We start from the raw sequence: 71,614 nt of genomic DNA on the forward strand, positions 1-71,614 counted from the left end.
TGAGTGAAGAGAGTCAGCGAAGAGAGTCAGTGAAGAGAGTCAGTGGAGAGAGTCAGGGAAGAGAGTCAGTGAAGAGAGTCAGTGAGGGAGTCAGTGAAGAGAGTGAGTGAAGAGAGTGAGTGAAGAGAGTCAGTGAAGAGAGTCAGTGAAGAGAGTCATTGGAGAGAGTCAGTGAAGAGAGTCAGTTGGGAGAGTCAGTGGAGAGAGTCAGTGAAGAGAGTCAGTGGAGAGAGTCAATGGAGAGAGTCAGCGAAGAGAGTCAGTGGAGTGAGTCAGTGAAGAGAGTCAGTGAAGAGAGTCAGTGGAGAGAGTCAGTGAAGAAAGTCAGTGGAGAGAGTCAGTGGAGAGAGTCAGTGAAGAGAGTCAGTAGAGAGAGTCAGTGGAGAGAGTCAGTGGAGAGAGTCAATGGAGGGAGTCAGTGAAGAGAGTCAGTGAAGAGAGTCAGTGAAGAGAGTCAGTGGAGAGAGTGAGAGGAGAGAGTGAGTGGAGAGAGTCAGTAATGAGAGTCAGTGAAGAGAGTCAGCGGAGAGAGTCAGGGAAGAGAGTGAGGGAAGAGAGTCAGTGAAGAGAGTCAGTGGAGAGAGTCAGTGAAGAGAGTCAGTAGAGAGAGTGAGTGGAGAGAGTCAGTGAAGAGAGTCAGTGAAGAGAGTCAGTGGAGAGAGTCAGTGAAGAGAGTCAGTGGAGAGAGTCAGTGGAGAGAGTGAGTGAAGAGAGTGAGTGAAGAGAGTCAGTGAAGAGAGTCAGTGAAGAGAGTCAAGAGAGTCAGTGAAGAGAGTCAGTGAAGAGAGTCAGTGGAGAGAGTCAGTGAAGAGAGTGAGTGAAGAGAGTCAGTGGAGAGAGTCAGTGGAGAGAGTCAGTGGAGAGAGTCAGTGGAGAGAGTGAGCGAAGAGAGTCAGTAAAGAGAGTCAGTGAAGAGAGTGAGTGAAGAGAGTGAGTGAAGAGAGTGAGTGAAGAGAGTCAGTGAAGAGAGTCAGTGGAGAGAGTCAGTGAAGAGAGTCAGTGGAGAGAGTCAGTGAAGAGAGTGAGTGAAGAGAGTCAGTGGAGAGAGTAAGTGAAGAGAGTCAGTAAAGAGAGTCAGTGGAGAGAGTCAGTGAAGAGAGTCAGTGAAGAGAGTCAGTGGAGAGAGTCAGTGGAGAGAGTCAGTGGAGAGAGTCAGTGGAGAGAGTGAGCGAAGAGAGTCAGTAAAGAGAGTCAGTGAAGAGAGTCAGTGGAGAGAGTTAGTGAAGAGAATCATTGGAGAGAGTCAATGGAGAGAGTCAGTGAAGAGAGTCATTGGATTGTGTCAGTGAAAAGAGTCAGTGAAGAGAGTCAGTGGAGAGAGTCAGTGAAGAGAGTCAGTGAAGAGAGTCAGTGGAGTGAGTCAGTGAAGAGAGTCAGTGAAGAGAGTCAGTGGAGTGAGTCAGTGAAGAGAGTCAGTGGAGAGAGTTAGTGACGAGAGTCAGTGAAGAGAGTCAGTGGAGAAAGTCAGTGAAGAGAGTCAGTGGAGAGAGTCAGTGAAGAGAGTCAGTGAAGAGAGTGAGTGAAGAGAGTCAGCGAAGAGAGTCAGTGAAGAGAGTCAGTGGAGAGAGTCAGGGAAGAGAGTCAGTGAAGAGAGTCAGTGAGGGAGTCAGTGAAGAGAGTGAGTGAAGAGAGTGAGTGAAGAGAGTTAATGGAGAGAGTCAGCGAAGAGAGTCAGTGGAGTGAGTCAGTGAAGAGAGTCAGTGAAGAGAGTCAGTGGAGAGAGTCAGTGAAGAAAGTCAGTGGAAAGAGTCAGTGGAGAGAGTCGGTGAAGAGAGTCAGTAGAGAGAGTCAGTGGAGAGAGTCAGTGGAGAGAGTCAGTGGAGAGAGTCAATGGAGAGAGTCAGTAAAGAGAGTCAGTGAAGAGAGTCAGTGAAGAGAGTCAGTGGAGAGGGTCAGAGAAGAGAGTCAGTGGAGTGAGTCAGTGAGAGTCAGTGGAGAGAGTCAGTGGAGAGGGTGAGTGAAGAGAGTCAGTGGAGAGAGTCAGTGAAGAGAGTCAGTGGAGAGAGTCAGTGAAGAGAGTCAGTGAAGAGAGTCAGTGGAGAGAGTGAGAGGAGAGAGTGAGTGGATAGAGTCAGTAATGAGAGTCAGTGAAGAGAGTCAGCGGAGAGAGTCAGGGAATAGAGTGAGGGAAGAGAGTCAGTGAAGAGAGTCAGTGGAGAGAGTCAGTGAAGAGAGTCAGTGGAGAGAAAGAGTAGAGAGAGTCAGTGAAGAGAGTCAGTGGAGAGAGTCAGTGAAGAGAGTCAGTGGAGAGAGTCAGTGGAGAGAGTGAGTGAAGAGAGTGAGTGAAGAGAGTCAGTGAAGAGAGTCAGTGAAGAGAGTCAGTGGAGAGAGTCAGTGAAGAGAGTGAGTGAAGAGAGTCAGTGAAGAGAGTCAGTGAAGAGAGTGAGTGAAGAGAGTGAGTGAAGAGAGTCAGTGAAGAGAGTCAGGGAAGAGAGTCAGTGAAGAGAGTCAGTGGAGAGAGTCAGTGAAGAGAGTGAGTGAAGAGAGTCAGTGGAGAGAGTAAGTGAAGAGAGTGAGTGAAGAGAGTGAGTGAAGAGAGTCAGTGAAGAGAGTCAGTGGAGAGAGTCAGTGAAGAGAGTCAATGAAGAGAGTCAGTGGAGAGAGTCAGTGGGGAGAGTCAGTGGAGAGAGTCAGTGGAGAGAGTGAGCGAAGAGAGTCAGTAAAGAGAGTCAGTGAAGAGAGTCAGTGGAGAGAGTTAGTGAAGAGAGTCATTGGAGTGTGTCAGTGAAGAGAGTCAGTGAAGAGAGTCAGTGGAGAGAGTCAGTGAAGAGAGTCAGTGAAGAGAGTCAGTGGAATGAGTCAGTGAAGAGAGTCAGCGAAGAGAGTCAGTGGAGTGAGTCAGTGGAGAGAGTCAGTGAAGAGAGTCAGTTGGGAGAGTCAGTGGAGAGAGTCAGTGAAGAGAGTCAGTGGAGAGAGTCAATGGAGAGAGTCAGCGAAGAGAGTCAGTGGAGTGAGTCAGTGAAGAGAGTCAGTGAAGAGAGTCAGTGGAGAGAGTCAGTGAAGAAAGTCAGTGGAGAGAGTTAGTGGAGAGAGTCAGTGAAGAGAGTCAGTAGAGAGAGTCAGTGGAGAGAGTCAGTGGAGAGAGTCAATGGAGAGAGTCAGTAAAGAGAGTCAGTGAAGAGAGTCAGTGAAGAGAGTCAGTGGAGAGGGTCAGAGAAGAGAGTCAGTGGAGTGAGTCAGTGAGAGTCAGTGGAGAGAGTCAGTGGAGAGGACTAGTGAAGAGAGTCAGTGGAGAGAGTCAGTGAAGAGAGTCAGTGGAGAGAGTCAGTGAAGAGAGTCAGTGAAGAGAGTCAGTGGAGAGAGTGAGAGGAGAGAGTGAGTGGAGAGAGTCAGTAATGAGAGTCAGTGAAGAGAGTCAGCGGAGAGAGTCAGGGAAGAGAGTGAGGGAAGAGAGTCAGTGAAGAGAGTCAGTGGAGAGAGTCAGTGAAGAGAGTCAGTGGAGAGAGTGAGTGGAGAGAGTCAGTGAAGAGAGTCAGTGAAGAGAGTCAGTGGAGAGAGTCAGTGAAGAGAGTCAGTGGAGAGAGTCAGTGGAGAGAGTCAGTGAAGAGAGTGAGTGAAGAGAGTGAGTGAAGAGAGTCAGTGAAGAGAGTCAGTGAAGAGAGTCAGTGGAGAGAGTCAGTGGAGAGAGTCAGTGAAGAGAGTGAGTGAAGAGAGTCAGTGAAGAGAGTCAGTGAAGAGAGTCAGTGAAGAGAGTGAGTGAAGAGAGTGAGTGAAGAGAGTCAGTGAAGAGAGTCAGGGAAGAGAGTCAGTGAAGAGAGTCAGTGGAGAGAGTCAGTGAAGAGAGTGAGTGAAGAGAGTCAGTGAAGGGAGTCAGTGAAGAGAGTCAGTGGAGAGGGTCAGAGAAGAGAGTCAGTGGAGTGAGTCAGTGAGAGTCAGTGGAGAGAGTCAGTGGAGAGGGTGAGTGAAGAGAGTCAGTGGAGAGAGTCAGTGAAGAGAGTCAGTGGAGAGAGTCAGTGAAGAGAGTCAGTGAAGAGAGTCAGTGGAGAGAGTGAGAGGAGAGAGTGAGTGGAGAGAGTCAGTAATGAGAGTCAGTGAAGAGAGTCAGCGGAGAGAGTCAGGGAAGAGAGTGAGGGAAGAGAGTCAGTGAAGAGAGTCAGTGGAGAGAGTCAGTGAAGAGAGTCAGTGGAGAGAGTCAGTGAAGAGAGTCAGTGGAGAGAGTCAGTGGAGAGAGTGAGTGAAGAGAGTGAGTGAAGAGAGTCAGTGAAGAGAGTCAGTGAAGAGAGTCAGTGAAGAGAGTCAGTGGAGAGAGTCAGTGAAGAGAGTGAGTGAAGAGAGTCAGTGAAGAGAGTCAGTGAAGAGAGTGAGTGAAGAGAGTGAGTGAAGAGAGTGAGTGAAGAGAGTCAGTGAAGAGAGTCAGGGAAGAGAGTCAGTGAAGAGAGTCAGTGGAGAGAGTCAGTGAAGAGAGTGAGTGAAGAGAGTCAGTGGAGAGAGTAAGTGAAGAGAGTGAGTGAAGAGAGTGAGTGAAGAGAGTCAGTGAAGAGAGTCAGTGGAGAGAGTCAGTGAAGAGAGTCAATGAAGAGAGTCAGTGGAGAGAGTCAGTGGGGAGAGTCAGTGGAGAGAGTCAGTGGAGAGAGTGAGCGAAGAGAGTCAGTAAAGAGAGTCAGTGAAGAGAGTCAGTGGAGAGAGTTAGTGAAGAGAATCATTGGAGAGGGTCAATGGAGAGAGTCAGTGAAGAGAGTCATTGGAGTGTGTCAGTGAAGAGAGTCAGTGAAGAGAGTCAGTGGGGAGAGTCAGTGAAGAGAGTCAGTGAAGAGAGTCAGTGGAATGAGTCAGTGAAGAGAGTCAGCGAAGAGAGTCAGTGGAGTGAGTCAGTGGAGAGAGTCAGTGAAGAGAGTCAGTTGGGAGAGTCAGTGGAGAGAGTCAGTGAAGAGAGTCAGTGGAGAGAGTCAGTGAGGGAGTCAGTGAAGAGAGTGAGTGAAGAGAGTGAGTGAAGAGAGTCAGTGAAGAGAGTCAGTGAAGAGAGTCAGTGGAGAGAGTCAGTGAAGAGAGTCAGTTGGGAGAGTCAGTGGAGAGAGTCAGTGAAGAGAGTCAGTGGAGAGAGTTAATGGAGAGAGTCAGCGAAGAGAGTCAGTGAAGAGAGTCAGTGGAGAGAGTCAGTGAAGAAAGTCAGTGGAAAGAGTCAGTGGAGAGAGTCAGTGAAGAGAGTCAGTAGAGAGAGTCAGTGAAGAGAGTCAGTGGAGAGAAAGAGTAGAGAGAGTCAGTGAAGAGAGTCAGTGGAGAGAGTCAGTGAAGAGAGTCAGTGGAGAGAGTCAGTGGAGAGAGTGAGTGAAGAGAGTGAGTGAAGAGAGTGAGTGAAGAGAGTCAGTGAAGAGAGTCAGTGAAGAGAGTCAGTGGAGAGAGTCAGTGAAGAGAGTGAGTGAAGAGAGTCAGTGAAGAGAGTCAGTGAAGAGAGTGAGTGAAGAGAGTGAGTGAAGAGAGTCAGTGAAGAGAGTGAGTGAAGAGAGTCAGTGAAGAGAGTCAGTGAAGAGAGTGAGTGAAGAGAGTCAGGGAATAGAGTGAGGGAAGAGAGTCAGTGAAGAGAGTCAGTGGAGAGAGTCAGTGAAGAGAGTCAGTGGAGAGAAAGAGTAGAGAGAGTCAGTGAAGAGAGTCAGTGGAGAGAGTCAGTGAAGAGAGTCAGTGGAGAGAGTCAGTGGAGAGAGTGAGTGAAGAGAGTGAGTGAAGAGAGTGAGTGAAGAGAGTCAGTGAAGAGAGTCAGTGAAGAGAGTCAGTGGAGAGAGTCAGTGAAGAGAGTGAGTGAAGAGAGTCAGTGAAGAGAGTGAGTGAAGAGAGTGAGTGAAGAGAGTGAGTGAAGAGAGTCAGTGAAGAGAGTCAGGGAAGAGAGTCAGTGAAGAGAGTCAGTGGAGAGAGTCAGTGAAGAGTGTGAGTGAAGAGAGTCAGTGGAGAGAGTAAGTGAAGAGAGTGAGTGAAGAGAGTGAGTGAAGAGAGTCAGTGAAGAGAGTCAGTGGAGAGAGTCAGTGAAGAGAGTCAATGAAGAGAGTCAGTGGAGAGAGTCAGTGGGGAGAGTCAGTGGAGAGAGTCAGTGGAGAGAGTGAGCGAAGAGAGTCAGTAAAGAGAGTCAGTGAAGAGAGTCAGTGGAGAGAGTTAGTGAAGAGAGTCATTGGAGTGTGTCAGTGAAGAGAGTCAGTGAAGAGAGTCAGTGGAGAGAGTCAGTGAAGAGAGTCAGTGAAGAGAGTCAGTGGAATGAGTCAGTGAAGAGAGTCAGCGAAGAGAGTCAGTGGAGTGAGTCAGTGGAGAGAGTCAGTGAAGAGAGTCAGTTGGGAGAGTCAGTGGAGAGAGTCAGTGAAGAGAGTCAGTGGAGAGAGTCAATGGAGAGAGTCAGCGAAGAGAGTCAGTGGAGTGAGTCAGTGAAGAGAGTCAGTGAAGAGAGTCAGTGGAGAGAGTCAGTGAAGAAAGTCAGTGGAGAGAGTTAGTGGAGAGAGTCAGTGAAGAGAGTCAGTAGAGAGAGTCAGTGGAGAGAGTCAGTGGAGAGAGTCAATGGAGAGAGTCAGTAAAGAGAGTCAGTGAAGAGAGTCAGTGAAGAGAGTCAGTGGAGAGGGTCAGAGAAGAGAGTCAGTGGAGTGAGTCAGTGAGAGTCAGTGGAGAGAGTCAGTGGAGAGGACGAGTGAAGAGAGTCAGTGGAGAGAGTCAGTGAAGAGAGTCAGTGGAGAGAGTCAGTGAAGAGAGTCAGTGAAGAGAGTCAGTGGAGAGAGTGAGAGGAGAGAGTGAGTGGAGAGAGTCAGTAATGAGAGTCAGTGAAGAGAGTCAGCGGAGAGAGTCAGGGAAGAGAGTGAGGGAAGAGAGTCAGTGAAGAGAGTCAGTGGAGAGAGTCAGTGAAGAGAGTCAGTGGAGAGAGTGAGTGGAGAGAGTCAGTGAAGAGAGTCAGTGAAGAGAGTCAGTGGAGAGAGTCAGTGAAGAGAGTCAGTGGAGAGAGTCAGTGGAGAGAGTCAGTGAAGAGAGTGAGTGAAGAGAGTGAGTGAAGAGAGTCAGTGAAGAGAGTCAGTGAAGAGAGTCAGTGGAGAGAGTCAGTGGAGAGAGTCAGTGAAGAGAGTGAGTGAAGAGAGTCAGTGAAGAGAGTCAGTGAAGAGAGTCAGTGAAGAGAGTGAGTGAAGAGAGTGAGTGAAGAGAGTCAGTGAAGAGAGTCAGGGAAGAGAGTCAGTGAAGAGAGTCAGTGGAGAGAGTCAGTGAAGAGAGTGAGTGAAGAGAGTCAGTGAAGGGAGTCAGTGAAGAGAGTCAGTGGAGAGGGTCAGAGAAGAGAGTCAGTGGAGTGAGTCAGTGAGAGTCAGTGGAGAGAGTCAGTGGAGAGGGTGAGTGAAGAGAGTCAGTGGAGAGAGTCAGTGAAGAGAGTCAGTGGAGAGAGTCAGTGAAGAGAGTCAGTGAAGAGAGTCAGTGGAGAGAGTGAGAGGAGAGAGTGAGTGGAGAGAGTCGGTAATGAGAGTCAGTGAAGAGAGTCAGCGGAGAGAGTCAGGGAAGAGAGTGAGGGAAGAGAGTCAGTGAAGAGAGTCAGTGGAGAGAGTCAGTGAAGAGAGTCAGTGGAGAGAGTCAGTGAAGAGAGTCAGTGGAGAGAGTCAGTGGAGAGAGTGAGTGAAGAGAGTGAGTGAAGAGAGTCAGTGAAGAGAGTCAGTGAAGAGAGTCAGTGAAGAGAGTCAGTGGAGAGAGTCAGTGAAGAGAGTGAGTGAAGAGAGTCAGTGAAGAGAGTCAGTGAAGAGAGTGAGTGAAGAGAGTGAGTGAAGAGAGTGAGTGAAGAGAGTCAGTGAAGAGAGTCAGGGAAGAGAGTCAGTGAAGAGAGTCAGTGGAGAGAGTCAGTGAAGAGAGTGAGTGAAGAGAGTCAGTGGAGAGAGTAAGTGAAGAGAGTGAGTGAAGAGAGTGAGTGAAGAGAGTCAGTGAAGAGAGTCAGTGGAGAGAGTCAGTGAAGAGAGTCAATGAAGAGAGTCAGTGGAGAGAGTCAGTGGAGAGAGTCAGTGGAGAGAGTCAGTGGGGAGAGTCAGTGGAGAGAGTCAGTGGAGAGAGTGAGCGAAGAGAGTCAGTAAAGAGAGTCAGTGAAGAGAGTCAGTGGAGAGAGTTAGTGAAGAGAATCATTGGAGAGAGTCAATGGAGAGAGTCAGTGAAGAGAGTCATTGGAGTGTGTCAGTGAAGAGAGTCAGTGAAGAGAGTCAGTGGGGAGAGTCAGTGAAGAGAGTCAGTGAAGAGAGTCAGTGGAATTAGTCAGTGAAGAGAGTCAGCGAAGAGAGTCAGTGGAGTGAGTCAGTGGAGAGAGTCAGTGAAGAGAGTCAGTTGGGAGAGTCAGTGGAGAGAGTCAGTGAAGAGAGTCAGTGGAGAGAGTCAATGGAGAGAGTCAGCGAAGAGAGTCAGTGGAGTGAGTCAGTGAAGAGAGTCAGTGAAGAGAGTCAGTGGAGAGAGTCAGTGAAGAAAGTCAGTGGAGAGAGTTAGTGGAGAGAGTCAGTGAATAGAGTCAGTGAAGAGAGTCAGTGGAGAGAGTCAGTGGAGAGAGTCAATGGAGAGAGTCAGTAAAGAGAGTCAGTGAAGAGAGTCAGTGAAGAGAGTCAGTGGAGAGGGTCAGAGAAGAGAGTCAGTGGAGTGAGTCAGTGAGAGTCAGTGGAGAGAGTCAGTGGAGAGGACGAGTGAAGAGAGGCAGTGGAGAGAGTCAGTGAAGAGAGTCAGTGGAGAGAGTCAGTGAAGAGAGTCAGTGAAGAGAGTCAGTGGAGAGAGTGAGAGGAGAGAGTGAGTGGAGAGAGTCAGTAATGAGAGTCAGTGAAGAGAGTCAGCGGAGAGAGTCAGGGAAGAGAGTGAGGGAAGAGAGTCAGTGAAGAGAGTCAGTGGAGAGAGTCAGTGAAGAGAGTCAGTGGAGAGAGTGAGTGGAGAGAGTCAGTGAAGAGAGTCAGTGAAGAGAGTCAGTGGAGAGAGTCAGTGAAGAGAGTCAGTGGAGAGAGTCAGTGGAGAGAGTCAGTGAAGAGAGTGAGTGAAGAGAGTGAGTGAAGAGAGTCAGTGAAGAGAGTCAGTGAAGAGAGTCAGTGGAGAGAGTCAGTGGAGAGAGTCAGTGAAGAGAGTGAGTGAAGAGAGTCAGTGAAGAGAGTCAGTGAAGAGAGTCAGTGAAGAGAGTGAGTGAAGAGAGTGAGTGAAGAGAGTCAGTGAAGAGAGTCAGGGAAGAGAGTCAGTGAAGAGAGTCAGTGGAGAGAGTCAGTGAAGAGAGTGAGTGAAGAGAGTCAGTGAAGGGAGTCAGTGAAGAGAGTCAGTGGAGAGGGTCAGAGAAGAGAGTCAGTGGAGTGAGTCAGTGAGAGTCAGTGGAGAGAGTCAGTGGAGAGGGTGAGTGAAGAGAGTCAGTGGAGAGAGTCAGTGAAGAGAGTCAGTGGAGAGAGTCAGTGAAGAGAGTCAGTGAAGAGAGTCAGTGGAGAGAGTGAGAGGAGAGAGTGAGTGGAGAGAGTCGGTAATGAGAGTCAGTGAAGAGAGTCAGCGGAGAGAGTCAGGGAAGAGAGTGAGGGAAGAGAGTCAGTGAAGAGAGTCAGTGGAGAGAGTCAGTGAAGAGAGTCAGTGGAGAGAGTCAGTGAAGAGAGTCAGTGGAGAGAGTCAGTGGAGAGAGTGAGTGAAGAGAGTGAGTGAAGAGAGTCAGTGAAGAGAGTCAGTGAAGAGAGTCAGTGAAGAGAGTCAGTGGAGAGAGTCAGTGAAGAGAGTGAGTGAAGAGAGTCAGTGAAGAGAGTCAGTGAAGAGAGTGAGTGAAGAGAGTGAGTGAAGAGAGTGAGTGAAGAGAGTCAGTGAAGAGAGTCAGGGAAGAGAGTCAGTGAAGAGAGTCAGTGGAGAGAGTCAGTGAAGAGAGTGAGTGAAGAGAGTCAGTGGAGAGAGTAAGTGAAGAGAGTGAGTGAAGAGAGTGAGTGAAGAGAGTCAGTGAAGAGAGTCAGTGGAGAGAGTCAGTGAAGAGAGTCAATGAAGAGAGTCAGTGGAGAGAGTCAGTGGGGAGAGTCAGTGGAGAGAGTCAGTGGAGAGAGTGAGCGAAGAGAGTCAGTAAAGAGAGTCAGTGAAGAGAGTCAGTGGAGAGAGTTAGTGAAGAGAATCATTGGAGAGAGTCAATGGAGAGAGTCAGTGAAGAGAGTCATTGGAGTGTGTCAGTGAAGAGAGTCAGTGAAGAGAGTCAGTGGGGAGAGTCAGTGAAGAGAGTCAGTGAAGAGAGTCAGTGGAATGAGTCAGTGAAGAGAGTCAGCGAAGAGAGTCAGTGGAGTGAGTCAGTGGAGAGAGTCAGTGAAGAGAGTCAGTTGGGAGAGTCAGTGGAGAGAGTCAGTGAAGAGAGTCAGTGGAGAGAGTCAATGGAGAGAGTCAGCGAAGAGAGTCAGTGGAGTGAGTCAGTGAAGAGAGTCAGTGAAGAGAGTCAGTGGAGAGAGTCTGTGAAGAAAGTCAGTGGAGAGAGTTAGTGGAGAGAGTCAGTGAATAGAGTCAGTAGAGAGAGTCAGTGGAGAGAGTCAGTGGAGAGAGTCAATGGAGAGAGTCAGTAAAGAGAGTCAGTGAAGAGAGTCAGTGAAGAGAGTCAGTGGAGAGGGTCAGAGAAGAGAGTCAGTGGAGTGAGTCAGTGAGAGTCAGTGGAGAGGACGAGTGAAGAGAGGCAGTGGAGAGAGTCAGTGAAGAGAGTCAGTGGAGAGAGTCAGTGAAGAGAGTCAGTGAAGAGAGTCAGTGGAGAGAGTGAGAGGAGAGAGTGAGTGGAGAGAGTCAGTAATGAGAGTCAGTGAAGAGAGTCAGCGGAGAGAGTCAGGGAAGAGAGTGAGGGAAGAGAGTCAGTGAAGAGAGTCAGTGGAGAGAGTCAGTGAAGAGAGTCAGTGGAGAGAGTGAGTGGAGAGAGTCAGTGAAGAGAGTCAGTGAAGAGAGTCAGTGGAGAGAGTCAGTGAAGAGAGTCAGTGGAGAGAGTCAGTGGAGAGAGTCAGTGAAGAGAGTGAGTGAAGAGAGTGAGTGAAGAGAGTCAGTGAAGAGAGTCAGTGAAGAGAGTCAGTGAAGAGAGTCAGTGGAGAGAGTCAGTGAAGAGAGTGAGTGAAGAGAGTCAGTGAAGAGAGTCAGTGAAGAGAGTCAGTGAAGAGAGTGAGTGAAGAGAGTGAGTGAAGAGAGTCAGTGGAGAGAGTCAGTGAAGAGAGTCAGTGAAGAGAGTCAGTGGAGAGAGTCAGTGAAGAGAGTGAGTGAAGAGAGTCAGTGGAGAGAGTAAGTGAAGAGAGTGAGTGAAGAGAGTGAGTGAAGAGAGTCAGTGAAGAGAGTCAGTGGAGAGAGTCAGTGAAGAGAGTCAATGAAGAGAGTCAGTTGAGAGAGTCAGTGGAGAGAGTCAGTGGAGAGAGTCAGTGGAGAGAGTGAGCGAAGAGAGTCAGTAAAGAGAGTCAGTGAAGAGAGTCAGTGGAGAGAGTTAGTGAAGAGAATCATTGGAGAGAGTCAATGGAGAGAGTCAGTGAAGAGAGTCATTGGAGTGTGTCAGTGAAGAGAGTCAGTGAAGAGAGTCAGTGGAGAGAGTCAGTGAAGAGAGTCAGTGAAGAGAGTCAGTGGAGTGAGTCAGTGAAGAGAGTCAGCGAAGAGAGTCAGTGGAGTGAGTCAGTGAAGAGAGTCAGTGGAGAGAGTCAGTGAAGAGAGTCAGTGAAGAGAGTCAGTGGAGAGAGTCAGTGGAGAGAGTAAGTGGAGAGAGTCAGTGGAGAGAGTCAGTGAAGAGAGTCAGTTGGGAGATTCAGTGGAGAGAGTCAGTGAAGAGAGTCAGTGGAGAGAGTCAATGGAGAGAGTCAGTGGAGTGAGTCAGTGGAGTGAGTCAGTGAAGAGAGTCAGTGAAGAGAGTCAGTGGAGAGAGTCAGTGAAGAAAGTCAGTGGAGAAAGTCAGTGGAGAGAGTCAGTGAAGAGAGTCAGTAGAGAGAGTCAGTGGAGAGAGTCAGTGGAGAGAGTCAATGGAGAGAGTCAGTAAAGAGAGTCAGTGAAGAGAGTCAGTGAAGAGAGTCAGTGGAGAGGGTCAGAGAAGAGAGTCAGTGGAGTGAGTCAGTGAGAGTCAGTGGAGAGAGTCAGTGGAGAGGGTGAGTGAAGAGAGTCAGTGGAGAGAGTCAGTGAAGAGAGTCAGTGGAGAGAGTCAGTGAAGAGAGTCAGTGAAGAGAGTCAGTGGAGAGAGTGAGAGGAGAGAGTGAGTGGAGAGAGTCAGTAATGAGAGTCAGTGGAGAGAGTCAGTGAAGAGAGTCAGTGGAGTGAGTCAGTGAAGAGAGTCAGTAAAGAGAGTCAGTGGAGAGAGTCCGTGAAGAGAGTCAGTGAAGAGAGTCAGTGGAGAGAGTCAGTGAAGAGAGTCAGTGAAGCGAGTCAGTGGAGAGAGTCAGTGAAGAGAGTCAGTGGAGAGAGTCAGTGGAGAGAGTGAGTGGAGAGAGTGAGTGGAGAGAGTCAGTAATGAGAGTCAGTGGAGAGAGTCAGTAAAGAGAGTCAGTGAAGAGAGTCAGTGAAGAGAGTCAGTGGAGAGAGTGAGTGGAAAGAGTGAGTGGAGGGAGTGAGTGGAGGGAGTGAGTGGAGAGAGTGAGTGGAGAAAGTGAGTGGAGAGAGTGAGCGGAAAGAGTCAGTGAAGAGAGTCAGTGAAGAGAGTCAGTGGAGAGAGTCAGTGAAGAGAGTCAGTGAAGAGAGTCAGTGGAGAGAGTCAGTGAAGAGAGTCAGTGGAGAGAGTCAGTGAAGAGAGTCAGTGAAGAGAGTCAGTGGAGAGAGTCAGTGAAGAGAGTCAGTGGAGAGAGTCAGTGGAGAGAGTCAGTTTTAAAATTGTCATGGTGCAATGGCGTCCATGGCTCCTGAGTGCAGGGACATGTGCACAAGGGTGATCTTAACACAAACATAGTTGTAAAAGTTATTAAAGGGCCATGGGGCACTGACCAGTGACACAGGTACATGCTTTCAGTGCGCCTATGGGTGACATTAACATGTTTTCAGTGAGCTTATGTGTAACATTTACATGTTTTCAGTGAGCTTATGTGTGACATTTACATGTTTTCAGTGGGATTATGTGTGACAGTTACATGTTTTCAGTGGGCTTACGTGTGACATTTACATGTTTTCACTGAGCTTACGTGTGACATTTACATGTTTTCAGTGGGATTATGTGTGACATTTACATGTTTTCAGTGGGTTTACGTGTGACATTTACATGTTTTCACTGAGCTTACGTGTGACATTTACATGTTTTCAGTAGGCTTACGTGTGACATTTACATGTTTTCACTGAGCTTACGTGTGACATTTACATGTTTTCAGTGGGATTATGTGTGACAGTTACATGTTTTCAGTGGGTTTACGTGTGACATTTACATGTTTTCACTGAGCTTACGTGTGACAGTTACATGTTTTCAGTGGGCTTACGTGTGACATTTACATGTTTTCACTGAGCTTACGTGTGACATTTACATGTTTTCACTGAGCTTACGTGTGACATTTACATGTTTTCAGTGGGATTATGTGTGACAGTTACATGTTTTCAGTGGGCTTACGTGTGACATTTACATGTTTTCACTGAGCTTACGTGTGACATTTACATGTTTTCACTGAGCTTACGTGTGACATTTACATGTTTTTCACTGAGCTTACGTGTGACATTTACATGTTTTCACTGAGCTTATGTGTGACATTTACATGTTTTCAGTGGGATTATGTGTGACATTTACATGTTTTCAGTGGGCTTACGTGTGACATTTACATATTTTCACTGAGCTTATGTGTGACATTTAAATTTTTTCAGTGACCTCAGCGATTGATGACTGGCCAGCCCTCACCACCAAAGACACACTGAAGACAATGAAGTCAATCCACTCAGGGGCCCCCACGGACCCCTGCCCGCACCACATCTTCAACAGAGCCGCTGACACCATCGTACCCATGCTCTGCCACACCATCAACCGCTCCCTGGCGACCGCCTCGTTCCCCGACGACTAGAAACACGCCGAGTTCAACCCCTTCCTGAAGAAACCCTCAGCGGACCCCACCGACCTCAAAAACTACAGACCCATCTCCCTGCTCCCTTTCCCAGCGAAAGTCATTGAGAAAGCCAGCAACAGCCAACTCGCCACATTCATTGAAGAACACAACATCCTCGACTCCTCCCAATCTGGCTTCAGAAAAAACCACAGTACGGAAACCGCTCCTCGCCACAACAGACGACATCCGCACCCTACTGGACAAAGAAGAAACAGTAGCCCTCATCCTCCTAGACCTATCAGCGGCGTTCGACACAGTCTCCCACCGCACCCTAATACGCAGACTCTACGACGCAGGAATCCAGGACAAGGCCTTCGACTGGATCTGCTCCTTCCTCTCCGGCAGGACGCAACGGGTCAGACTCCCCCCTTTCCTCTCAGACCCCACACCTACCACCTGCGGAGTCCCCCAGGGCTCCTCCCTCAGCCCGACGCTCTTCAACATCTACATGGCTCCACTTGCCCCCATCGTCAGAACCTACGGACTCAACATCGTGTCATACGCAGACGACACCCAGCTCATCCTCTCCCTATCCAACGAGCCCAACACCGCCAGACGCAACTTTCGAGAAGGCATGGAAGCCGTCGCCAAATGAAGGAAAAACACCAACAAAACAGAAGTACTCATCATGGGCCCAAACCCCGACACCTGGAGCGACACCTGGTGGCCCACCCCCCTCGGAAACCCGCCAACTTCCACAGACCACGCACGCAACCTGGGAATTATTCTGGACTCCGAGCTCAAAATGGACCGCCAGATCAACTCTGTCTCATCTTCCTGCGTCCACACCCTCCGCCTCCTTCGTAAGACCATCAAATGGATCCCCCTCGAACACCGAAAGACAGTCACTCACGCCCTGGTCACCAGCAGACTCGACTACGGCAACGCACTCCACGCCAGAATAAACAAAAACCTCATCCGCAAGCTACAGAACATCCAGAACGCCGCCGCAAGACTGGTCCTCAACCTGCCCAAACACTGCCACATCTCCCAGCACCTGCGCACACTCCACTGGCTCCCCGTCGAGGCGAGAATCACCATTAAGATGCTCACCCACGCACAGGAGGAGTGTGGCTCACTGATTAGAGCGGCAGACCCTGATGCAGAGGTCTGGCCCGGGACCAGGGTTCAATTCCCGACGCGGCAGGGTCCTGACCCCAAAAATGTCCACGGACTCGATAATTCTCGCCTCGGTGCCTACTCTAATTATGGGGTCCCACGATGCAACTCTGGGCAATAGCTTGCTTAATCTCCACTACGGCGGCCCACCCGCTGCGGGATACCTGGCTTTCACCTTGGGGATGCCCAGTAGGGGTTATCTCACAGGGAAAAGCCATGACGGGTTCCCAAGGCAAGCGCCTTGATGCCTTCGGGTGATACAGTGCGCTATATAAGTCGCAATACATTTACATTTACATTTACACAAGGCCCTCCACGGCACCAGACCAGCATACCTGAACAGCCGGCTCAAATTCCACGCACCCCAAAGGACCCTACGATCAGCCCAGCTCTCCTACGCCGAGGTCCCCCGCACCAGAAAGACCAGATCGGGAGGCCGCTCCTTCTCCTTCCTCGCGGCCAAAGCATGGAACGCCCTTCCACTCCACCTCAGACAGACAACATCGCTCCCCATCTTCGCAAGAAACCTCAAAACCTGGCTCTTCGACAGGCCCCTCCTTGTTGAAATGGAACCTGCACCCCCCCCACCCCTAGCGCCTTTAGACCCTTACGGGTGAGTCGTTGCGCTTTAACAAACTCCTGATTGATTGATTGATGTGTGACATTCACACGTTTTCAGTGGGGTTATGTGTGATATTTACATTTTTTCAGTGACCTTATGTGTGACATTCACACGTTTTCAGTGGGTTTACGTGTGACATTTACAAGTGTTTTCAGTGAGCTTTTGTGTGACATTTACATGTTTTCAGTGTGCCTACGTGTGACATTTACATGTTTTCAGTGAGCTTATGTGTGACATTTACATGTTTTCAGTGAGCCTATTTGTGACATTTACATATTTTCGGTGGGCTTATGTGTGACATTTACATGTTTTCACTGAGCTTATGTGTGACATTTACATGTTTTCAGTGGGCTTATAAGTGACATTTACATGTTTTCAGTGAGTTTTTAAGTGACATTTACATGTTTTCAGTGACCTTATGTGTGACATTCACACGTTTTCAGTGGGTTTACGTGTGACATTTACATGTGTTTTCAGTGAGCTTTTGTGTGACATGTACATGTTTTCAGTGCACCTATGTGTGACATTTACATGTTTTCAGTGCGGGTAAACGACCAAAATATAGAATGCAAAATATAGATAGGACAGAATATCGAACTACCAAAATATAGTTAGTCAGGATATCAAATTTGGGGTAGGAAATATCGATTTCCATAATATTAAATTCAAAATATCGATTTCCATAATATCGATTTTTTTTAGTGTTATGTATGGTAGTATATGTGTTAAAATTTTGTATTAATTTAGTAATGTATGTTTAATTTTTTTTAAGTAATGCATGTTATGTAATTTAATTTTTGCGTAATTTAATTTCGTAGTGGGTTGTGGGTTTATAGTGGAATAGGGTGGGAAGTAATTTAATTATAGTAAATTAAATATACATTTTTATTTATATCAATTGATAATTAATTGGTTGATAATGAATTATTAATTGGTAATTAATTTTTAATAATTGGTAATTAATTTCTATTAATTGGTAATTCATTTTTATTAATTGATTAATTGATAATTATGTTAATTGTATTATTTATTTGAAGCGGGTTGTGGGTTTATAGGGGAATAGGGTGGGAAGTAATTTAATTGTAATAAAGTTGATTTTTATTTGTATTTATATGTATTGATAACTAATTGCTTGAGAATTAATTATTATTTGGTAATTAATTTTAATTAATTAGTAATTAATTTGTATTAATTGGTCATTCATTTTTATTAATTGATTAATTGTTAATTATGTTAATTGTATTATTTATTATTTGGAGTGAGTTGTGGGTTTATAGGGGAATAGGGTGCAAAGTAATTTAGTTGTAACAAAGTAAATATTTGTATTTATTTATATGTATTGATAATTAATTAATAATTGGTAATAATGTTTTTATTAATTGGTAATTATTATTTTTTAATTGGTAATTACTTTTAATACATTTTTTATTGGTATTGATAATTAATTTATTTTATTTTAATACTAAATCATTACTTTCCCTACCGTTGCACTCTCTGGAGTGGGATTAGTAATTTTTACCCCTATGCTATCCAACGCTTTCCCTACTGTTGCACTCTCTGGAGTGGGAATAGTAATGTTTAGCCCTACGCTATCCAACGCTTTCCCTACTGTTGCACCCTCTGGAGTGGGAATAGTAATTTTTACCCCTACGCTATCCAATGCTTTCCCTACTGTGGCACCCACTGGAGTGGGAATAGTAATGTTTACCCCCCGCTATCCAACCCTTTCCCTACTGTTGCACTCACTGGATTGTGAATAGTAATTTTTACCCCTACGCTATCCAACGTTTTCCCTACTGTTGCACTCACTGGAGTGGGAATAGTAATGTTTACCCCTACGATATCCAACACTTTCCCTACTGTTGCACCCTCTGGAGTGGGAATAGTAATTTTTACCCCTGCGCTATCCAACGTTTTCCCTAATGTTGCACTCACTGGAGTGGGAATAGTAATTTTTACCCCTACGCTATCCAACGCTTTCCCTACTGTTGCACTCTTTGGAGTGGGAATAGTAATTTTTACCCCCCGCTATCCAACGCTTTCCCTACTGTTGCACTCTTTGCAGTGGGAATAGTAATTTTTACCTTTCCGCTATCCAACCCTTTCCCTACTGTTGCACTCACTGGATTGTGAATAGTAATTTTTACCCCTACGCTATCCAACGTTTTCCCTACTGTTGCACTCACTGGAGTGGGAATAGTAATGTTTACCCCTACGCTATCCAACGCTTTCCCTACTGTTGCACCCTCTGGAGTTGGAATAGTAATTTTTACCCCTACGCTATCCAACACTTTCCCTACTGTTGCACTCACTGGAGTGGGAATAGTAATGTTTACCCCTACGATATCCAACGCTTTCCCTACTGTTGCACCCTCTGGAGTGGGAATAGTAATTTTTACCCCTACGCTATCCAACGTTTTCCCTACTGTTGCACTCACTGGAGTGGGAATAGTAATTTTTACCCCTACGCTATCCAACGCTTTCCCTACTGTTGCACTCTTTGCAGTGGGAATAGTAATTTTCACCCTCCCGCTATCCAACCCTTTCCCTACTGTTGCACTCACTGGATTGTGAATAGTAATTTTTACCCCTACGCTATCCAACGTTTTCCCTACTGTTGCACTCACTGGAGTGGGAATAGTAATGTTTACCCCTACGCTATCCAACGCTTTCCCTACTGTTGCACCCTCTGGAGTTGGAATAGTAATTTTTACCCCTACGCTATCCAACACTTTCCCTACTGTTGCACCCTCTGGAGTTGGAATAGTAATTTTTACTCCTACGCTATCCAACGTTTTCCCTACTGTTGCACTCACTGGAGTGGGAATAATAATTTTTACCCCTACGCTATCCAACGCTTTCCCTACTGTTGCACTCACTGGATTGTGAATAGTAATTTTTACCCCTACGCTATCCAACGTTTTCCCTACTGTTGCACTCACAGGAGTGGGAATAGTAATGCTTACCCCTACGCTATCCAACGCTTTCCCTACTGTTGCACCCTCTGGAGTGGGAATAGTAATTTTTACCCCTACGCTATCCAATGTTTTCCCTACTGTTGCACCCTCTGGAGTGGGAATAGTAATTTTTACCCCTACGCTATCCAACACTTTCCCTACTGTTGCACTCTTTGGAGTGGGAATAGTAATTATTACCATCTCACTATCCAACAAATTCTCTACTTTTTTTACATTACATTTATTCTTTTTACATTTTAAGCTTTTTTACATTATTTTAAGTATGTTTTATTTAATTGTTTTTAATATTTAATTCATTTTATATTATTTTTAATACATTTAAAAATTCGATATTTTAGTTAACTACATTTTGACATTCTATATTTTGGATTCGATATTTTAGTACTTACCTGTTTGTAGATAGGGATTCTATATTCTGTACTTCGATATTTTGGAGTTGATATTTTGGGCATTCTATATTAGGTCCCTCGATATTAAGTCACTGAACCGTCAGTGCGTCTATGTGTGACATACACATGTTTTCGGTGGGCTTACGTGTGCCATTTACATGTTTTCAGTGGGTTATGTGTGACATTTACTTTTTTTCAGTGCACATATGTGACACATTTATTTGTTTTCAAGTGTGTGACATTTACAGGTTTGTCTGCAATAAATTTGTGGGGATCCAGAGATAACTCGACTTCATCCCCGCTTTGCATTCTGGAGCACGTAGTTTCGTGCCCCTTTCAATTGCAACTCCACTTATTGTAGGTTTACTGGCTGACGCTGACGATGTTCGACGTTACCATGGGTTTTTTTCAACCTCGTTTTTTTTGCAGTTTTTTATGTGGCGTGAACTCAATCCGAATTTATTGGAGCGCTTTAGAGGAGCCCCACGTACATGCCAAGGTCACATTCATTGTTTATAGGCCCAGGGAGATGAAGGGGTTTATTTATGAGAGCCCTGCATAACTTTTGCACCCTGTAAAGTGGTACCTGCCTGACACAGGGCTCTGAATCAGATTTATGAAGCCACTCAAAGTCGCCCTGCGTGGCCGCATAAATCTCGAGAAAGGCAACGCAGCTGAAACCGCTGCGTCGTCTTACTCTACTCTCTGGAGGCGTTCCCTGGGCTTTGCAGTGAGTTTGCTCACGCAGCACCCATGGGTTTTGACTCTGCCCCGGATTTACAAAATCTTGTAAACTTGCAGAAGCACCTAATCCGTACACCTCCTGAGTTGAGGGGTAACGAGGAGAAATATCTTTATTTCTGCTTGTTTTTTCCTCTTTCAATGCAGCACCCATAGAAGATGAAAGCACCTCTGAGGATTGTTTTTGTGCAGGAAGGTGCCCCCTCCTGCACAAAGACAATCCTGCATAGTGCAAGGGTGCCCACATTGGCACTGGGCTGCCAAAACAATGCCAAGTGAGGGAGAAAATAAAGCAATGAAAATAAACCGAGTAAAAATCTTGCTCTCAAATAATAGTTGGCGATGAGAGGGTCAGGCATCACGAAGAGTAGCCGGTGAGGTTACATTTCAATATGCGAGGAATGTTGTCTTAAGATAAAAACTTAGTCATCAGAAAATATTTTGCTCCTCTTTAGACGGAGGCGGTAGATAAGATTAGACGAACATCCGGTGGTAGAGAATTCCATATCTTAGGTGCAACAACCGAGAAAGCTCTAGAGTCCATTCTCATTCTTTGTTTTTTTGGAGTTTCAGAAGCATTGAGGGCGCACTTCGCGAGGGTCTGCAGCCCCCTGACTTTTCTAGCTTTTTGGGCCAGATATCTAAGGGTATTGAAATGAGTCATGCATGCAATTTTTTAATGAATTATTGCTTCATACGGTAGGCAGTTCAGGGATTTTAGAGCCGGGGAGCTAAGTATATTTCTTTTTGTTCCAGAGACGAGTCTTCCAGCTGCTTTGAGGGAGGCTCTTAGAGGGGCCATTTTGTATCGAGGTAGGCCACGTAATCCAGTCTGGGCCATACAAGAGCTTGAACCGCTTGTGTTAGGTCTTCATGTGGGAGGTAGGGTTTAACCCCTCCTCTGCGGGGCTAATCCCCCTGCTGTGCTGGGGGGTGGGGGACGCGCATCGCCGCAGTGCTCATGACAAGCTCGGCTCGTCATGCAGCACGGTGGCGCTGAGCTCATGACGAGCTGATCTCGTCATGACCACGCCCGTTCCTTAGAACGCCCAGCACAGCAGGGGATTTATCCCCGCGTGGGCGCGGCGCAACGGTCATGACGAGCTCAGCTCATCATGAACACACGGCCACCGTGGCTCATGACGAGCTGAGCTCGTCATGAGCACGCAACGGGTTAAGTTTCCGCAGAATGCTGAGCTGGCAATTTGCTCCTTTGGTGACTGCCCTAATGTGATCCTGCGTATTCAGATGTTTGTCTAATGTAATACCCTAGGTTCTAGCAGAGTCTATGATGTGAGGAGAGCAGTTGAGGGCTGTAAGATGTTCCTACCAAAGATCAATCTTGGGGCTGTAGGTCGGTAGAAAGATGAGAAGAAATTCGGTTTTGGCAGCGTTGAGTTTGGGATGGTTATCCATGAGCGAGAAATGAGTGTTTTGCAAAGTTGAATTGAGGGATATAATGTCCTCTGGGGAGGTGATTTTGAGATACAATTGAGTGCCATCAGCTTACACGTGTGATAGTGGATGTTAGCGGATTCTAAGAAGTTTGTTAGTGGTTCCAGGAATAGATTGAAGAGAATGTGTGAGAGAGTGGATCCCTGTGGAACGCCAAGAGTGATCACGTGGGGTTTAGACAGAGAATTATTTATTTTGTCTCTCTTGGATCTGTTTTGGAGGAATGAAAAAAACCATTGCGGTACGACCCCTGATAAGCCCATCCTTTGCTCCGTTACTTTCAGTAGACTATCGTGTTTAACCGTGTAAAAGGCGACAGGTAAGTCAAGCAGTATCAAAAGGCATGATTCGTTTCGATCCAGCAATTTTAATATGTCATCCACAACATGAGTAAGTGCAGATTCAGTGCTGTGACCTTGACGGAAGCCTGACTGGTGCTGGTCAAGGAGTTGATAGTTGTTTATGTGGTCGCAGAGTTGGATCTGGACACATTTTTCTAAGAGCTTCGCAAGAGTAGGGATGTTGGAGATGGGCTGGAGGTTATTAGGATCAGAGCAGGCTGCGTTAGTTTTTTTAAAGTCGGGTTTACTTGTCCTACTTTTAGAGAGTCAGGGACAGTGCCATGACGAAGCGAGGCATTTACAATCTTAGACCATAAGGGGAGAATGATGGCTGAGATCTCTTTGAAGATGGATGGACATAGAGGGTCAGTGAAGAGATTAGATGGATTTAATGTTGAAAGAATGTTGTAGATGCCACTTTCATTGATTGATGAGAAAGTGTGCCAGGAGTGATGTCACTAACCATGTCATGAGTGATGTAATATGTGACGTCGTCAGCAGTGCATTGCCTGGGCGCGAGTTATAGTTATCAGAACTAACTATAACAGAGGAATTTCTATGGTTTCGTACGAGTGAAATGACCAACTAACTATAACACCCTTGAAACCTATGTTTTTTTCAGTGAATTTCTACGTTTTTTTAAATGCTCATTTCTAACTATAATGTGCCTGAAACCTGTGTTTTTTTCAGTGAATTTCAAAGGCTTTTCAAATGCTAGTTTCTAACTATGCCTACAGAGGTAGAACATGTGAAGAAAGAAGAAAAAACGCACAGAAAGAAGCAAAAGAAATGCAGAAAGAAGCAACCGAAGTCCACAAAGACGATAAAAAAGTGCAGGAAGAAGCAAGACATGTGCAGAAAGAACCAACAGAGAAGCAGAAAGAGGCCGTGTTCCAAAATCATCCTGTGCCCTCAACTTTTTCAGACGGGTACTGGTGGAGTGGTGGAGTGGAGTGGTGTGGCTCACTGGTTAGAGGCGGCAGACGCGTAAGCAGAGAACGGCCTGGGACCAGGGCTCAATTCCAGACGCGGCAGGGTCGTGGACTAGGGTAAAAACAGACTCGATAATTCTCGCATCGGTGCCTACTCTAACCAGGGATCACACTCGGTAACTCTGGGCATTAAGCTTGCCTCATCTCTACAACGGCCCCCCACAGACGCCGGGGATGCCTGGTTTCACCTTGGAGATACCCAGAAAGGGACCATCTCACAGGGAAAACCAGGACGGGTTCCCCAGCGGTCTTCAGCGCCAGGATACTCCCACATTTTAACTGACTCTGACTAACCAGGCCTAGAGCCAGTGGTATGCTAAAAGACACTTAGAATACAGTGAAAACACCTACATACACTAGGGAACACTATGCGTTGGGGTACCCCTGTGATTAGCATGACCCCCTCTGTAAGGCCCTATCAGATAATTTGCACAGTGGTGAAGGGGGGTGGGCCTGAGGTGACATGTGTGCAAACACGCCCTGTGGCCGTTTTAAGTTGGGAGATTAAGTCCCCTTGAATCCTGATGGTCCTTGGGGTCCAACTAGCCAACCAAGTAACGCCAGTAAGCGCCACAGATCTGCGTTGCAGAGAGGTGTAAAAAGGGGCATGGCCTGGCCCACCTCTCTGCAACACAGCTCTGTGGCACTTACTGGAGGTACCTGGTGGGGTTGTTGGCCCCCAGGGACCCCCAGAATTGAAGCGGAATTACTTCCCCAACTTAAAACGCACCACAGGTCGCGTTTGCACACATGTCACCTCAGGCCCTGCCCCTTCCCTTCACCACTGTGCAAACGCGCCTGTGGCAAATACTGGAGGTATTTGGTGGGCTAGTTGGCCCCAGAGACCATCAGTATTCAAGGGGAATTAATTCCCCAATTTACAATGCACCAGGGGGCGCATTTGCACAGTGGTGAAGGGAGGGGCGGTGCCTGAGGTGACATGTGTGCAAACACGCCCTGTGGCGCATTTTAAGTTGGGGAATTAATTCCTCTTCAATGCTGAGGGTCCCTGTGGGCCAACTAGTGCAATGCTGGTCTTTTTTTTTAAGAAGGGGGGCTGTTTGGCCCCACTTCCTTTCCTATTTTATTGGCCCTTGGGACCCCATCCCTCAGGTCCTGACCGCTAATTTAATTTTTTTTTAATGCAAGGGGCCGCGTGGCCCCCTCCCAAGGCCATATTCGGCCAGCGGACCACATCCTCCGGGGCATGGACAGTGTTTTTTTTTTTCAAGAATAATTGGAGGGGGGCTGCATGGCCCCCCAAACTATAAAAAAACAAGCCCCCGGGGTGGCGGTCCCCAAAGCTGCAGGGGGCCATCTGCCCCCACAAATATTTATACAAAGCCCCAGGGGTGGCAGTCCCTGGGGCAGGGTGGGGGAATAGGGCTCCCCCACACATGTTTTTCACTGCCCTGGGACCTGGCCCACCCGGGGACTTAAATTAAATGAAGCACGGGAGCCCGCGCTTCGTTTTTTAAAATTTTCTCGGCTGGATTTGCGCACCCAGCGCATATTCGGCTGATTTAAGAAAAAAATGCTTTTTTGGTCCCTGGGGTCCTTGCGGGACCCCTGAGCAGGCCTAGGGGGTCAGGGTGTTTCTACCCTGCCCGCTTTTCTTGCTTTGCGTCTTAGTTTTTCTGGTTTCTTGTGCCTTGCTTACCGAGGCACAAGATGGCTGCCAACACTTCCTGGTTTGGAGTGTTGACAGCCAATTAGCATGAAGCTCGTGATCATGAGGGTGAGCGGATCCACCACACCTCTATATATTTAAACTTTTATTTTTTTATTTTCTAAGCAACTACTGAACGGATTTACACCATTTAAGAAAAAGAGTTCTTTCTGAGGCAAGGGCTACCTTCATGCCAAATTGGTGTAAATTCCGTTCAGCAGTTCGAGTTGTAGCCGTGTCTAAAGTTTGCTATGGAAAATGAATTTTTTGATCTTTTTTTTTATTTCTCAGGAACTACTGAACAGATTTATACCATTTAACAAAAAGAGTTCTTACTGAACCAAGGGCTATCTTTTTGCCAAATTTGGTGTAATTCCGTTCAGCAGTTCGGGGGTAGCCCTGGCTAAAGTTTCCTATAAGAATTAACATTGAGAAAACAAGTTTTTTTCTCGCCCCAACATTCTGAATCACCCCGAAACTTTCAAGATAGGAGCTGACTGGAGCGGGCCATACGTTTTAAAAATTTCGCAAAGATTCGTCAACCGGGGCCAAAGTTATTGGGAAAAGAAAAAAAAGCTTTTCCCATGGATAATTGGTCCTAACTATAACTACCTACTGGCGACCAGTAGGTAATATATATGTATATCCATCTATCCATCTATCTATCTATCTATGTATCTATCTATCTATCTATCTATCTATCTATCTATCTATCTATCTATCTATCTATCTATCTATCTATCTATCTATCTATCTATCTATCTATCTATCTATCTATCTATCTATCTATCTATCTATCTATCTATCTATCTATCTATCTATCTATCTCTCTATCCATCTATCCATCTATCTATCTATCTATCTATCTATCTATCTATCTATCTATCTATCTATCTATCTATCTATCTATCTATCTATCTATCTATCTATCTATCTATCTATCTATCTATCTATCACCCTCACTCTATCTATCTGTCTATCTATCGCCCTCACTCTATCTATCTATCTATCTATCTATCTATCTATCTATCTATCTATCTATCTATCTATCTATCTATCTATCTATCTATCTATCTATCTATCTATCTATATATATATATAATTAGCTTCCCCTATACCCACCATACCACCAACACCCCCCCTCCAAGCCATCCCCTCTGCCCCTACTAGACCACCACCTTTCTGGCATCAATGTGGCCCTTCGTCACATAACAGACCAAACATTTGACCCTGGGAAAATATTTGCAAGTAACTATGGCCTAGTTGATGCTGATCAGATTCATCGATTGCGGGACCCCAAGTGGCACGTTTTGTTGATCATGCCGCTTCTCTCTTGTGCGACATGCCGACTGCATGCTCACTGCATGCAGTGTCTGAGTCACAGTGTGCGACTCTTGATGGTGGGGTGCACCCGTAGTAATGCCTCATTCTACCTCATGTGGCTCTGCTGAACTTGTGCATGTGTGTGTGACTGGACTGGTCTGGCGTCATGCACCGGAAGCAGTGCCTCCCTTCCAGGAAGGTACAGAATTTGCAACTCTTCCTTGTGTGTGACCGAAATTGCCTAGTGCAAGCCTTCTCAACGTGCACCGGTCATTGTGCCTCATTTCCAGGGATGGTCAGAATTTGCAACTGTTCGTGTTTGAGACCTGAAGTGCCTGGTGTGACCCATAACAACAACACGCACCAGATACGGAGCCCGGATTGCCTGGGCATGACTCTGATCATTGTGTACCACTTGGGGTGTCTCCTCCTACTGATAGGCTCTCCTGTGTTAGTCCCCATTCATCGGTTGCTGCCTTCTGACCCTCATTGCGGTGGACCAACTGTCCTCTCCACACCTAGACCCTCCTGAATACATCTTGGTGCCAGGTTGTAGCGGCAGAGGTTGACTGGGTTGAAGGAACGCTTCCAAGACAGTTCGGAAGCGGATCAAGAGACTGCGCGACTCCTTGTGTTTTAAGACCTGTGGGTGATCTTCCAAAGTGGCTGCTAAACTCCCTTTATATGTCGATCTCCTAATTAAAACTTGCTACACATCCCCACCTGCTTCACGAGAACCCAGAATAGGTGAGACTTCTGCCGTATGTGGCCTAGTATCCGGCAGGAGGGGCTGGTTACCTTCCATCTGGGAGTATAGGGCGATTGGGGGGACCTCGAGGGTGGAGGGAGGCTGAGGCCACGGAGCCTGCAGGGTGACCTGCTAGGTACCAGTGGTGCCGCATTAGTGTTCTGAGTGCGTATGTGTGTAAGAGCGTTCCGTACGGACTGGGTGGATACCTATTGCACCGCGTAGCGGTGCCGACTGAGGGGCATATTACCAACAACTAGCGATAATTATCGCTATGTAGGCTTAGCGGCGATATTTGTATCGCCGAGCTGCGGCGATTTTTATCGCTTAGGAACCTTGCTATTATCAAGGTTTATCTCCTAAGCGATAAAAATCAGCCGAAATGCGTGAAACTGGTGTTAGCGACAGCTAGGTAATAGGGAGATAAAATTATCTCCGCTTTCTTGGCTTTTAAAGCCAAAAAAGCAGAGATAAACCCCTTTGATAATATGCCCCTGAGTGTGAGTGTGAGTGATAGTGTGCGGCCGCCTGTGGTTCGTGACACTGGTCGGCAGTGCCGATTTATACGTCGATTTATTGCAAAAAGCTCAATACATTTGACATAGGGTTTACCCGCATGGCTCCGGCCCGCGGTGCTTCTAAAGCGTGTTCTCGTTTCATGTATGTACGTTTGTACATATCTCTCCCTTTGTCAACACCAGATTTAAACCAAAAGACCCCCCTTCTGCCCCCGGCACTATTCTGAGCTGTGCCAGGGAGCCCCTGATGGCACAAGGTGGCTGTCTCGCCACTGAAATGTGAGCCTGCCACCTTCTGTGCATCCCTTGATTCGGCAGCATTGATTAATACAACTCACTGAAGTGGAGGCGTTTTGCTCAGTTTTATTCCTGTTCCCTGGGACTTCTTAAGTACAAAAAGGCCCCGTTTTCCTCTGTTGATGCAAAATGACAGCTACCCCCGGCGTGTCTCCTCCAGGAGTGATTTCCACACAGCGTAGAAAGGCCTGAGGTAATCACACCACCCAGGTGCCCCATCCTGAGGGCAGGCTGGGAGTGCAGGGACATTATGTCGCTGGTAATGTCTTCCAGAATATTGATTAATGCTGCTACAACACCAGGATGTGGAGACAGGCCAGTTCAGCTCTTGAAACCAGATGCTCCTCAAATCACTAGCGGACTCTGTCTGCGTGGACCCCTGCACCGCTGCATTTTATATAGCTGTGCCCTATATACATACCACATACATGCATACAGCACACATACATGCATGCAACATACATATAACACGCACACATACATACACCATGCATACATGCTCACAACATGTATATAACATGCATACATACATATGCCATGCATAAAACATGTATACATGCATGCAACATTAAAACATGCATACAACCTGCATACAACATGCATACAACATGCATACAATGTGCATACATGCATACAACATGCATACAATGTGCATACATACATACAGCATGCATACAATGTGCATACATACATAAAGCATGCATACAATGTGCATACATACATACAACATGCTCACTGGTAGCAGATGGAAGGGGTTACTAACAAGGTGTTCTCAAGAAATGCGAGTGTTTCCTTCGTGCACTTGCCAGGCTCAGTCCACAGCCCTGGCAGAGACACCCTCTTGGCACCGAAACCAACCAACAGGCAGAGGTAATGCCCTCAGAATCTGGTTCTTGGAGCAGTGTTACATCAGAAACGTTCACCTCGCTTGATACAGGGGTTTATCAGCAAGGATGCCCTCTTGGTAAGCATCCTGATTGGTCGATTCCTGGGCTGCATGCCTTGAGTGGTGGTAAATCTCCCAGGATGCCGCATGTTTTTCAAACTTTACCACCTCTGCCTCAAGAAGCTGATGCCCCATAAAACCAAGACCATCAGAGCCCCCCTTTACCTGGGTAGATGCGCCCTTCATTTCATTCGTGAACTCTGAACTTCGGCTGCCAGAACCCCACACCTGTTTCATCTGATGGGACACAATCTTGTTTTGTTTTTTTAGGTCTTGCCAAAGACATGGCTTGGGCAGTCTGTTGAGAGACATGCTTTTAGCTTGTTGTGGACTGGCCATTGCTTGTCATTGGTTGTTGTTGTAACTCATTTACTTGATTCTTATTCGTCAGCTTCTGTGGGCTTTCTTTCCAGTTCCGGTGTTTGTCCCGCCCCTAGAGCATGGACCCATCTCTTGTGTCCGCCCGCTGATCCCTCACCAGATGGTGCTCTTTTGACTTTTTAGTTCAGCACGCTAAAAGAGTGGCTCGTGTTACTCTTTCTCGCCTATGTTTTTCTCCCCAGGACATCCCTCCCTCAGCTGCTGTTCTTAATCCTCCCCACCTGGTCACCTTCTGTTGCCATTCTTGCTTCCCGCCCCTGTTGTCTGTTTGCTTCCCATACCAGCCCGCCCGCCCTCTGTTGAGGCAGGTAGAGGCATAGAGAGGTCGATGTAGTTAGAGGCAAGTAGAGTCTCAGACAGTGACACAGACAGGTAGAAAGAGACAGGTAGAGACACAGATAGGTAGACAGAGGCAGACAGAGTTACAGACAGACAGACACACACACACACACACACACACAGGTAGACAGAGACAAGCAGACTCACAGACAGACATACAGCGAGGTGGACATAGCAGAAAGACTCACAGATAGGTAGACAGAGGCAGGTGGAGTCACAGACAGGTAGACATCTGAGAGATAGGTAGACAGAGGCAGGTGGAGTCACAGACAGACATACAGACAGGACTCACAGATAGGTAGACAGAGGCAGGTGGAGTCACAGACAGGTAGACATCTGAGAGATAGGTAGACAGAGGCAGGTGGAGTCACAGACAGACATACAGACAGGACTCACAGATAGGTAGACAGAGGCAGGTGGAGTCACAGACAGGTAGACATCTGAGAGATAGGTAGACAGAGTCAAGCAGAGACGCATACACACACACAGACAGGTAGAGGAAGGAGGAGTCACAGACAGAGACACAGGCAAATAGACAGAGGCAGATAGTGCCACAAACAGGTAAACAGAGGTCGGTAGAGCCACAGACAGACACTGACAGGTAGACAAAGGTAGGTAGAGCCATAGAGAGGTCGATGTAGTTAGAGGGAAGTAGAGTCTCAGACAGTGACCCAGACAGGTAGACAGAGACAGGTAGAGTCACAGATATACAGTTAGAGGCAGGTACAATCACATGGCCCGATTCACAGAATGAACTTAAGACTGAATCCTAAACTTACTACTATTTGGTATTCACAGAGTGAACTTACTACTTTCGGGATTCACAGAGTGAACTTACTACTTTCGGGATTAACAGAATAGATTTAAGACTACTAACTTTACGTCCGCACTCGGGTCGGAAATTCCGGCCCGGAGGCGGAGCTTCCGGCTTGGGGGCGGAGCTTGCGGCATAGAGGTGGAGATTTCAGCCATGGCTAAATCCCCACCTCTGAGGCAGAAGCTCCGCCTCCAAGCTGCAAGCTCCTCCTCCGGACCGCAAGCTCCGCCCACAAGCCGGAAGCCCCGCCTCCGGGCCGGAAACTCCGCCTCTGGGCCAGAATTTCTAGCCCGAGTGCGGACGTAAAGTTAGTAGTCTTTAAATCTATTCTGTGAATACCGAAAGTAGTAAGTTCACTCTGTGAATCCCGAAAGTAGTAAGTGCATTCTGTGAATGCCAAATAGTAGTAAGTTTAGGATTTAGTCTTAAGTTCATTCTGTGAATCGGGCCCACAGACAGGTAGATGTAGACAGGTGGGTAGAGTCACAGATGGTGACACAGACGGGTAGACAGAGGTGGGTAGAGCCACAAACAGGTAAACAGAGGTTGGTAGAGCCACAGACATACACTGACAGGTAGACAAAGGTAGGTAGAATCATAGAGAGGTCGATGTAGTTAGAGGCAAGTAGAGTCTCAGACAGTGACACAGACAAGTGGACAGAGACAGGTAGAGTCTCAGATATACAGTTAGAGGCAGGTACAGTCACAGACAGGTGGATGTATACAGGTGGGTAGAGTGACAGATGGTGACACAGATGGGTAGACAGAGGTGGGTAGCGTCACAGAGTGCGTCTGCTCAAAATCCTTGATGCACTAAGCATTGGCCGCTGTTATATACAGTTCATGAGGTACCAGAAAACACCTTTGCAGATTCCAGAAAAGTATCTCGGTTGTAAATCAACAAACATTGACATCTGATAAGGAGACAGATGGCTCTGGACCTCAGGGAGAGCTAGTGTGGGCCAGTGTGTATGAGTCCAGATGTTCGGCATCATGCTGTGTGTATGTTGTGTCCTGATTGGTTGAGTCTTTCTTGCTTTGTGGTATTTTGGGGAACACGAGCCCTTGGCCAAACAGGTTTTATTGTACCAATTTCCTTGACCTGTTTGTGGTGCAAATATCTATCCGTGGGATCGATCAGCGTTTTCCCTGAGTGCGCGTCTGTCTTTTCGTTATGAGAGACCCCACCTGTGACCTGGCATTGCTGGTACAGGTTGCGGCATACATTGACATTTCTTTTATTGGTATTGCCCGGATCGGGCCTGTTCATATCCTGGTATTCAAGGACATCATATTCACCCACTCCAACACCAGGTAGACAGAGACAAGCAGAGTCACAGACAGGCAGGTGGACAGACAGGTGGACAGAGACAGGAAGATTCACCGACAGGTAGACAGAGACAAGCAGAGTCACAGACAGGCAGGTGAGAGAGACAGGAAGATTCACCGACAGGTAGACAGAGACAAGCAGAGCCACAGACAGGCAGGTGAGAGAGACAGGAAGACTCACAGACAGGTAGACAGAGACAAGCAGAGGCACAGACAGGCAGGTGGACAGACAGGTGGACAGAGACAGGAAGACTCACAGACAGGTAGACAGCGTCAAGCAGAGCCACAGACAGGCAGGTGAGAGAGACAGGAAGACTCACAGACAGGTAGACAGAGACAAGCAGAGGCACAGACAGGCAGGTGGACAGAGACAGGAAGATTCACTGACAGGTAGACAGAGACAAGCAGAGCCACAGACAGGCAGGTGAGAGAGACAGGAAGACTCACAGACAGGTAGACAGAGCCAAGGAGACCACAGACAGGCAGGTGAGAGAGACAGGAAGACTCACAGACAGGTAGACAGAGACAAGCAGAGCCACAGACAGGTAGGTGGACAGAGACAGGAAGATTCACAGACAGGTAGACAGAGTCAAGCAGAGCCACAGACAGGCAGGTGGACAGAGACAGGAAGACTCACAGACAGGTAGACAGAGTCAAGCAGAGTCACAGACAGGCAGGTGAGAGAGACAGGAAGATTCCCCGACAGGTAGACAGAGACATGCAGAGCCACAGACAGGCAGGTGAGAGAGACAGGAAGATTCACCGACAGGTAGACAGAGACAAGCAGAGCCACAGACAGGCAGGTGAGAGAGACAGGAAGAGTCACAGACAGGTAGACAGAGACAAGCAGAGCCACAGACAGGCAGGTGAGAGAGACAGGAAGACTTACAGACAGGTAGACAGAGCCAAGCAGAGCCACAGACATGCTGGTGAGAGAGACAGGAAGATTCACAGACAGGTAGACAGAGTCAAGCAGAGCCACAGACAGGCAGGTGGACAGAGACAGGAAGACTCACAGACAGGTAGACAGAGACAAGCAGAGTCACAGACAGGCAGGTGAGAGAGACAGGAAGATTCACCGACAGGTAGACAGAGACATGCAGAGCCACAGACAGGCAGGTGAGAGAGACAGGAAGATTCACCGACAGGTAGACAGAGACAAGCAGAGCCACAGACAGGCAGGTGAGAGAGACAGGAAGAGTCACAGACAGGTAGACAGAGACAAGCAGAGCCACAGACAGGCAGGTGAGAGAGACAGGAGGACTCACAGACAGGCAGACAGAGCCAAGCAGAGCCACAGACATGCTGGTGAGAGAGACAGGAAGATTCACCGACAGGTAGACAGAGACAAGCAGAGCCACAGACAGGCAGGTGAGAGAGACAGGAAGATTCACCGACAGGTAGACAGAGACAAGCAGAGCCACAGACAGGCAGGTGAGAGAGACAGGAAGAGTCACAGACAGGTAGACAGAGCCAAGCAGAGCCACAGACATGCTGGTGAGAGAGACAGGAAGATTCACCGACAGGTAGACAGAGACAAGCAGAGCCACAGACAGGCAGGTGAGAGAGACAGGAAGGCTCACAGACAGGTAGACAGAGCCAAGCAGAGCCACAGACAGGCAGGCGAGAGAGACAGGAAGACTCACAGACAGGTAGACAGAGCCAAGCAGAGCCACAGACAGGCAGGTGAGAGAGACAGGAAGACTCACTGACAGGTAGACAGAGCCAAGCAGAGCCACAGACAGGCAGGTGAGAAAGACAGGAAGATTAACCGACAGGTAGACAGAGACAAGCAGAGCCACAGACAGGCAGGTGAGAGAGACAGGAAGACTCACAGACAGGTAGACAGAGCCAAGCAGAGCCACAGACAGGCAGGTGAGAGAGACAGGAAGACTCACAGACAGGTGGACAGAGACAAGCAGAGTCACATACAGGCAGGTGAGAGAGACAGGAAGACTCACAGACAGGTAGACAGAGACAAGCAGACTCACATACTGGCAGGTGGACAGAGACAGGAAGACTCACAGACAGGTAGACAGCGTCAAGCAGAGCCACAGACAGGCAGGTGAGAGAGACAGGAAAACTCACAGACAGGTAGACAGAGTCAAGCAGAGCCACAGACAGGTAGGTGAGAGAGACAGGAAGATTCACCGACAGGTAGACAGAGACAAGCAGAGTCACATACAGGCAGGTGGACAGAGACAGGAAGATTCTCCGACAGCTAGACAGAGTCAAGCAGAGCCACAGACAGGCAGGTGAGAGAGACAGGAAGACTCACAGACAGGTAGACAGAGACAAGCAGAGGCACAGACAGGCAGGTGGACAGACAGGTGGACAGAGACAGGAAGACTCACAGACAGGTAGACAGAGTCAAGCAGAGTCACAGACAGGCAGGTGGACAGTGACAGGAAGACTCACCGACAGGTAGACAGAGTCAAGCAGAGCCACAGACAGGCTGGTGAGAGAGACAGGAAGATTCACCCACAGGTAGACAGAGACAAGCAGAGCCACAGACAGGCAGGTGGACAGAGACAGGAAGACTCACAGACAGGTAGACAGAGTCAAGCAGAGTCACAGACAGGCAGGTGGACAGAGACAGGAAGACTCACAGACAGGTAGACAGAGACAAGCAGAGCCACAGACAGGCAGGTGGACAGAGACAGGAAGACTCACAGACAGGTAGACAGAGTCAAGCAGAGTCACAGACAGGCAGGTGGACAGAGACAGGAAGACTCACAGACAGGTAGACAGAGACAAGCAGAGGCACAGACAGGCAGGTGAGAGAGACAGGAAGACTCACAGACAGGTAGACAGAGCCAAGCAGAGCCACAGACAGGCAGGTGAGAAAGACAGGAAGACTCACAGACAGGTAGACAGAGCCAAGCAGAGCCACAGACAGGCAGGTAAGGAAGACAGGAAGATTAACCGACAGGTAGACAGAGAAGGCAGAGCCACAGACAGGCAGGTGAGAGAGACAGGAAGACTCACAGACAGGTAGACAGAGACAAGCAGAGGCACAGACAGGCAGGTGGACAGACAGGTGGACAGAGACAGGAAGACTCACAGACAGGTAGACAGAGTCAAGCAGAGTCACAGACAGGCAGGTGGACAGAGACAGGAAGACTCACCGACAGGTAGACAGAGTCAAGCAGAGCCACAGACAGGCTGGTGAGAGAGACAGGAAGATTCACCCACAGGTAGACAGAGACAAGCAGAGCCACAGACAGGCAGGTGGACAGAGACAGGAAGACTTACAGACAGGTAGACAGAGTCAAGCAGAGTCACAGACAGGCAGGTGGACAGAGACAGGAAGACTCACAGACAGGTAGACAGAGACAAGCAGAGCCACAGACAGGCAGGTGGACAGAGACAGGAAGACTCACAGACAGGTAGACAGAGTCAAGCAGAGTCACAGACAGGCAGGTGGACAGAGACAGGAAGACTCACAGACAGGTAGACAGAGCCAAGCAGAGCCACAGACAGGCAGGTGAGAAAGACAGGAAGACTCACAGACAGGTAGACAGAGCCAAGCAGAGCCACAGACAGGCAGGTGAGAAAGACAGGAAGATTAACCGACAGGTAGACAGAGACAAGCAGAGCCACAGACAGGCAGGTGAGAGAGACAGGAAGACTCACAGACAGGTAGACAGAGACAAGCAGAGGCACAGACAGGCAGGTGGACAGAGACAGGAAGATTCACCGACAGGTAGACAGAGACAAGCAGAGCCACAGACAGGCAGGTGAGAGAGACAGGAAGACTCACAGACAGGTAGAAAGAGCCAAGCAGAGCCACAGACAGGCAGGTGAGAGAGACAGGAAGACTCACAGACAGGTAGACAGAGACAAGCAGAGCCACAGACAGGTAGGTGGACAGAGACAGGAAGATTCACAGACAGGTAGACAGAGTCAAGCAGAGCCACAGACAGGCAGGTGGACAGAGACAGGAAGACTCACAGATAGGTAGACAGAGTCAAGCAGAGTCACAGACAGGCAGGTGAGAGAGACAGGAAGATTCACCGACAGGTAGACAGAGACATGCAGAGCCACAGACAGGCAGGTGAGAGAGACAGGAAGATTAACCGACAGGTAGACAGAGACAAGCAGAGCCACAGACAGGCAGGTGAGAGAGACAGGAAGAGTCACAGACAGGTAGACAGAGACAAGCAGAGCCACAGACAGGCAGGTGAGAGAGACAGGAAGACTCACAGACAGGTAGACAGAGCCAAGCAGAGCCACAGACATGCTGGTGAGAGAGACAGGAAGATTCACAGACAGGTAGACAGAGACAAGCAGAGTCACAGACAGGCAGGTGAGAGAGACAGGAAGATTCACCGACAGGTAGACAGAGACAAGCAGAGCCACAGACAGGCAGGTGAGAGAGACAGGAAGAGTCACAGACAGGTAGACAGAGCCAAGCAGAGCCACAGACATGCTGGTGAGAGAGACAGGAAGATTCACCGACAGGTAGACAGAGACAAGCAGAGCCACAGACAGGCAGGTGAGAGAGACAGGAAGGCTCACAGACAGGTAGACAGAGCCAAGCAGAGCCACAGACAGGCAGGTGAGAGAGACAGGAAGACTCACAGACAGGTAGACAGAGCCAAGCAGAGCCACAGACAGGCAGGTGAGAGAGACAGGAAGACTCACAGACAGGTAGACAGAGCCAAGCAGAGCCACAGACAGGCAGGTGAGAAAGACAGGAAGATTAACTGACAGGTAGACAGAGACAAGCAGAGCCACAGACAGGCAGGTGAGAGAGACAGGAAGACTCACAGACAGGTAGACAGAGCCAAGCAGAGCCACAGACAGGCAGGTGAGAGAGACAGGAAGACTCACAGACAGGTAGACAGAGACAAGCAGAGTCACATACAGGCAGGTGAGAGAGACAGGAAGACTCACAGACAGGTAGACAGAGACAAGCAGACTCACATACAGGCAGGTGGACAGAGGCAGGAAGGCTCACAGACAGGTAGACAGCGTCAAGCAGAGCCACAGACAGGCAGGTGAGAGAGACAGGAAGACTCACAGACAGGTAGACAGAGTCAAGCAGAGCCACAGACAGGTAGGTGAGAGAGACAGGAAGATTCACCGACAGGTAGACAGAGACAAGCAGAGTCACATACAGGCAGGTGGACAGAGACAAGAAGATTCACCGACAGCTAGACAGAGTCAAGCAGAGCCACAGACAGGCTGGTGAGAGAGACAGGAAGACTCACAGACAGGTAGACAGAGCCAAGCAGAGCCACAGACAGGTAGGTGAGAGAGACAGGAAGACTCACAGACAGGTAGACAGAGCCAAGCAGAGCCACAGACAGGTAGGTGAGAGAGACAGGAAGATTCACAGACAGGTAGACAGAGTCAAGCAGAGTCACAGACAGACACACAGAGAGGTGGACAGAGATAGAGTCGAAGATGGACATGCAGACAGTGTCTGGGCGCTATAACATGGGCTGTGCTGTGACGTGTAACAGCCCAAGCCCTCCCTCTGCCCCAGTAGCATCCGCTGCAACTGGGAGTAACGTGGAGAGACCAAAAAACTCCTACATTGTGGATAAGCTCTACTGGTGTAAGATGGTAGACTTACCTCTGCATCCGTGATCAAGATCCAGCGTAAGATGGAAGAATTACTACAGCAGCCCCGGCCAAGCTCCACCGGTGTAAGATGGTAGACTTACTACTGCAGCCACAGCCAAGCTCCACCGGAGTAAGATGGTAGACTTACTACAGCAGCTGCAGCCAAGCTCCACCGGTGTAAGATGGTAGACTTACTACTGCAGCTGCAGCCAAGCTCCACCGGTGTAAGATGGTAGACATACTACAGCAGCCCCGGCCAAGCTCCACCGGAGTAAGATGGTAGACTTACTACAGCAGCCGCAGCCAAGCTCCACCGGTGTAAGATGGTAGACTTACTACAGAAGCCCCGGCCAAGCTCCACCGGTGTAAGATGGTAGACTTACTACAGCAGCCCCGGCCAAGCTCCACCGGCGTAAGATGGTAGACTTACTACAGCAGGCCCTGCCAAGCTCCACCGGTGTAAGATGGTAGACTTACTACAGAAGCCCCGGCCAAGCCCCACCGGTGTAAGATGGTAGACTTACTACAGCAGCCCCGGCCAAGCTCCACCGGAGTAAGATGGTAGACTTACTACTGCAGCTGCAGCCAGGCTCCACCGGTGTAAGATGGAAGACTTACTACAACAGCCCCCAGCCAAGCTCCACCGGTGTAAGATGGAAGACTTACTACAGCAGGCCCTGCCAAGCTCCACTGGTGTAAGATGGTAGACTTACTACAGCAGCCCCGGCCAAGCTCCACCGGAGTAAGATGGTAGACTTACTACAGCAGCCCCGGCTAAGCTCCACCGGTGTAAGATGGAAGACTTACTACAGCAGCCCCGGCCAAGCTCCACAGGAGTAAGATGGTAGACTTACTACAGCAGCCCCGGCCAAGCTCCACCGGAGTAAGATGGTAGACTTACTACTGCAGCTGCAGCCAAGCTCCACCGGTGTAAGATGGTAGACTTACTACAGCAGCCCCGGCCAAGCTCCACCGGAGAAAGGTGGTGTACTTACTACAGCAGCCCCGGCCAAGCTCCACCGGAGTAAGATGGTAGACTTACTACTGCAGCTGCAGCCAAGCTCCACCGGGGTAAGATGGTAGACTTACTACTGCAGCCCCGGCCAAGCTCCACCAGTGTAAGATGGTAGACTTACTACAGCAGCCCCCAGCCAAGCTCCACCGGTGTAAGATGGTAGACTTACTTCAGCAGCCCCGGCCAAGCTCCACCGGTGTAAGATGGTAGACTTACTACAGCAGCCCCCGGCCAAGCTCCACAGTGTAAGATGGTAGACTTACTACTGCAGCTGCAGCCAAGCTCCACCGATGTAAGACGGTAGACTTACTACTGCAGCTGCAGCCAAGCTCCACCGGTGTAAGATGGTAGACTTACTACAGCAGCGCCTGCCAAGCTCCACCGGTGTAAGATGGTAGGCTTACTACAGCAGCCCCGGCCAAGCTCCACTGGTGTAAGATGGTAGACTTACTACTGCAGCTGCAGCCAAGCTCCAGCGATGTAAGACGGTAGACTTACTACTGCAGCTGCAGCCAAGCTCCACCGGTGTAAGATGGTAGACTTACTACAGCAGCCCTGCCAAGCTCCACGGTGTATGATGGTAGACTTACTACTGCAGCTGCAGCCAAGCTCCACCGATGTAAGACGGTAGACTTACTACTGCAGCTGCAGCCAAGCTCCACCGATGTAAGATGGTAGACTTACTACAGCAGCCCCTGCCAAGCTCCACCGGTGTAAGATGGTAGACTTACTACTGAAGCGGCAGCCAAGCTCCACCGGTGTAAGATGGTAGACTTACTACAGCAGCTCCATCCAAGCTCCACCGATGTAAGACAGTAGACTTACTACTGCAGCTGCAGCCCAGCTCCACCGGTGTAAGATGGTAGACTTACTATAGCAGCCCCGGCCAAGCCCCACCGGTGTAAGATGGTAGACTTACTACAGGAGCCCCAGCCAAGCTCCACCGGTGTAAGATGGAAGACAAACCACTGCATCCCTGACCAAGCTCCACCGGTGTAAGATGGTAGACTTACTACAGCAGCCCCAGCCATGCTCCACCGGTGTAAGATGGTGGACTTACTACAGCAGCCCCTGCCAAGTTCAACCGGTGTAAGATGGTAGACTTACTACAGCAGCCCCAGCCAAGCTCCACCGGTGTAAGAATCTAGACTTACTACTGCATCCAAGCTCCACCGGTGTAAGATGGTAGACTTACTACTGCAGCTGCAGCCAAGCTCCACCGGTGTAAGATGGTAGACTTACTACAGCAGACCCGGCCAAGCTCCACGGTGTAAGATGGTAGACTTTCTACAGCAGGCCCTGCCAAGCTCCACCGGTGTAGCATGGTAGACTTACTACTGCAGCTGCAGCCAAGCTCCACCGGTGTAAGATGGTAGACTTACTACTGCAGCTGCAGCCAAGCTCCACCGGTGTAAGACGGTAGACTTACTACTGCAGCCGCAGCCAAGTTCCACCGGTGTAAGATGGTAGACTTTCTACAGCAGGACCTGCCAAGCTCCACCGGTGTAAGATGGTAGACTTACTACTGCAGCCACAGCAAAGCTCCACCGGTGTAAGATGGTAGACTTTCTACAGCAGGCCCTGCCAAGATCCGCCGGTGTAAGATGGTAGACTTACTACTGCAGCTGCAGCCAAGCTCCACTGGTGTAAGATGGAAGACAAACCACTTCATCCCTGACCAAGCTCCACCGGTGTAATATGGTAGACTTACTAAAGCAGCCCCAGCCAAGCTCCACCGGTGTAAGATGGAAGACAAACCACTGCAGCCCTGGCCAAGCTCCACCGGTGTAAGATGGTAGACTTACTACAGCAGCCCCGGCCAAGTTCCACCGGTGTAAGATGGTAGACTTACTACAGCAGCCCCAGCCAAGCTCCAAAGGTGTAAGAAGCTAGACTTACTACTGCATCCAAGCTCCACCGGTGTAAGATGGTAGACTTACTACTGCAGCTGCAGCCAAGCTCCACCGGTGTAAGATGTTAGACTTACAACAGCAGACCCGGCCAAGCTCCACGGTGTAAGATGGTAGACTTACTACTGCAGCCACAGCCAAGCTCCACCGGTGTAAGATGGTAGACTTTCTACAGCAGGCCCTGCCAAGCTCCGCCGGTGTAAGATGGTAGACTTACTACTGCAGCAGCAGCCAAGCTCCACTGGTGTAAGATGGTAGACTTACTACAGGAGCCCCAGCCAAGCTCCACCGGTGTAAGATGGAAGACAAACCACTGCATCCCTGACCAAGCTCCACCGGTGTAAGATGGTAGACTTACTACAGCAGCCCCAGCCAAGCTCCACCGGTGTAAGATGGAAGACGAACCACTGCAGCCCTGGCCAAGCTCCACCGGTGTAAGATGGTAGACTTACTACAGCAGCCCCGGCCAAGTTCCACCGGTGTAAGATGGTAGACTTACTACAGCAGCCCCAGCCAAGCTCCACCGGTGTAAGATGGTAGACTTACTACTGCAGCCGCAGCCAAGCTCCACCGGTGTAAGATGGTAGACTTACTATAGCAACCCCGGCCAAGCTCCACCGGTGTAAGATGGTAGACTTACTACAGCAGCTGCAGCCAAGCTCCACAGGTGTAAGATGGTAGACTTACTACAGCAGCCCCAGCCAAGCTCCACCGGTGTAAGATGGTAGACTTACTACAGCAGCCCCGGCCAAGCTCCACGGTGTAAGATGGTAGACTTACTACAGCAGCTGCAGCCAAGCTTCACAGGTGTAAGATGGTAGACTTACTACAGCAGGCCCTGCCAAGCTCCACAGGTGTAAGATGGTAGACTTACTACAGCAGCCCCGGCCAAGCTTCACTGGTGTAAGATTGTAGACTTACTACAGCAGCCCCAGCCATGCTCCACCGGTGTAAGATGGTGGACTTACTACAGCAGCCCCTGCCAAGTTCCACCGGTGTAAGATGGTAGACTTACTATAGCAACCCCAGCCAAGCTCCACCGGTGTAAGATGGTAGACTTACTACAGCAGCTGCAGCCAAGCTCCACCGGTGTAAGATGGTAGACTTACTATAGCAACCCCAGCCAAGCTCCACCGGTGTAAGATGGTAGACTTACTATAGCAACCCCAGCCAAGCTCCACCGGTGTAAGATGGTAGACTTACTACAGCAGGCCATGCAAGGCTCCACAGGTGTAAGATCGTAGACTTACTACTGCAGCCCCGGCCAAGCCCCACCGGTGTAAGATGGTAGACTTACTACAGCAGCCCCAGCCAAGCTCCACCGGTGTAGGATGGTAGACTTACTACAGCAGGCCCTGCCAAGCTCCGCCGGTGTAAGATGGTAGACTTACTACTGCAGCTGCAGCCAAGCTCCACTGGTGTAAGATGGAAGACAAACCACTGCATCCCTGACCAAGCCCCTCCGGTGTAATATGGTAGACTTACTACAGCAGCCCCAGCCAAGCTCCACCGGTGTAAGATGGAAGACAAACCACTGCAGCCCCTGCCAAGTTCCACCGGTGTAAGATGGTAGACTTACTACAGCAGCCCCAGCCAAGCTCCAAAGGTGTAAGAAGCTAGACTTACTACTGCATCCAAGCTCCACCGGTGTAAAATGGTAGACTTACTACTGCAGCTGCAGCCAAGCTCCACTGGTGTAAGATGGTAGACTTACAACAGCAGACCCGGCCAAGCTCCACGGTGTAAGATGGTAGACTTACTACTGCAGCCACAGCCAAGCTCCACCGGTGTAAGATGGTAGACTTTCTACAGCAGGCCCTGCCAAGCTCCGCCGGTGTAAGATGGTAGACTTACTACTGCAGCAGCAGCCAAGCTCCACTGGTGTAAGATGGTAGACTTACTACAGCAGCCCCAGCCAAGCTCCACCGGTGTAAGATGGAAGACGAACCACTGCAGCCCTGGCCAAGCTCCACCGGTGTAAGATGGTAGACTTACTACAGCAGCCCCGGCCAAGTTCCACCGGTGTAAGATGGTAGACTTACTACAGCAGCCCCAGCCAAGCTCCACGGGTGTGAGAAGCTGGACTTACTACTGCATCCAAGCTCCACCGGTGTAAGATGGTAGACTTACTACTGCAGCTGCAGCCAAGCTGCACCGGTCTAAGATGGTAGACTTACAACAGCAGACCCGGCCAAGCTCCACGGTGTAAGATGGTAGACTTACAACAGCAGACCCGGCCGAACTCCACCGGTGTAAGATGGTAGACTTACTACAGTAGGCCCGGCCAAGCTCCACTGTGTAAGATGGTAGACTTACAACAGCAGACCCGGCCAAGCTCCACGGTGTAAGATGGTAGATTTACTACTGCAGGCCCTGCCAAGTTCCACGATGTAAGATGGTAGACTTACTACTGCAGCCGCAGCCAAGCTCCACCCGTGTAAGATGGTAGACCTACTACAGCAGCATCAGCCAAGCTCCACCGGTGTAAGATGGTAGACTTACTACAGCAGCTGCAGCCAAGCTCCACAGGTGTAAGATGGTAGACTTACTACTGCAGCCGCAGCCAAGCTCCACCGGTGTAAGATGGTAGACTTACTATAGCAACCCAGGCCAAGCTCCACCGGTGTAAGATGGTAGACTTACTACAGCAGGCCCTGCCAAGCTCCACAGGTGTAAGATGGTAGACTTACTAGAGCAGCCCCGGCCAAGCTCCACTGGTGTAAGATGGTAGACTTACTACGCCAGCCCCGGCCAAGCCCCACCGGTGTAAGATGGTAGACTTACTACAGCAGCCCCAGCCAAGCTCCACCGGTGTAGGATGGTAGACTTACTACAGCAGCCCTGGCCAAGTTCCACGGTATAAGAAGCTAGACTTACTAAGGCTGCCCCTGCCAAGCTCCACCGGTGTAAGATGGTAGACTTACTACAGCAGCCCCGGTCAAGCTACACTGGTGTAAGATGGTAGACTTACTACAGCAGCCCCGGCCAAGCTCCACCGGTGTAAGATGGTAGACTTACTATAGCAGGCCCTGCCAAGCTCCACAGGTGTAAGATGGTAGACTTACTACAGCAGCCCCGGCCAAGCTCCACTGGTGTAAGATGGTAGACTTACTACAGCAGGCCATGCGAAGCTCCACAGGTGTAAGACGGTAGACTTACTACTGCAGCCCCGGCCAAGCCCCACCGGTGTAAGATGGTAGACTTACTACAGCAGCCCCAGCCAACCTCCACCGGTGTAGGCTGGTAGACTTACTACAGCAGCCCTGGCCAAGTTCCACGGTATAAGAAGCTAGACTTACTAAGGCTGCCCCTGCGAAGCTCCACCGGTGTAAGATGGTAGACTTACTACAGCAGCCCCTGCCAAGCTCCACCGGTGTAAGATGGTAGACTTACTACAGCAGCCCCGGTCAAGCTACACTGGTGTAAGATGGTAGACTTACTACAGCAGCCCCGGCCAAGCTCCACCGGCGTTAGATGGTAGACTTACTACAGCAGCCCCTGCCAAGCTCCACCGGTGTAAGATGGAAGACTTACTACAGCTGGCCCTGCCAAGCTCCACCGGTGTAAGATGGTAGACTTACTACAGCAGCCCCGGCCAAGCTCCACCGGTGTAAGATGGTAGACTTACTACTGCAGCCCCGGCCAAGCTCTTCCGGTGTAAGATCTTAGACTTACTACAGCAGGCCCTGCCAAGCTCCACCGGTGTAAGATGGTAGACTTACTACAGCAGCCCCGGCCAAGCTCCACCGGTGAAAGATGGTAGAATTACTACAGGAACCCCAGCCAAGCTCCACCGATGTAAGATGGTAGACTTACTACAGCAGGCCCTGCCAAGCTCCACCGGTGTAAGATGGTAGACTTACTACAGCAGCCCCGGCCAAGCTCCACCGGTGTAAGATGGTAGAATTACTACAAGATCCCTAGCCAAGCTCCACCGATGTAAGATGGTAGACTTACTACAGCAGCCCCAGCCAAGCTCCACCTATGTAAGATGGTAGACTTACTACAGCAGGCCCTGCCAAGCTCCACCAGTGTAAGATGGTAGACTTACTACAGCAGCCCCAGCCAAGCTCCACCGATGTAAGATGGTAGACATACTACAGCAGCCCCGGCCAAGCTCCACCGGTGTAAGATGGTAGACTTACTACAGCAGTCCCTGCCAAGCTCCACTGGTGTAAGATGGTAGACTTACTACAGCAGCCCTGGCCAAGCTCCACCGGTGTAAGATGGTAGACTTACTACAGCAGCCCCTGCCAAGCTCCACTGGTGTAAGATGGTAGACTTACTACAGCAGCCCCGGCCAAGCTCCACCGGTGTAAGATGGTAGACTTACTACAGCAGCCCCTGCCAAGCTCCACTGGTGTAAGATGGTAGACTTACTACAGCAGCCCTGGCCAAGCTCCATCGGTGTAAGATGGTAGACTTACTACAGCAGCACCTGCCAAGCTCCACCGGTGTAAGATGGTAGACTTACTACAGCAGCTCCTGCCAAGCTCCACCGGTGTAAGATGATAGACTCACTACAGCAGCCCCGGCCAAGCTCCACGGTGTAAGATGGTAGACTTACTACAGCAGCCCCAGCCAAGCTCCACCCGTGTAAGATGGAAGACTTACTACAGCAGCCCCGGCCAAGCTCCACCGGCGTAAGATGGTAGACTTACTACAGCAGCCGCAGCCAAGCTCCACCGGTGTAAGATGGTAGACTTACTACAGCAGCCCCGGCCAAGCTCTTGCGGTGTAAGATGGTAGACTTACTACAGCTGCCCCTGCCACGCTCCACCCGTGTAAGATGGAAGACTTACTACAGCAGCCCCAGCCAAGCTACACTGGTGTAAGATGGAAGACTTACTACTGCAGCCCGGCCAAGCTCCACCCGTGTAAGATGATAGACTCACTACAGCAGCCCCCGCCAAGCTCCACTGATGTCAGATGGTAGACTTACTACAGCAGCCCCGGCCAAGCTCCACCGGTGTAAGACGGTAGATTTACCACAGCTGCCCTGCCAAGCTCCACGGTGTAAGATGGAAGACTTACTACAGCAGCCCCGGCCAAGCTACACCGGTGTAAGATGGTAGACTTACTACTGCAGCTGCAGCCAAGCTCCAACGGTGTAAGATGGTAGACTTACTACAGCAGCCCCAGCCAAGCTCCACCCGAGTAAGATGGTAGACTTACTACAGCAGCCCCGGCCAAGCTCCACCGGTGTAAGATGGAAGACTTACTACTGCAGCCCCGGCCAAGCTCCACCCGTGTAAGATGATAGACTCACTACAGCAGCCCCGGCCAAGCTCCACCGATGTAAGATGGTAGACTTACTACAGCAGACCCGGCCAAGCTCCACAGTGTAAGACGGTAGACTTACTACAGCAGCCCCGGCCAAGCTCCACCGGTGTAAGATGGTAGACTTACTACAGCAGCCCCGGCCAAGCTCCACCGGTGTAAGATGGAAGACTTACTACAGCAGCCCCGGCCAAGCTCCACCGGTGTAAGATGGAAGACTTACTACAGCAGGCCCTGCCAAGCTCCACGGTGTAAGATGGTAGACTTACTACAGCAGCCCCGGCCAAGCTCCACCGGTGTAAGATGGTAGACTTACTACTGCAGCTGCAGCCAAGCTCCAACGGTGTAAGATGGTAGACTTACTACAGCAGCCCCTGCCAAGCTCCACCGGTGTATGATGGAAGACTTACTACTGCAGCCCTGGCCAAGCTCCACCCGTGTAAGATGATAGACTCACTACAGCAGCCCCGGCCAAGCTCCACCGGTGTAAGAAGGTAGACTTACTACAGCTGCCCTGCCAAGCTCCACGGTGTAAGATGGTAGACTTACTACAGCAGCCCCTGCCAAGCTCCACCGGTGTAAGATGGAAGACTTACTACTGCAGCCCCGGCCAAGCTCCACCCGTGTAAGATGATAGACTCACTACAGCAGGCCCGGCCAAGCTCCACCGATGTTAGATGGTAGACTTACTACAGCTGCCCTGCCAAGCTCCACGGTGTAAGATGGTAGACTTACTACAGCAGCCCCGGCCAAGCTCCACCGGTGTAAGATGGTAGACTAACTACAGCAGCCCCAGCCAAGCTCCACCGGTGTAAGATTGTAGACTTACTACAGCAGCCCCGGCCAAGCTCCACCGGTGTAAGATGGTAGACTTACTACTGCAGCTGCAGCCAAGCTCCAACGGTGTAAGATGGTAGACTTACTACTGCAGCTGCAGCCAAGCTCCACCGGTGTAAGATGGTAGACTTACTACAGCAACCCCTGCCAAGCTCCACCGGTGTAAGATGGTAGACTTACTACTGCAGCTGCAGCCAAGCTCCACCGGTGTAAGATGGTAGACTTACTACAGCAGCCCCAGCCAAGCTCCACTGGTGTAAGATGGTAGACTTACTACAGCAGCCCCGGCCAAGCTCCACCGGAGTAAGATGGTAGACTTACTACAGCAGCCCCGGCCAAGCTCCACCGGTGTAAGATGGTAGACTTACTACAGCAGGCCCTGCCAAGCTCCACCGGTGTAAGATGGTAGACTTACTACAGCAGCCCCGGCCAAGCTCCCCCGGTGTAAGATGGAAGACTTACTACAGAAGCCCCGGCCAAGCTCCACCGGTGTAAGATGGCAGACTTACTACAGCAGCCCCTGCCAAGCTCCACCGGCGTAAGATGGTAGACTTACTACAGAAGCCCCGGCCAAGCTCCACCGGTGTAAGATGGTAGACTTACTACAGCAGCCCCTGCCAAGCTCCACTGGTGTAAGATGGTAGACTTACTACAGAAGCCCCGGCCAAGCTCCACCGGTGTAAGATGGTAGACTTACTACAGCAGCCCCAGCCATGCTCCACCGGTGTAAGATGGTGGACTTACTACAGCAGCCCCTGCCAAGTTCCACCGGTGTAAGATGGTAGACTTACTATAGCAACCCCAGCCAAGCTCCACCGGTGTAAGATGGTAGACTTACTACAGCAGCTGCAGCCAAGCTCCACCGGTGTAAGATGGTAGACTTACTATAGCAACCCCAGCCAAGCTCCACCGGTGTAAGATGGTAGACTTACTATAGCAACCCCAGCCAAGCTCCACCGGTGTAAGATGGTAGACTTACTACAGCAGGCCATGCAAGGCTCCACAGGTGTAAGATCGTAGACTTACTACTGCAGCCCCGGCCAAGCCCCACCGGTGTAAGATGGTAGACTTACTACAGCAGCCCCAGCCAAGCTCCACCGGTGTAGGATGGTAGACTTACTACAGCAGGCCCTGCCAAGCTCCGCCGGTGTAAGATGGTAGACTTACTACTGCAGCTGCAGCCAAGCTCCACTGGTGTAAGATGGAAGACAAACCACTGCATCCCTGACCAAGCCCCTCCGGTGTAATATGGTAGACTTACTACAGCAGCCCCAGCCAAGCTCCACCGGTGTAAGATGGAAGACAAACCACTGCAGCCCCTGCCAAGTTCCACTGGTGTAAGATGGTAGACTTACTACAGCAGCCCCAGCCAAGCTCCAAAGGTGTAAGAAGCTAGACTTACTACTGCATCCAAGCTCCACCGGTGTAAAATGGTAGACTTACTACTGCAGCTGCAGCCAAGCTCCACTGGTGTAAGATGGTAGACTTACAACAGCAGACCCGGCCAAGCTCCACGGTGTAAGATGGTAGACTTACTACTGCAGCCACAGCCAAGCTCCACCGGTGTAAGATGGTAGACTTTCTACAGCAGGCCCTGCCAAGCTCCGCCGGTGTAAGATGGTAGACTTACTACTGCAGCAGCAGCCAAGCTCCACTGGTGTAAGATGGTAGACTTACTACAGCAGCCCCAGCCAAGCTCCACCGGTGTAAGATGGAAGACAAACCACTGCAGCCCTGGCCAAGCTCCACCGGTGTAAGATGGTAGACTTACTACAGCAGCCCCGGCCAAGTTCCACCGGTGTAAGATGGTAGACTTACTACAGCAGCCCCAGCCAAGCTCCACGGGTGTGAGAAGCTGGACTTACTACTGCATCCAAGCTCCACCGGTGTAAGATGGTAGACTTACTACTGCAGCTGCAGCCAAGCTGCACCGGTCTAAGATGGTAGACTTACAACAGCAGACCCGGCCAAGCTCCACGGTGTAAGATGGTAGACTTACAACAGCAGACCCGGCCGAACTCCACCGGTGTAAGATGGTAGACTTACTACAGTAGGCCCGGCCAAGCTCCACTGTGTAAGATGGTAGACTTACAACAGCAGACCCGGCCAAGCTCCACGGTGTAAGATGGTAGATTTACTACTGCAGGCCCTGCCAAGTTCCACGATGTAAGATGGTAGACTTACTACTGCAGCCGCAGCCAAGCTCCACCCGTGTAAGATGGTAGACCTACTACAGCAGCATCAGCCAATCTCCACCGGTGTAAGATGGTAGACTTACTACAGCAGCTGCAGCCAAGCTCCACAGGTGTAAGATGGTAGACTTACTACTGCAGCCGCAGCCAAGCTCCACCGGTGTAAGATGGTAGACTTACTATAGCAACCCAGGCCAAGCTCCACCGGTGTAAGATGGTAGACTTACTACAGCAGGCCCTGCCAAGCTCCACAGGTGTAAGATGGTAGACTTACTAGAGCAGCCCCGGCCAAGCTCCACTGGTGTAAGATGGTAGACTTACTACAGCAGGCCATGCGAAGCTCCACAGGTGTAAGATGGTAGACTTACTACGCCAGCCCCGGCCAAGCCCCACCGGTGTAAGATGGTAGACTTACTACAGCAGCCCCAGCCAAGCTCCACCGGTGTAGGATGGTAGACTTACTACAGCAGCCCTGGCCAAGTTCCACGGTATAAGAAGCTAGACTTACTAAGGCTGCCCCTGCCAAGCTCCACCGGTGTAAGATGGTAGACTTACTACAGCAGCCCCGGTCAAGCTACACTGGTGTAAGATGGTAGACTTACTACAGCAGCCCCGGCCAAGCTCCACCGGTGTAAGATGGTAGACTTACTATAGCAGGCCCTGCCAAGCTCCACAGGTGTAAGATGGTAGACTTACTACAGCAGCCCCGGCCAAGCTCCACTGGTGTAAGATGGTAGACTTACTACAGCAGGCCATGCGAAGCTCCACAGGTGTAAGACGGTAGACTTACTACTGCAGCCCCGGCCAAGCCCCACCGGTGTAAGATGGTAGACTTACTACAGCAGCCCCAGCCAACCTCCACCGGTGTAGGCTGGTAGACTTACTACAGCAGCCCTGGCCAAGTTCCACGGTATAAGAAGCTAGACTTACTAAGGCTGCCCCTGCGAAGCTCCACCGGTGTAAGATGGTAGACTTACTACAGCAGCCCCTGCCAAGCTCCACCGGTGTAAGATGGTAGACTTACTACAGCAGCCCCGGTCAAGCTACACTGGTGTAAGATGGTAGACTTACTACAGCAGCCCCGGCCAAGCTCCACCGGCGTTAGATGGTAGACTTACTACAGCAGCCCCTGCCAAGCTCCACCGGTGTAAGATGGAAGACTTACTACAGCTGGCCCTGCCAAGCTCCACCGGTGTAAGATGGTAGACTTACTACAGCAGCCCCGGCCAAGCTCCACCGGTGTAAGATGGTAGACTTACTACTGCAGCCCCGGCCAAGCTCTTCCGGTGTAAGATCTTAGACTTACTACAGCAGGCCCTGCCAAGCTCCACCGGTGTAAGATGGTAGACTTACTACAGCAGCCCCGGCCAAGCTCCACCGGTGAAAGATGGTAGAATTACTACAGGAACCCCAGCCAAGCTCCACCGATGTAAGATGGTAGACTTACTACAGCAGGCCCTGCCAAGCTCCACCGGTGTAAGATGGTAGACTTACTACAGCAGCCCCGGCCAAGCTCCACCGGTGTAAGATGGTAGAATTACTACAAGAGCCCTAGCCAAGCTCCACCGATGTAAGATGGTAGACTTACTACAGCAGCCCCAGCCAAGCTCCACCTATGTAAGATGGTAGACTTACTACAGCAGGCCCTGCCAAGCTCCACCAGTGTAAGATGGTAGACTTACTACAGCAGCCCCAGCCAAGCTCCACCGATGTAAGATGGTAGACTTACTACAGCAGCCCCGGCCAAGCTCCACCGGTGTAAGATGGTAGACTTACTACATCAGTCCCTGCCAAGCTCCACTGGTGTAAGATGGTAGACTTACTACAGCAGCCCTGGCCAAGCTCCACCGGTGTAAGATGGTAGACTTACTACAGCAGCCCCTGCCAAGCTCCACTGGTGTAAGATGGTAGACTTACTACAGCAGCCCCGGCCAAGCTCCACCGGTGTAAGATGGTGGACTTACTACAGCAGCCCCTGCCAAGCTCCACTGGTGTAAGATGGTAGACTTACTACAGCAGCCCTGGCCAAGCTCCATCGGTGTAAGATGGTAGACTTACTACAGCAGCACCTGCCAAGCTCCACCGGTGTAAGATGGTAGACTTACTACAGCAGCTCCTGCCAAGCTCCACCGGTGTAAGATGATAGACTCACTACAGCAGCCCCGGCCAAGCTCCACGGTGTAAGATGGTAGACTTACTACAGCAGCCCCAGCCAAGCTCCACCCGTGTAAGATGGAAGACTTACTACAGCAGCCCCGGCCAAGCTCCACCGGCGTAAGATGGTAGACTTACTACAGCAGCCGCAGCCAAGCTCCACCGGTGTAAGATGGTAGACTTACTACAGCAGCCCCGGCCAAGCTCTTGCGGTGTAAGATGGTAGACTTACTACAGCTGCCCCTGCCACGCTCCACCCGTGTAAGATGGAAGACTTACTACAGCAGCCCCAGCCAAGCTACACTGGTGTAAGATGGAAGACTTACTACTGCAGCCCGGCCAAGCTCCACCCGTGTAAGATGATAGACTCACTACAGCAGCCCCCGCCAAGCTCCACTGATGTCAGATGGTAGACTTACTACAGCAGCCCCGGCCAAGCTCCACCGGTGTAAGACGGTAGATTTACTACAGCTGCCCTGCCAAGCTCCACGGTGTAAGATGGAAGACTTACTACAGCAGCCCCGGCCAAGCTACACCGGTGTAAGATGGTAGACTTACTACTGCAGCTGCAGCCAAGCTCCAACGGTGTAAGATGGTAGACTTACTACAGCAGCCCCAGCCAAGCTCCACCCGAGTAAGATGGTAGACTTACTACAGCAGCCCCGGCCAAGCTCCACCGGTGTAAGATGGAAGACTTACTACTGCAGCCCCGGCCAAGCTCCACCCGTGTAAGATGATAGACTCACTACAGCAGCCCCGGCCAAGCTCCACCGATGTAAGATGGTAGACTTACTACAGCAGACCCGGCCAAGCTCCACAGTGTAAGATGGTAGACTTACTACAGCAGCCCCGGCCAAGCTCCACCGGTGTAAGATGGTAGACTTACTACAGCAGCCCCGGCCAAGCTCCACCGGTGTAAGATGGAAGACTTACTACAGCAGCCCCGGCCAAGCTCCACCGGTGTAAGATGGAAGACTTACTACAGCAGGCCCTGCCAAGCTCCACGGTGTAAGATGGTAGACTTACTACAGCAGCCCCGGCCAAGCTCCACCGGTGTAAGATGGTAGACTTACTACTGCAGCTGCAGCCAAGCTCCAACGGTGTAAGATGGTAGACTTACTACAGCAGCCCCTGCCAAGCTCCACCGGTGTATGATGGAAGACTTACTACTGCAGCCCTGGCCAAGCTCCACCCGTGTAAGATGATAGACTCACTACAGCAGCCCCGGCCAAGCTCCACCGGTGTAAGAAGGTAGACTTACTACAGCTGCCCTGCCAAGCTCCACGGTGTAAGATGGTAGACTTACTACAGCAGCCCCTGCCAAGCTCCACCGGTGTAAGATGGAAGACTTACTACTGCAGCCCCGGCCAAGCTCCACCCGTGTAAGATGATAGACTCACTACAGCAGGCCCGGCCAAGCTCCACCGATGTTAGATGGTAGACTTACTACAGCTGCCCTGCCAAGCTCCACGGTGTAAGATGGTAGACTTACTACAGCAGCCCCGGCCAAGCTCCACCGGTGTAAGATGGTAGACTAACTACAGCAGCCCCAGCCAAGCTCCACCGGTGTAAGATTGTAGACTTACTACAGCAGCCCCGGCCAAGCTCCACCGGTGTAAGATGGTAGACTTACTACTGCAGCTGCAGTCAAGCTCCAACGGTGTAAGATGGTAGACTTACTACTGCAGCTGCAGCCAAGCTCCACCGGTGTAAGATGGTAGACTTACTACAGCAACCCCTGCCAAGCTCCACCGGTGTAAGATGGTAGACTTACTACTGCAGCTGCAGCCAAGCTCCACCGGTGTAAGATGGTAGACTTACTACAGCAGCCCCAGCCAAGCTCCACTGGTGTAAGATGGTAGACTTACTACAGCAGCCCCGGCCAAGCTCCACCGGAGTAAGATGGTAGACTTACTACAGCAGCCCCGGCCAAGCTCCACCGGTGTAAGATGGTAGACTTACTACAGCAGGCCCTGCCAAGCTCCACCGGTGTAAGATGGTAGACTTACTACAGCAGCCCCGGCCAAGCTCCCCCGGTGTAAGATGGAAGACTTACTACAGAAGCCCCGGCCAAGCTCCACCGGTGTAAGATGGCAGACTTACTACAGCAGCCCCTGCCAAGCTCCACCGGCGTAAGATGGTAGACTTACTACAGAAGCCCCGGCCAAGCTCCACCGGTGTAAGATGGTAGACTTACTACAGCAGCCCCTGCCAAGCTCCACTGGTGTAAGATGGTAGACTTACTACAGAAGCCCCGGCCAAGCTCCACCGGTGTAAGATGGTAGACTTACTACAGCAGCCCCTGCCAAGCTCCACCGGCGTAAGATGGTAGACTTACTACAGAAGCCCCTGCCAAGCTCCACCGGCGTAAGATGGTAGACTTACTACAGAAGCCCCGGCCAAGCTCCACCGGCGTAAGATGGTAGACTTACTACAGCAGCCCCTGCCAAGCTCCACCGGCGTAAGATGGTAGACTTACTACAGAAGCCCCGGCCAAGCTCCACCGGTGTAAGATGGTAGACTTACTACAGCAGCCCCTGCCAAGCTCCACCGGCGTAAGATGGTAGACTTACTACAGAAGCCCCGGCCAAGCTCCACCGGTGTAAGATGGTAGACTTACTACAGCAGCCCCGGCCAAGCTCCACCGGTGTAAGATGGTAGACTTACTACTGCAGCCCCGGCCAAGCTCTTCCGGTGTAAGATCTTAGACTTACTACAGCAGGCCCTGCCAAGCTCCACCGGCGTTAGATGGTAGACTTACTACAGCAGCCCCGGCCAAGCTTCACTGGTGTAAGATGGTAGACTTACTACAGCAGCCCCTGCCAAGCTCCACCGGCGTAAGATGGTAGACTTACTACAGCAGCCCCTGCCAAGCTCCACCGGTGTAAGATGGTAGACTTACTACAGCAGCTGCAGCCAAGCTCCAACGGTGTAAGATGGTAGACTTACTACAGCAGCCGCAGCCAAGCTCCACCGGCGTTAGATGGTTGACCAGGACTCAAAGTCTCAGACGGACAGAATTGAAACCCAGTAATTTCTAAATACTACGGGGCGGAGTAACAAACATTTTGCACTGGGTTTGAGTGACACAAGTGATGCAAACCTGCACAAAATGTTTATTAAAGATTCACTTTCCAGGGAAGTACTTGTTTTACGCTGGAAAGAAGTCTGAAAGTCACACACACTAGCGCTACACGCTGCTTGGCGCTACCCTGCATCAAGGGGGAGTTCTATGGGTGGTACATGGGGGTTTACTGTGCATCCACCTATGGGGTTCTGCCCCAAACCCTGGGGCCTCATTTATAGGATTTTGGTCTAGGGCTGCTCAGCAAGGCGCCCTGCGCTGCCCTACACCAAAGTGTAAGGGCGGGAATTTACAGTTTTTCAGCAATACGATGCATTCCTGTCCTTTCTCCATGCGCTGGAGCTATTTCGGCAGCCTAGCGCCAACGTGGGCAGCCTTGCACCAGTGCAAGGGGGGCTCCATTGCAGGCAAGTCTGTTATTGTGCATGAAGGGGACCCCACTAGTGTCCAAAGCACAGGACCGCACTGGTGTCCACAGCACAGGACTCCACTGGTGTCCACTGCACAGGGCCTCACTGGTGTCCACAGGACCCCACTGGAGTCCACAGCACAGGACTCCACTGGTGTCCACTGCACAGGACCCCACTTGTGTCCACTACACAGGACCTCACTGGTGTCCACAGGACCCCACTCGTGTCCACTGCACAGGACCTCACTGGTGTCCACAGCACAGGACTCCGCTGGTGTCCACTGCACAGGACCCCACTGGTGTCCACAGCACAGGACTCCGCTGGTGTCCACTGCACAGGACCCCACTGGTGTCCACAGCACAGGACTCCACTGGTGTCCACTGCACAGGACCTCACTGGTGTCCACAGCACAGGACTCCGCTGGTGTCCACTGCACAGGACCCCACTGGTGTCCACAGCACAGGACTCCGCTGGTGTCCACTGCACAGGACCCCACTGGTGTCCACAGCACAGGACTCCACTGGTGTCCACTGCACAGGACCCCACTGGTGTCCACAGCACAGGACTCCACTGGTGTCCACTGCACAGGACCCCACTGGTGTCCACTGCACAGGACCCCACTTGTGTCCACTGCACAGGACCTCACTGGTGTCCACAGGACCCCACTGGTGTCCACTGCACAGGACCTCACTGGTGTCCACAGCACAGGACTCCACTGGTGTCCACAGAACCCCACTGGTGTCCACTGCACAGGACCCCACTTGTGTCCACTGCACAGGATCCCACTTGTGTCCACTGCACAGGACCTCACTGGTGTCCACAGGACCCCACTGGTGTCCACTGCACAGGACCTCACTGGTGTCCACAGCACAGGACTCCACTGGTGTCCACAGGACCCCACTGGTGTCCACTGCACAGGACCTCACTGGTGTCCACAGCACAGAACCCCACTGGTGTCCACTGCACAGGACCTCACTGGTGTCCACAGCACAATACTCCACTGGTGTCCACTGCACAGGACCCCACTGGTGTCCACAGCACAGGACTCAGCTGGTGTCCACTGCACAGGACCCCACTGGTGTCCACAGCACAGGACTCCACTGGTGTCCACTGCACAGGACCCCACTGGTGTCCACTGCACAGGACCCCACTTGTGTCCACAGCACAGTACCACACTGGTGTCCACAGCACATGACCCCACTGGTGTCCACTGCACAGGACCCCACTGGTGTCCACAGGACCCCACTGGTGTCCACAGCACAGGACCCCGCTGGTGTCCACTGCACAGTACCCCACTGGTGTCCACAGCACAGGACCCCACTGGTGTCCACTGCACTGGACCTCACCTGTGTCCACTGGACAGGACCTCACTGGTGTCCACAGGACCCCACTGGTGTCCACTGCACAGGACCTCACTGGTGTCCACAGCACAGGACTCCGCTGGTGTCCACTGCACAGGACCCCACTGGTGTCCACTGCACAGGACCTCACTGGTGTCCACAGCACAGGACTCCACTGGTGTCCACTGCACATGACCCCACTGGTGTCCACTGCACAGGACCTCACTGGTGCCCACAGCACAGGACCCCACTGGTGTCCACTGCACCAGAACCCACTGGTGTCCACTGCACATGACCCCACTGGTGTCCACAGGGCAGGACCCCACTGGTGTCCACTGCACAGGACCTCACTGGTGTCCACAGCACAGGACTCCACTGGTGTCCACTGCACATGACCCCACTGGTGCCCACTGCACAGGACCCCTCTGGTGTCCACAGCACAGGACCCCACTGGAGTCCACAGCACCGGACCCCACTGGTGTCCAATGCACAGGACCCTACTGGAGTCCACTGCACCAGACCCCACTGGTGTTCACTGCACATGACTCCACTGGTGTCCACAGGACCCCACTGGTGTCCACGGGACAGGACCGCACTGGTGTCCACTGCACCAGACCCCACTGGTGTCCACTGCACAGGACCCCACTGGTGTCCACAGCACAGTATCCCACTGGTGTCCACAGCACAGGACCCCACTTGTGTCCACTGCACAGGACCTCACTGGTGTCCACAGCACAGGACTCCACTGGTGTCCACTGAACATGACCCCACTGGTGTCCACTGCACAGGACCTCACTGGTGCCCACTGCACAGGACCTCACTGGTGTCCACAGCACAGGACCCCACTGGTGTCCACTGCACCAGACCCCACTGGTGTCCACTGCACATGACCCTACTGGTGTCCACAGGGCAGGACCCCACTGGTGTCCACTGCACAGGACCTCACTGGTGTCCACAGCACAGGACTCCACTGGTGTCCACTGCACATGACCCCACTGGTGTCCACTGCACAGGACCCCACTGGTGTCCACAGCACAGGATCCCACTGGAGTCCACAGCACAGGACCCCACTGGTGTCCAATGCACAGGACCCTACTGGAGTCCACTGCACCAGACCCCACTGGTGTCCACTGCACATGACTCCACTGGTGTCCACAGAACAGGACCCCACTGGTGTCCACTGCACAGACCCCACTGGTGTCCACTGCACAGGACCCCACTGGTGTCCACAGCACAGGACCCCCCTGGTGTCCACTGCACAGGACCCCACTTGTGTCCACTGCACAGGACCTCACTGGTGTCCACAGCACAGGACTCCACTGGTGTCCACTGCACATGACCCCACTGGTGTCCACTGCACAGGACCTCACTGGTGCCCACTGCACAGGACCTCACTGGTGTCCACAGCACAGGACCCCACTGGTGTCCACTGCACCAGACCCCACTGGTGCCCACAGCACAGGACCTCACTGGTGTCCACAGCACAGGACCCCACTGGTGTCCACAGCACAGGACCTCACTGGTGTCCACAGCACAGGACCCCACTGGTGTCCACTGCACAGGACCCCACTGGTGCCCACTGCACAGGACCTCACTGGTGTCCACAGCACAGGACCCCACTGGTGTCCAATGCACAGGACCCCACTGGTGTCCACTGCACCAGACCCCACTGGTGTTCACTGCACCAGACCCCACTGGTGTCCACTGCACCAGACCCCACTGGTGTCCACAGCACAGGACCCCACTGGTGTCCACAGCACAGGACCCCACTGGTGTCCACAGCACTGAAGCTGCTGGGCTCTGCCTGGTGCTGGCCGCGTCACTTCACTGTCGCGCCCACTCATGGTCACTGCACAGGGACCCACTTCAGAGCTGAAAGGCTCTCAGATTGTTTCATTATGTTTGAAATTGGATGTTTCCTGAGCCCAGGGGAAGGGAGAGCAGCCTGTGCTAATGGGCTCCTGTGTTCAGACCTCAGGTAGCTGACAGCCTGATTAATGCCTGCAGACATCAAGTGCCCGAGCCTCACATCCGCCGGAAGTGCTCCCCAGGCTCTCATCAAACCCTGTAGGTGCAGATTTGAGGCCTTTCACAGGTGCCTGTGGCAACCCTGGAGGCCACCACCTGTAGAAGAGGTGTCTGCAAAGGAGTAAAGTCTGGAGGTTTGAGGCAGGTAGAGTGAGTTTACAGTAATCCCTCTGAAAGGAAGTGGTAAAATAATAGTAAAAATAGATGCATTGTAGAAAGTGCGATGTCGACCCTTGACCCCACCAGGTAGGTTGTTCCCCCTCCGCACAGCACCGCTTGTGTCCCCTGCCCCAGCTGCCGCTGCTGAGGAAGTTCGAGGCCCTCCACCACCCGCAGGCTACCACCTGCGCCTCATCCCGGGTGGCCAGTGGTAGGCCGTAGGTAGGTTTGTTCATCCTCCGCTTTATTGCTTTTATTGTATTGCCTGTATTTTCATTGTTGTGTCTGTGACTGCTGTTGTCTGTCTTCCCCCGCTGACTGTACGTGGTCCGTGCTTCTTTTTCTTCCCTCTGTTCCCCTCGCTGCCGCCGTGTCTCTCAGCCCGGTTTTCCTTTCTGTTCCCCCCGCTGCCCCCGTGCCTCTCTGGCCGTTTTGGTCTTCTGTTTCTCAGCTGTCCCTGTATTTCTGTGCCCTCTTGCTTTCTGTGACACTCGTTTTTCCTCGTTTTTGGTGCCTTTTTGCCTTCTGTTCCCTTCATCGTCCCTCAACATCCCTGCCGCTACATCCCCTGCGCCCCCGCCGCCATGACTTCCCACTCGCTGCCCCCGCCTCTCAGCTGCTCCTCCCTCCCACCTCCCCATATATGCCAGCCGCTGCCTAAGGCAAGCCCGTCTGCGCCTGTCCGACCCTGGCCCCCACACCCACCCGGATGTCCGCCGTCACTACGACGCCAGCACCCTGCACGCTCTCAACTCCGGACGGACCCAGACCTGCTTCAAGGCCGCCCGTAACGCACACACGGTCCCTTCACCTGCCGGAACTACAGATACACCAGCCTCAGAGCCAACAAACCACCCACCAAGAAAGACCTCAACCACCTCTGATGCATGCTACTGAACACCCGCTCCGCACGCAAACACGCCGTCTAGCTCTGGGACCTGCTCAACACAACATCCCCGGACGTCGCCTTCCTGACAGAGACATGGTTGAATGACTCCTCCGCAACTGACACTGCCATAGCCATCCCAGACGGCTACAAGATCACCTGCAGAGACCGCACCAACTGAGTCGGAGGAGGAATCTCCAACGTCCACAAGAACAGCATCAGGGTCTCGACTAGCACCGATGATGCGCTCAGCACAGCCGAACACATGCACTTCCAGATCCACACAGACCCTAACTCCACCCTCAGAGGCACCCTCGTCTACGGACCCCCCAGACCCGTCCCCAGTTCAGCAAGTCCATCGACGACTTCATCAGCACGCATCATCAGCACGCACGCCCTGACGACCTCCACCGACTACATCCTCCTCGGAGACCTGAACTTTCACCTTGAGAACAACAACAACAACAACTCAACAACCCTGATCGATAACCTCGCCAACCTCGGACTGAAGCAACTCGTCACAACGCCCACCCACTCCGCCGGCCACAAGCTCGACCCTGTCTTCTCCTCAAGCCCGCACGTCTCCATCAGCCACACCACCGAACTCCTCTGGACCGGCCACTGTTGCATCCACTTCGCCTCCCAGAAACCCACCACACACCACTGCACCCAACAGATCCCCCGCTGCTGCTGGAGCAAAATCACCGAAGACCAACTACATGCAAACCTCGCTCTTAGCCCACCCACCGAACCCGCCAACACCGACAAAGCTGCCCACAGCCTCAGATGCTGGATCGAGAACTGCGCCAACACCCTCGCCCTGCTGAAGAAACCCCCCACAGAGCACAGAGACACCAGCAAGAGGGCCAGCTGGTTCACCCCAGAACTCCTTGCCTCCAAGCAAACCTGCCAGAAACTACAGAAGGAATGGCACAGTGAACAAACTCCGGACAGCCACGCAGCAAACAATGACGCCAGCCGCAACCACCACCACCTCATCAGGGCGGCCAAGAGGACCTCCTTGAAAGACCGCCTCGACAACAAGACACACAATAGCAAGGAGCTCTTCAACATCGTGAAGGAACTCTCCAACCCCAGCTCCAACACCAACGACATCCCGCCGTTGCAAGCCCTGTGCGACTTCCTCGCCACCTTCTTCCACCACAAGATGGCAGACATCCACGACAGCTTCAACACCCAGACAGCCCCAACAGACAAGTACACAATAGACTCTACACACACCATCGACCATGACCCCCTGCTAGCCTGGGCCAGCGTGAGCATTGTTGACACCATAAAGACCATGAGCACAATCCACTCCGGCTCTCAGTCAGACCCATTCCCGCACTACGTCTTCAACAAAGCAAGCAGCTCCATCGAACCCCACCTGCACAATGTCATCGATCTTTCCCTCGATCCCGCAACCCTTCTAGAGAGCTGGTAACACACCGAGATCAACGCCCTACTCAAAAAACCTAAGGCTGCCCCAAGAGACCTCAAGAACTTCTGCCCCATCTCTCTGCTCCCCTTCCCGGCCAAGGTCATCAAGAAAATCGTCAACAGACAGCTAACCCGATACCTCGAAGAAAACAGAATCCTGGACCCTTCCCAGTCAGGGTTCCGCAGCAACCACAGCACAGAGACTGCCCTCATTGCCGCCACCGAAGACCTCAGGACCCTGCTGGACAAAGGTGAGACCGCAGCACTCATCCTCCTAGACCTCTCCGCCGCCTTCGACACCGTCTGCCACCGCACTCTACGTGCACGCCTCCACGCCGCAGGGATCTGAGACAAGGTTCTGGAATGGACCACCTCCTTCCTCTCCGGCAGAACCCAGAGCATCCGCCTCCCCCCTTCTGTTCCAAAGCCTCCGAGATCATCTGCAGCGTACCCCAGGGATCCGCCCTCAGGCCGACACTGTTTAACATTTACATGGCCCTGCTCGCACGCGCCGCCCGACAGCACAATCTCAACATGATCTCCTACGCCGACGACACTCAACTGATCCTTTCCCTCACCAAAGACCCCATCACCACCAAAGCCAACCTCCACAAAGGAATGAAGGCCGCCGCCGACTGGTTGAAGATCAGCCGTCTGAAGCTGAACTCGGACAAGACGGAGGTACCTCAACCTAAGCTCTAAGCCTTCAGCCTGGGACGACTCATGGTGGCCGACAGCACTGGGGGCAGCCCCGACACCCACCGACCACGCACGCAACCTGAGAATCATCCTCGACTCAACGCTCTCAATTGACCAAGCAAGTCAACGCTGTCTCCTCCTCCTGCTTCAACACCCTCCGCATGCTCCGCAAGATCTACAGATGGATCCTGACAGATACAAGAAAGACAGTCACCCAGGAACTCGTCAGCAGCAGACTCAACTATGGAAACACCCTCATCGTGGGACCAAGCTCACCAAACGACTACAACGCATCCAAAACGCCTCGGCACGATTGATCCTCGACGTACCACGACACGGCCACATCACCTCTCACTTGAGAAACCTGCACTGGCTCCCTGTCAACAAGAGGATATCCTTCAAGCTCCTCACTCACGCACACAAGGCACTCCACAACACCGGACCAACGCACCTCAACAGACGACCCTCCTTCTACATCCCAACTGCCAGCTACGCACAGCCGACCGCTCACTCTCCACCGTCCCGCACATCCGAAGAACAACCACCGGTGGGAGATCCTTCATCCACTCGCTGCCAAGACATGGAACACCCTCCCACTGAGCCTCCGACAGACCCAAGACCTGCTGACCTTCAGGAGGACACTAAAGACCTGGCTGTTCGATCAGTAGCGGCCCTGCCCCCCCCAGCGTCCTGAGACCCTCACGGGTATGTAGTGCACTTTACAAATGATTGATTGATTGATGGTGTCTGAAGTCGGTGGTGTTTGATGTCGGTGGTGTCTGATGACGGTGGTGTCTGATGTCGGGGGTGTCTGATGTCGGTGGTGTCTGATATCGGTGGTTTTTGATGACAGTGGTGTTTGATGTCGGTGTTGTTTGATGTCAGTGGTGTTTGAAGTCAGTGGTGTTTGATGTCGGTGGTGTTTGATGTCGGTGGTGTCAGATGTCAGTGGTATTTGATGTCGGTGGTGTCTGATGTCAGTGGTTTTTGATGAGGGTGGTGTCTGATGTCGGTAGTGTTTGATGTCGGTAGTGTTTGATGTCGGTGGTGTTTGATGTCGGTGGTGTTTGATGTCCGTGGTGTTTGATGTCGGTGGGGTCTGATGTCGGTGGTTTTTGATGACGGTGGTGTCTGATATCGGTGGTGTTTGATGTCGGTGGTGTTTGATGTTGGTGGTGTTTGATGTTGGTGGTGTTTTATGTCAGTGGTGTTTTATGTCAGTGGTGTTTGATGTCAGTGGTGTTTGATGTCAGTGGTGTTTGATGTCGGTGGTGTTTGATGTCAGTGGTTTTTGATGATGGTGGTGTCTGATGTCGGTGGTGTTTGATGTCGGTGGTGTTTGATGTCAGTGGTGTTTGATGTCGTGGTGTTTGATGTCGATGATGTTTGATGTCGTTGGTGACAGATGTCGGTTGAATTTGATGCTGGTGATGTCTGATGTTGGTGGTGTCTGATGTCGGTGGTTTTTGATGATGGTGGTGTCTGATGTCGATGGTGTTTGATGTTGGTGGGGTTTGATGTCAGTGGTGTTTGATGTCAGTGGTGTTTGATGTTGGTGGTGATTGATGTTGGTGGTGTTTGATGTCGGTGGGGTTTGATGTCAGTGGTGTTTGATGTCAGAGGTGTTTGATGTCGGTGGTGTTTGATGTCGGTGGTGTTTGATGTCAGTGGTGTTTGATGTCAGTGGTGTTTCTTGTCGGTGGTGTTTGATGTCAGTGGTGTCTGATGTCGGTGGTGTTTGATGTCAGTGGTGTTTGATGTCGGTGGTGTTTGATGTCGGTGGTGTCAGATGTCAGTTGTATTTGATGTCAGTGGTTTCTGATGTCAGTGGTGTTTGATGTCGGTGGTGTTTGATGTCAGTGGTGTCAGATGTCAGTGGTGTTTGATGTCGGTGGTGTTTGATGTCGGTGGTGTTTGATGTCGGAGGTGTTTGATGTTGGTGGTGTTTGATGTCAGTGGTGTTTGATGTCAGTGGTGTTTGTTGTCGGTGGTGTTTGATGTCAGTGGTGTCTGATGTCGGTGGTGTTTGATGTCAGTGGTGTTTGATGTCGGTGGTGTCAGATGTCGGTGGTGTTTGATGTCAGTGGTTCTGATGTCGGTGGTGTTTGATGTTGGTGGTGTTTGATGTTGGTGGTGTCTGATGTCGGTGGTGTTTGATGTCAGTGGTGTTTGATGTCGGTGGTGTTTGATGTCGGTGGTGTTTGATGTCAGTGGTGTTTGATGTCGGTGGTTTTTGATGTTGGTGGTGTTTGATGTCAGTGGTGTTTGATGCCAGTGGTGTTTGATGTCGGTGGTGTTTGATGTCGGTGGTGTTTGATGTCGGTGGTGTTTGATGTCTGTGGTGTTTGATGTCGGTGGTTTTTGATGTTGGTGGTGTTTGATGTCAGTGGTGTTTGATGTCGGTGGTGTTTGATGTCAGTGGTGTTTGATGTCGGTGGTGTTTGATGTTGGTGGTTTTTGATGTTGGTGGTGTTTGATGTCAGTGGTGTTTGATGTCGGTGGTGTTTCATGTCGGTGGTGTTTGATGTCAGTGGTGTTTCATGTCGGTGGTGATTGATGTCGGTGGTGTTTGATGTCAGTGGTGTTTGATGTCGGTGGTGTTTGATGTCGGTGGTGTCAGATGTCGGTGGTGTCAGATGTCAGTGATGTCAGATGTCGGTGGTGTTTGATGTCGCTGGTGTTTGATGTCGCTGGTGTCTGATGTCGGTGATGTTTGATGTTGGTGGTGTTTGATGTCTGTGGTGTTTGATGTCGGTGGTGTTTGATGTTGGTGGTGTTTGATGTTGGTGGTGTTTGATGTCGGTGGTGTTTGATGTCGGTGGTGTTTGATGTCAGTGGTGTTTGATGTTGGTGCTGTTTGATGTCGGTGGTGTTTGAAGTCGGTGGTATCAGATGTCGGTGGTGTCAAATGTCGGTGGTGTCAGATGTCAGTGATGTCAGATGTCGCTGGTGTCTGATGTCAGTGGTGTCTGATGTCCTTGGTTTCTGAAGTCAGTGGATTTTGATGTCAGTGGTGTTTGATTTCAGGGTGTTTGATGTCGGGGGTGTCTGATGTCGGTGGTGTCTGATGTCGGTGGTTTTTGATGACGGTGGTGTTTGATGTTGGTGGTGTCAGATGTCGGTGGTGTTTGAGGTCACTGGTGTCTGATGTTGGTGATGTTTGATGTCGGTGGTGTCAGATGTCGGTGGTGTCAGATGTCGGTGGTGTTTGATGTCGCTGGTGTCTGATGTCGGTAATGTCTGATGTTGGTGGTTTCTGATGTCAGTGGTGTTTGATGTCAATGGTGTTTGATGTCGGGGTGTTTGATGTCGGGGTGTCTGATGTCGGGGAGTCTGATGTTGGTGGTGTTTGATGTCGGTGGTGTTTGATGTCAGTGATGTTTGATGTCAGTGGTGTTTGATGTCGTGGTGTTTGATGTCGTGGTGTTTGATGTCGTTGGTGACAGATGTCGGTTGTATTTGATGTCGGTGATGTCTGATGTTGATGGTGTCTGATGTCGGTGGTTTCTGATGATGGTGGTGTCTGATGTCGATGGTGTTTGATGTTGGTGGTGTTTGATGTCAGTGGTGTTTGATGTCAGTGGTGTTTGATGTTAGTGGTGTCTGATGTCGGTGGTGTTTGATGTCAGTGGTGTTTGATGTCGGTGGTGTTTGATGTTGGTGGTGTTTGATGTCAGTGGTGTTTGATGTCTGTGGTGTTTGATGTCGGTGGTGTTTGATGTTGGTGGTGTTTGATGTTGGTGGTGTTTGATGTCGGTGGTGTTTGATGTCGGTGGTGTTTGATGTCGGTGGTGTTTGATGTTGGTGCTGTTTGATGTCGGTGGTGTTTGATGTCGGTGGTATCAGATGTCGGTGGTGTCAAATGTCGGTGGTGTCAGATGTCAGTGATGTCAGATGTCGCTGGTGTCTGATGTCAGTGGTGTCTGATGTCCTTGGTTTCTGAAGTCAGTGGATTTTGATGTCAGTGGTGTTTGATTTCAGGGTGTTTGATGTCGGGGGTGTCTGATGTCGGTGGTGTCTGATGTCGGTGGTTTTTGATGACGGTGGTGTTTGATGTTGGTGGTGTCAGATGTCGGTGGTGTTTGATGTCACTGGTGTCTGATGTTGGTGGTGTCTGATGTCGGTGATGTTTGATGTCGGTGGTGTCAGATGTCGGTGGTGTCAGATGTCGGTGGTGTTTGATGTCGCTGGTGTCTGATGTCGGTAATGTCTGATGTTGGTGGTTTCTGATGTCAGTGGAGTTTGATGTCAATGGTGTTTGATGTCGGGGTGTTTGATGTCGGGGTGTCTGATGTCGGGGAGTCTGATGTTGGTGGTGTTTGATGTCGGTGGTGTTTGATGTCCGTGATGTTTGATGTCAGTGGTGTTTGATGTCGTGGTGTTTGATGTCGTGGTGTTTGATGTCGTTGGTGACAGATGTCGGTTGTATTTGATGTCGGTGATGTCTGATGTTGGTGGTGTCTGATGTCGGTGGTTTCTGATGATGGTGGTGTCTGATGTCGATGGTGTTTGATGTTGGTGGTGTTTGATGTCAGTGGTGTTTGATGTCAGTGGTGTTTGATGTTAGTGGTGATTGATGTTGGTGGTGTTTGATGTCGGTGGTGTTTGATGTCAGAGGTGTTTGATGTCAGTGGTGTTTGATGTCGGTGGTGTTTGATGTCAGTGGTGTTTGATGTCAGTTGTGTTTGATGTCGGTGGTGTTTGATGTCAGTGGTGTCCGATGTCGGTGGTGTCTGATGTCAGTGGTGTTTGATGTCGGTGGTGTTTGATGTCGGTGGTGTCAGATGTCAGTGGTGTTTGATGTCGGTGGTGTTTGATGTCGGCGGTGTCAGATGTCAGTGGTGTCAGATGTCAGTGGTGTTTGATGTCAGTGGTGTCTGATGTCGGTGGTGTCTGATGTCAGTGGTGTTTGATGTCGGTGGTGTTTGATGTCGGTGGTGTCTGATGTCAGTGGTGTTTGATGTCGGTGGTGTTTGATGTCGGTGGTGTCAGATGTCAGTGGTATTTGATGTCGGTGGCATTAGATGTCGGTGGTGTTTGATGTCCGTGATGTTTGATGTCAGTGGTGTTTGATGTCGTGGTGTTTGATGTCGTGGTGTTTGATGTCGTTGGTGACAGATGTCGGTTGTATTTGATGTCGGTGATGTCTGATGTTGGTGGTGTCTGATGTCGGTGGTTTCTGATGATGGTGGTGTCTGATGTCGATGGTGTTTGATGTTGGTGGTGTTTGATGTCAGTGGTGTTTGATGTCAGTGGTGTTTGATGTTAGTGGTGATTGATGTTGGTGGTGTTTGATGTCGGTGGTGTTTGATGTCAGAGGTGTTTGATGTCAGTGGTGTTTGATGTCGGTGGTGTTTGATGTCAGTGGTGTTTGATGTCAGTTGTGTTTGATGTCGGTGGTGTTTGATGTCAGTGGTGTCCGATGTCGGTGGTGTCTGATGTCAGTGGTGTTTGATGTCGGTAGTGTTTGATGTCGGTGGTGTCAGATGTCAGTGGTGTTTGATGTCGGTGGTGTTTGATGTCGGCGGTGTCAGATGTCAGTGGTGTCAGATGTCAGTGGTGTTTGATGTCAGTGGTGTCTGATGTCGGTGGTGTCTGATGTCAGTGGTGTTTGATGTCGGTGGTGTTTGATGTCGGTGGTGTCTGATGTCAGTGGTGTTTGATGTCGGTGGTGTTTGATGTCGGTGGTGTCAGATGTCAGTGGTATTTGATGTCGGTGGCATTAGATGTCGGTGGTGTTTGATGTCAGTGGTGTCTGATGTCGGTGGTTTCTGATGTCAGTGGTGTTTGATGTCAGTGGTGTTTGATTACAGTGGTGTTTGATTACAGTGGTGTTTGATGTCAGTGGCGTTTGATGTCAGTGGCGTTTGATGTCGGTGGTGTCAGATGTCGGTGGTGTTTGATGTCGGTGGTGTATGATGTTGGTGGTTTTTGATGACGGTGGTGTTTGATGTCGGTGGTGTTTGATGTCAGTGGTGTTTGATGTCAGTGGTGTTTGATGTCGGTGGTGTTTGATGTCGGTGGTGTCAGATGTCGGTGGTGTTTGATGTCGGTGGTGTCTGATGTCGGTGGTGTTTGTTGTTGGTGGTGTTTGATGTTGGTGGTGTCTGATGTCGGTGGTGTTTGATGTCAGTGGTGTTTGATATCGGTGGTGTTTGATGTTGTGGTGTTTGATGTCAGGGGTATTTGATGTCGGTGGGGTTTGATGTCGGTGGTTTTTGATGTTGGTGGTGTTTGATGTCAGTGGTGTTTGATGTCAGTGGTGTTTGATGTCGGTGGTGTTTGATGTCGGTGGTGTTTGATGTCGGTGGTGTTTGATGTCGGTGGTGTCAGATGTCAGTGGTGTTTGATGTCGCTGGTGTCTGATGTCAGTGGTATCTGATGTCAGTGGTTTCTGAAGTCAGTGGAGTTTGATGTCAGTGGTGTTTGATTTCAGGGTGTTTGATGTCGGGGTGTCTGATGTCAGTGGTGTCTGATGTCGGTGGTTTTTGATGACAGTGGTGTTTGATGTTGGTGGTGTCAGATGTCGGTGGTGTTTGATGTTGCTGGTGTTTGATGTCGCTGGTGTCTGATGGTGGTGTCTGATGTCGGTGATGTTTGATGTCGGTGGTGTCAGATGTCGGTGGTGTCAGATGTCGGTTGTTGGACAGGCCTCGTGGACGGCCCGCTCCCTCCCCGCATGGCGGGGCCTGGACCTCTGCTCTCCCTGTATCCCCGACAAGAACCATCCCGGCAACCCGCAGGAGCAACCCACGACCCGTCCACAACTGAACTCCAGCCCCCGAACACCCCGGTATCGGCTGGCCCGGGCTCCCGTCAGCACCACTGCCCCGGCCCAGCCGCCATCTTTGGACCCTACGTAACAAGGCCGCGTGGCCTCGGCTCGACCCCAACCCTGGGCCTGGCCAGGCCCCGACATCGAGGCACCACCATCCACCTAGGGGGTGAAGAGACCACTTGGCAGGTCAATGGGAGAAGGAGTGTCAATGGCTCCCCTCCGCCAGGTGTCGATCGCCCCCGGGCGCTGGCTCCACCCCCCTGCTGGGTGTCTGGACTCCCTCATCCCGGACCTCCCGACCTCCGAGTGCGAGGGTCCGGACATCAAAGGAGACCAGACCTATAACTGGGGCAGCTCCAGAGCAGGAAGTCAGTTGTATCTTGGAGTCGAGAGACACCGTGAGGAACTCATCCTTGAAGGCCTGCTGGCGCTGCCGCGGCCTTTTCTTGTGAACCATCTTCGAAGCCTGCTGGCGCTGCCGCGGCCCTCTGCAACGTGAACCATCGTCTTGGCCTGCTGGCGCTGCCGCGGCCTTTCTCGTCGTGCACCATCTTCGTAGCCTGCTGGCGCTGCCGCGGCCCTCCTCGTTGTGAACCATCGTCCTAGCCTGCTGGCGCTGCCGCGGCTCTCATTGCTGTGAACCATCGTCCTAGCCTGCTGGCGCTGCCGCGGTTCATCTTTGCGGACCCCCAAGCTCGAGGATTGTGAGCTTACCTCTTACCGCACCTGTACCGGACCGGTACTAAGACTGTCCCGCTACCCCTTTTCCCTACAGAGACTAGAATTGGCAGGATCCTCGTATCCTGGTTCCACTGTATCGTTATCTCCTTGCCTCAAGATTCGTATATAAAGCGTGTTGAACTCATCCTTGTGTGGTGTCCATCTGTGGGGGGGGGAAGTTACTTGTCTGTACGATCGCCGGAGACGGCCCTCACCGGAGGCCTCTCCCCCTGTGCTCGGCCGACCCTCCGGGTCCCCGTCTAACATTGGTGGCCAGCGGCGTGATCCGAACCAACGCATAATCGTACAGAGAGTAACTCACCCCACGACACACAACAACCATGACAACAAAAGAGAGCGGAACAACGGAAAAATTCCAGATGGAAAAACTAGAAGAATACAGCCACAGAGAACTAAAACAATTCTGCATAGAACTGGGCATTGCTACCACAGGACTGAGCACGAAAGAGGACTTCAAACACGCCCTGGAAGCTTGGGCAGAGACGGGTACGGCCGTACCCCAAAACCAAAGCCTCGAGACAACCGAAACAAGCACCGCGCCGACAGAAGAGAGAAGACCGGGTCTCTCGCCAGAGGAGGCCCGAGAATGAGAAAAGAGCAGGCTCCACGAATTGGAACTAGCTCGACTTCGATTAGATGGAGAACTCAAATTGGCGGAACAAAAAATAACTTTGGAACACTTACGGCTCAGAGAGGAGCGAGAAGAAAAACAAAGGCAGAGAGAGTTAGAAGAGAAAAAGCTAGCCTACGAGCATGAGCGCAACTTGAAGGAACTAGAGATTCGGAGGCAGAACAAAGATCTCGGGGTCCCCGGGCACCCGAGCCCCCCTGTCACTACGGACCCCAAGGTCCACATCCCCAAGGATGTCGTCAGAGAATATTACCGGAACGATGATATCCAGCAATGGTTCAAAGCCTACGAGGTAGCCATGACCTCCCACCGGATTCCCCGGAGCGACTGGGGAGCCAGGTTATGGGGGAGGTTTGTCAACGAAGGGCGAGACGCCCTACTGCAACTCCCGGACCATCAGATGACATCCTACGACCACATGAAAGCCGCCCTCCTCACTCGATACGGACTCACGCCCGAGATGTACCGCCAGAGGTTCTGCGACTGCAAACGGATCCCGGGTATGACTTGGGTGGAATACGTAAACTTCTTTAGCCGAGCCTTCGAGGGGTGGATCAAGGGCAGCAAGGTGACCACTTACGAGCAACTCTTTGACCTTATTGTGTGGGAGCACCTTTCTAACAACTGCTTCGTCGAGCTCAGGCAGCACCTCCTGGACAGCAAGCTGACTGAACCTCGGCAACTCGCCGCCGAGGCTGACCGATGGGAAAGCACCCGAGTTTCCAGAAACGGGCCCAGCGAACAGAACAGAGCCGCCCAAGGGTTCCATCGCCCCCGAGGGGGAGGAGGAGGCCAGGGTCGGGGCAGAGACACCGTCCCAGTGACTCCCGCCAGCAACACCCCGCCCCCGGCCGGCAGGGGGAACCCCCCGATGCGACCAGGTTTCCACGCCAACGTTACCTGCCACCGATGCCGGCGACCCGGCCACTACGCCAATGATCCCAACTGCCCGAAGAACCAGAGCCCTATGCCCTGCCAGGTCGCTGCCGCCGCCCTGGAAGAAGAGCCAACCCAAGAAGACACTGAAGAGTACGAGCCAGACCAGCCCGAATGGGAACCAGCCGCCATGTCCCTGGTCTGCCTAGGGGAAAGAGACTTGATTCTGCGGGCACCCCTTCCCGCCAACACGCAGAAGTACAGCCAGTGGGTCAACATTAATGGGCACCGGGCTGAGGCCCTCCGCGACACCGGGGCCAGTGTGACCGCAGTCCACTGCCATCTGGTGACCCCGGACCAGATCTTGCCAAATATCCTTTGCCCCGTACGGTCGGCCGACAACTCAGCAAGCCTATGTCGGATGGCCTGCGTCCCCTTCGAGTGGGGAGGAGTATCCGGAATGCTGAAAGTAACTGTCCGCGATGATGCCCCCGTGGACTGCCTCCTGGGGAACGACCTCGAAAGTTCCCCCTGGTCCGCCGTTGAGAGAAGAGAGCACCTGGGGATGCTGGGCCTCCCTGAATGGGTCTGCGTAACGACCCGGTCCATGGCCGCCCGCGCCATCCCCAGTCCCGAAGAACCCGAATGGCCAGAGCCTCCTCCCCCGATCGTCCAAGAGGGAGCCACCCTGGAAACCAGTTCACCGGAACCCAGCGAAGGAGGACTCGATTGGCTCCAGGGCCTTCCCGAACTGGCCCAGTGGCGTCAAGAGGGTGGCCCCACCCAGGAACAATTCCGACAGGAGCAGAAAACCTGTCCTTCCCTCGAGGGACTCCGGCAGCAAGCCCTCGCCCAGAGCGCAGGAGACGCCTCGGGGGCCCACTGGATTTATTCGGACAATGACCTGCTCTACGGTGAGCAAAAGATTGCTGAGCTGGGGGCCAGCCGGGTGCTGGTGGTCCCCCTCCGCTTCAGAGACTTCCTCTTGAACCTACCACACGATGTGCCCCTTGCCGGACACCTGGGGCAAGACAAAACGTACAGCCGCCTGGTGACCCACTTCTACTGGCCCAAAATGCGGAATGATGTATCCAACCACTGCCGGGCCTGCCCAACCTGCCAGGCCAGCGGGAAGAGCGGACGAAAGATCAAAGCACCCTTGCAGCCTTTCCCCATCGTCACCACCCCGTTTGAACGGGTGGGAATAGACATTGTGGGGCCCCTGGACCCCCGAACAGCACAAGGGCACTGGTTCATCCTAGTCCTGGTGGACCACGCCACCCGCTATCCCGAGGCCATCCCTCTTCGGACCGTGACGGTGCCCGTGGTAGGCCGAGCCCTGATGGGGATCTTCTCTCGGGTGGGCTTCCCCCGGGAAGTTGTCAGCGACAGGGGCACGAACTTTATCTCTAAATACATGAAGTCTCTCTGGCAACAGTGCGGGGTCACCTACAAATTCACGACCCCATATCACCCGCAAGGAAATGGACTGGTCGAGCGGTTTAACCGCACCCTCAAGGGGATGATCATGGGCCTAGAAGAACCCCTACGTCGCCAATGGGATGTGCTGCTCCCGTGCCTCCTGTTCGCCTACGAGAAGTCCCCCAGAAATCCCTGGGCTTCAGCCCATTCGAACTCCTGTATGGACACCCCGTCCGGGGTCCCCTCAGCCTGGTCAAAGAAGGGTGGGAGGTGGCCCCCCAGAAGACTCCTCCGGATGTATACAAGTACCTCCTGACCCTCCGCAACCAGACCCGGCGATTCAGGGAACTCGCCAAGGCCAACCTTGAAGCCAGTCAGGAGGACATGAAGAAATGGTATGATCAGCATGCCTCCTCCATCGAGTTCGAGCCGGGACAACAAGTCTGGGTGATGTCCCCGGTTGAACCCTGCGCCCTACAGGACAAATGGACAGGGCCCTTCAAGGTGGTAGAGCGCAAGGGGCCCGTCACCTACCTGATCGACATGGAGTCCCCCCGGAACCCCCTACGGGTCCTCCACGCCAACAGACTCAAACCCCACTTCGTATGCTCAGAACTCAGCCTCCTGATGGCTACCGATAGTGCGACGGAAGAAGACTCCGAGCCCCTTCCTGACCTACTGAGGACACTCGAGCAGGACGGCTCGGTGGAAGGGGTCAGACTCTCCAATGCCTTATCCCCAGAGCAACGCCAAGACTGTCGAGATCTCCTGCTACAATTCGCAGACCTGTTTTCTCTCATCCCCGGAGTCACCCCCTGGTGCCTTCACGACGTGGACACCGGGGATAGCCCCCCTATTCGACACAGGGCGTACCGAGTGCCAGATCGAGTGCGCGCCTGCATCCAGAACGAAGTCTCCAGAATGCTGGTCCTAGGGGTGATCGAGCCGTCTGACAGCCCCTGGGCCAGCCCGGTCGTACTGGTCCCCAAGGCTGCCGCCCCGGGCGTGGCCCCCGAGCTCCGGTTCTGTGTGGACTATCGGGGCCTGAACGCCGTTACCAGAACCGACGCTCACCCCATCCCCCGGGCGGATGAACTGATTGACCGCATGGGGGCCGCCCGCTACCTGAGCGTCTTCGATCTAACAGCGGGCTACTGGCAGATCGGCCTCACCCCCGGGGCCCAAGAGCGATCCGCCTTCTCTACCCCGGATGGCCACTACCACTTCAAGGTGATGCCATTCG

Source organism: Lissotriton vulgaris, chromosome 6, assembly GCF_964263255.1.
Source record: "Lissotriton vulgaris chromosome 6, aLisVul1.2, whole genome shotgun sequence".
NCBI classification, from domain to species: domain Eukaryota; kingdom Metazoa; phylum Chordata; class Amphibia; order Caudata; family Salamandridae; genus Lissotriton; species Lissotriton vulgaris.